Here is a 70,099-nt window from a genome sequence, read left to right on the forward strand (position 1 = left end):
GATTTAATTGCAATAAATGGATAAAATTAAAAAAATTTAATGTGGCAAATTATGGTAGTGAATCGTAAAAGATCCGATTTCAAGATACCACAATACTTATAATAATAAATTTTAAATACTTATAATTTATTTGCTTCCTCAGTGAATGTACAATGAAATAACGTTTTTGAGATTTCTTTTGAAAATGGAATCTGTTGGAGGTTGGCAAGCAACTATTGCTGATATATCTAGAGTCCACGAATTTGAAACTAGTGAAATAAAAGAAATGGTTGGGGCTAAAAGAAAAGAATGGTTCTTTGATTCTCTAATTATTTTAAATATGTAAATTACACACTTACTTTAAAATTAATTTTTTTCATGATGGAAAGTAATTTAGTTATTTATAAAAATCGGACCTAATTAGTTCGGCTTCTTTTACTGATATCGAAACTTTAATAAGTAAATTTAATAGTAAGTAACTCCAAGAAAATTTAAAAAAAAATTGTAACAGTTACAAAAATTGAATGATAAAAGCTTCTATTATTAGGCAAAATATCACTTAGAATTTAATAATGAAATTATTTTTATGCTAAATTTAAATTATTCATAAAAGAGAAATTTCATAAAAAAATATTATTAATTTAGCAAAGGCTCATGTTGAAAGAAAAATTTTTTCAAGGAAGTTTATTTAAAAAAAACTACATGAAGTTAGATTGTGTGTGATATTTTTAGAATTAAGTTCCATATGATATAAAGAAATTTCATAAAAAGGAATAAAATTAATTTAGTAATGCATTGGCTCATGATGGTAAAAATTGAAACGATTTTTTTAGGAACTTTATTTAAAAAAACAAAAGGTTAAAGGTCAAATTTTTCATAAAAATCACAGCACGAATTCTAAACACTGAACAGAATTTTTTAAAATCAACTTTTCAATCTTTCGGTTTGAATTCATGTTTCAAAACATTGCAAACTGGTTTCTTTATCAGGCTTCTTTAACTAGTTTCTTCAAAGTTCACCGTTTATTGTTTCCAAGCGCACCTATTTATATTCGAAACACCACCCATTTTTGCGCAACTGAACTTGAAAAGCAGATGCCACAAGACATTTTATAATCTCCAAGGTCAGATGCAGCTAGATCGTGCTAGAAATTGTCTACCGGTTATAAAAAGGGGCCCTAAAAAGGTTGAATCTAGATCTAGATATCTTGATGCAGGCATTAAAGACCTTGACCGTTGTGCTAAAATCAACCGGATAAATTAAATTGCATTGTTGATCAAGATAATTTGCATGTTTCTTTTAGTTAAGGTGCGCGAATTGTTTCATCAAAGTCAGCAGATGTAACCTCAGAGATTATATATGAGTTTGCAACATGATATACAGTTTCGTTGTACGTATAGATTTTTTTTTTGAATGTTAAAAGGTGTCAGTTTTTAAGATTAAAACAAATAAATTACATTTCATATAAAATTAATTGAAACATTTGCAAATGCATATAAATTGTTTCAAAATAATTATATTAATAAAAATAAGTCTATAAAATTTAAATTAAACTTTGTATGTTAAATGAAATTTAACTACATTGAATGTTCTATTTTAATAGTTAAATTTCATATAATAGGAAAAAAAAATCAAATGTAGAATAAAATAATCTTTAATTTTTCATCTGAAGTTCATTTCAAAATTGAAAAAAAATTAATTAAAAAATTTTATTTGAGTTTCTAAAGTTTGAAATATATGTTAAAAATTCTGTTGTCAGCTAAAAAAAAAAAGAATTATGTCGAGATTTTGATAATTTTCTCATTTTAAACATCGAATGCTGTGTTCGAATTTTTTGACGGGGGCAATAATTTCTCTTTATATATCTCGTGTACGAGAAAATAAAAATATACCAAAGTAGTTTTTACGAGTTTTTTTCAACTTACCATATAACAAGGATATAAAATAAACTATGATGTTATTTCAAACATTCTAATGAATGACGTTTAATTTTATTTTATTTATAGCAGTAGATCTTTCTTTTGTAGTCAAAAACCAGCATATATTTCTATATATTCGGATGAAAGTTGTGGATTTCTTTTTTGAAATTTTTTCTCTTCTCTTCCAAACTATAGTTATAAGTACATTTTTTTAAATATGCAGTTAATAACGAAACAGTTAATTATTGCTCACGTGATATGAATTAAATGCGCCAGGCGAAAGTAAATTCGGGTTACATTGCGCATCTTTACTAATAAAGAAGGAGACAATGTTTGTGTTAGTGCTTCACAGACCGTTTGACCTAAAGCTCCACATTTGGCTGAAATTTTGGAGAGCAAAAATTTGCACCTGAAATAGATTTAAAAAAATTACCTAAAATCTTACTTGATTAAAAATTAAAAAAGGTTTTGACATTTTTTCAAAACAGCATCCAAAAAATATCATTACAGAAAAACAATTTTTTATACTATTTTAAAATTTTAAACTACTATTTACACTATTTTCATAATTTTAAAACACTATTTACACTATTTTCAAAAATTTAAAACACTTTCTTTTTAGTGATTCCAATTTAGCTTTTATTACAAATTTTTTTGAACTTCGACAATATTTTATAAATACATATTTTACATTATTTTCAGTAACAATTTTCCAGTGAAACTCAAAGCGTCTTTATTCTTTTATGAGATCTTTCATAGAGCGATTTTTTTTCCATTTCTGAAAGATAAGAAAGAAAGATTACACTAATTATGTGCACTATTTACATGAGAAATCAGTAAGTGAAATAACAATACCTTAAAAAATAACGTGCAATTTGAAAAAAAGTTTAACTGGCACTTGATTTTTTTTATGACACTACGATGCCATGGAAGTCGATTCGGTTAGTCATATACACAGCAACAGAGCAATTGTAAAGCTATATAAAAGTATGGTTATAATATCTTTCATAATTAAGTTTAACTGAAACCAAACATAACCAATATTTCTGGCTAGCAAGCAGTCACAGAAGACATTTAGTATTGAAATAAAAGTCAAATAATATGTGCCAAATTTAATAAATACAACCAAAATGTGAGCTTCTGTAATTTATTGAGTTGCAAATAAATATTGAAAATTCTGATGGTAAAATAAATATTAAGTGATTGATGTTTTTATGTGACAATCAATTGAAAATTCAGCATACTCACAGAAAAAAAAAGAGATCGAACAGAAGACATGCTTCGAAAATAAACTTGCTGAATGTCTTCTAAATGCAGATAGAAAACAACACTCGTAAGAACTATTATAATGAGTAAATTGGATGACAAGCACTTGAACCATAAGTAAATGTTTACTACATTCCAAAATTTCCAAAAAAAGAAACTTACTTATGAGAACAATATTTGACTTTGGATTAAAAAAAGACCCCCCCCCCCTAGGACCACGAAAAATAGGACACCACGAAAAATAGGATGAGAAAGTTCTGACATGGTAGTTGGTTCTCTCCGCCCTGGTGGAAAGAGGCTGTACGGAAAGAAGTGGGGGTTGGATACCACCTCATCCATGGCGGGACGTACTTCCCTTGGGTAAAGCTGTGCCGTGGTCGGTAATGGCCTTTAGGAGTCAACCATAAGTCCTATCAGTGTTACTATCAGCCATTCAGTTTTATCGTGTGCTTACAGATGTTAATGGTATGGATAAAAAAAAGTGTATTTATTTATCTTACCTTCTATTATAGATAATCTCTTCTAATTTTTTCTCGAAGTAAAATAAATTTTATTTTATAGGTGCAAATCTCACCTGTATTTCCATTTCATCTCATCATCTCTTTATGAGATGAATTTGAAATGAATATAAAAAGAGAGAAAAAAAGATTGAATTTAAGAAATGAGAAACACTATTATTTACACACGAATAGCAGAAAAAAAAATTTCGGAAAGATCATAAAATGCTCAAGTTCTTATTCATTTAGAATAGACCAATTTAATGTTTCTGAGAAATTCAAAATCAAATTCTTTCTATAGAAAAATAATTGAAGTTAGTATAAAAGAAACGTTAATAATAACGTCACTGTCATATCAAAATATGCAAAAACTACATGCTACATAAATTTTGTTAATATATAACAAATACATATAATACACATGTCATTGTATGGCAATATACAACAATGACGCATCATATACGACAATTTGAGAGCAGATGTATTTTACCTATACAAGTATTTTGCATCGATTAAATCCTTTGGCAAATTTTCTATACGATATTTTGATATAATAATGACAAAAATATTTTCTCTTCTTATAATAGCATGAAGCTAACAGTGTCAGAAAGAAATGACAATTTATTATATCACATTTTTGAACGAATTCAACTCAAGCAAAAAAGGTACAAGTATTAAAGAGACGTTGATCTTTAGACGTTGCAATTCGCCATATTATAGACAAGTTCTACTAGCTTAGAGATTTCAATGAATCTATAATTATCCGATAGATAATATCAAAGCCATGATTCTTTTCTGGCTTCTGAGATTGTATTAAAATGCCATTTAATTCTTTATGAGAATTCAATTCTGACATATGCATAGTAATTTAATTCTTTATGAGAATTTAATTGCTATGGATATGTCAGAAATGACCTTCAGGAATAAAAAGATGGCATTAAACCAATTTTGCAATCCCTTATATGGGTCTTCAATTAAATAAAAATCTAAGATTAATAAAAATTAATTATAAGATCCTTTGTGGTCAGTTCATATCATCAGTTCATATTCGTGGTCAAGACTCAAGAAAAAAGGCCAAAAATGACATTGTAGGGACCGAAGCCCCGACCTTCTGTGCACGCCAGGAAGAAGAAGAAGAAGAAGAGATGCATTTCATCTTTCAGATCCTTATCCTCCAAACCCGTTCGTTCCCGGAAGGAGACCTGGACCCGTGACACGAAAAAAGAAGACGCTTCCATCCCTATTTGGGTTGTTTGGGCGGAGGACCGGTATCTCCTGTCCCTGACCTCTCTTTCTTGACCATCGGCTATAAATAGAAGAGGCAGAGGATTGGATCATCGCTCTCTCGTTGTTTCTGTTCCAGTGTCAAGGTCTCTCTCATTCATCTCCTCGGCATCGGAGAGGTGAGTTGCTCTTACTACTTCTCCTCTAACTTCTTTTCTTGCAGGGACGTGATGTTTTCATCCTTTCGGAAGTTTTTCTTCTTCGGAAGTTTCCGTGGTTTGTGTTTGAGGTTGAAGATGAAATGGATCTTAGTTATGCAGTCGGGAACCAATGGTAAAAGGAAAATTTTAAGACATAGGACTGTTGGAGATATTGTACAATAATTTTTAAATGCTATTTATCCAAAAATAGTTATAGCTTTTTATAAATAATGTATTAAACATCGGACTGAAATTGACTGATTTTGGCTTGGAAAACTATGCTATTAAGCATAGCTCTCTGTACTGAATTCAAAATTCGCAAACGATAGTTAATTCCCGATTAAATGCTACTGGAGAGATATTGTACAATAATTTTTAAATGCCATTTATCCAAAAATAGTTATCGCTTTTCATAAATAATGTATTAAATATCGGACTGAAATTGGCTGATTTATTCTTAGAAATTTACGGTATTAAGCGTCACTTTCTGTAGTGAATCCGAAATTTACAAAATGGCATTTAATTCACGATTAAATGATTTATTTCACTTTACTGTTATGTGGTTGCAGTATTAAATTTGAAAACAGATTTATTTGGGAAAATAATTTTAAATTCGGTAAATTGTGAATTGTTGGAATTTATAAATAATCTACTAAACTGAATAAAGTTTAAGATTTGCTTAATTTAACTTAGAAAACTTCTCTATAAAATATGTTTTTCCGTAGTGAATCTGAAATACATAAAAGGGTAATTAATTCCCCTACTGAATAATCGAATCCAAATTCGATATTGTTTGTCCCATATGGTTGTAGTGGCAAATTCCACAATAGATTTATTTTGGGAAATAATCTGAAATTCGATAAAGTATGTAATTATTTCATTTTATAAATGATAAATTAAACAATCGATTGGAATTGGCTTAATTTAGTTAAGAAAACTACGTTCTTTAGTGTAATTTTTTTATACAGAATTCGAAATATGTAGTGAATTTCCTAGGAAATAATTACGTCCAACTTCACTCCTGATGTTCTTTATTTGTAATAGTGAATCTAATAGCCATTTTCTTTGGGAAAATAGCCTTTGATTAGATAAATTGTGTTCCACAAGTTCATTAATAACTAAAATCAGTAATGTTACGGAGTCAATTTATGTTCATTTGATGCATGGAAAACTAATACTATCAACTGAATTTTGAATTAATTCTCAATCTATTTGTATGAGTGAAATATTCTAATCTCTTTTTATATGTGGTTTGAACAACCCGAAGTTAGTAAGAGGCAAAAATTTGCTAAAAAGAAACCTTATGAAGTTTATTTATTTCATGAATTCTATTCTTTCTAACAAATAAATGTTTATTATAAAGGATTGGAAGTTATCCTTGTCAACGTTGTTATTTAATATGAGAATTAAACATTAGTAAAAATAAAAAAATATCAAAAATCATGTTGTTAAATTTTACAACGTATTTTGGAATGAGAATTAAAAGCAATATTTGGGGTTTTTACTTTATTTTGATATTAAACATTTCAAGTATAAGGGGAGCTATTTATTTTTATATTTTTACTATACATGTTTAAGCAATAAATAAATAAACAAAGTATTGTAGACAAAACCTACGGAAGGAAACATCATATTTTATTTTTTATTTTTTTAATGATTTTATTTTTTTATTTTTAATATGATAATGAAATAAAATTTAGATTATGTCAAATGGCAGTTTTATTTTATAGTGAAAACTAATTAGATTTTTCAACTTTCTTTATTTTACTCTGAAATCACAAGAAAAATTATGTAGCAAGATTCTTTTTGATATCATCTTTTTGCATGACTCTTTGAATAAAAGTAGTCAATATTTATTTATGTTTACGTCCCATTATTTCATTCAAATTATATTTTACTCTTTGTTGAATTTCATTGTTTTGTTTTTGTATAATCGCAACACTTTATAAGCAATTTTTTTCTAAACAACAAATTATTAATTTACTAGAAAAGGATTTAAGCTGTTATTAATTTACTTGCAATTTTCGAATTTTATTGGATTGCAAAATTTTAAAAACGTCCAAATTTCATTCAAAAACTTTCTTTAGAAAAGATAACTGTTGATTTGAATATTTTGCTTTGAAAATAAATAAAATCGTACTTATGTGTAACGTAAATGTTTTAAAATATATATTAAATAAATAATTATTATTAACATTATTATATTGAAATTTTATTTAAAATTTATTGACGTAATAACGACGTAAGCTTTGATTATTTACTAAATTTATCTGAATGTAAGATAAACATGGGAAATAAAATCCAGAAGATATACAATGGAATCAAACCAATAATAATTTATATTTGAGATTTTGTATTTCCTTGTGAAGTTGTTTCGTGTTACAAAAAAATCTCGCAATTATGACACAGTTTTTAAAAGTTTTAGTATTTAAAAAAATGCAATATTTAACGGCTGTTTCTTTCTATCTGAGAAGTGACTTATTTTTATGAACCTACATCTGTTTTTTTGGGGTTAGAATTGCAAAGGTGATAACAAATTAAATAATAATCCAGGTGTCATGAAGAATTTGCAGTTAAAAATATGTAATGTGAAGCTAGGTCTGTTACCTTTTACCTGTTGATTTCAGTCGCATGAAGTAAAATATAACAACTATATAAAAGCATCAAAATTGAGTTGAAATCTTATTATGTGATCACTGATGTACATTCAAAATAAATTTAAATATATTTAATGGCGCACATTTAAATGATTTATTGATGTGCAGTTACATCATTTTGGATATTTGAAACAATTCAATTAAAATAAAGCACTCTAGATATTCAACATATCATAGTTTTTTTTGTGTGTCTTTGAACTCTTTCTTAATAAGTAATGAATAACATATTAATTATTCATGAATTCTGTTTTAATAAAAAAAAACCCCTTTTTGTTTTGTTTTCAGGAGAACATAAAACGCAGAAAGAATGAAAGTTTGGATATTATTGACAACTTGTCTTGCTATTCAGGTAAATTTCATTTGAAAATTTTTAAATAATCATGACCTAGAAATTTAATGTTAAAAGTTGTTGCATGAAATCACAAAAATTAAGTTATAATTCTGTTGTTGGTGTAAAAAATAAAAATTCGATCGAATTTAAACAAAAATTGTATATGCAATAGAAATATGTTCTTATTTCTTTTTTCTAAATATCAAAAGTTTTTAAGAACTGATGCACTACCGAAAAATATTTCTGATATTCTTTTTCTCTTAATATTAACAATGTCTTTATATAATACGAGAATTTAAATCTAACAAATGTTTTCATATTTATGAAAATTACACCACTTTGTTTCATTTATTATATTTTTACATAGTTCATTCTTTGAAATTACAGCAATTGATTACTACATACAGTAATCATAATATCATATACATAAATATGCATACAATCATCATAATATCAACGAAGGTAATATGCATTTTGAAATACTACAATAAGTATTCTAAATGCTATTTGATTTTTGTTACTTGTCCTTCTAAAAATTTCCTTTGGCATTTTCATACCCTACTCCACAATAAAAAAAAGAACTATTATTCATTTTAAAATCAAAAAGCAGTTAATCAAATTTTTGTTGTTTATAAATAAGAAATATTTTGTTCTTTATACATAGATATTACCCTTAACTTTACACACTTTTCTGAAAATTTATATATAATTTATGAAAGTTGAAATTCTAGTTAATTATTAATAGAATGTCTAAGCCATTAATTTCTTACGAATCTTATGTAATATACAGAAAAAAAAACAATATTTGATTACTTGAATCAATTGGAAACATTGAAATCATAAAAATTTTAACAAGAAATTTTTATCTCATTTATTTTAACACATTAAGAATTAGATGTTACATCTTCCAATTTATTCCAGTAGTCTGTATTTTTTTCCGGCAGGTATCTTATTTCTTCAATTTTTTTAAATATTTATTTTAAATTTGCAGTATTATCACCCATATTACTCTTAAAAAAATACACAAATTACGATAGAATGCAGCAGGGAGCATCTAAAGACGTTGCTTAGAAAACACGAATTATTTTTCGTCTTTTTCATAATAGATGTTGTGGGGGGGGGAAAGGAAACTTAGGATCTTTCCACATTGCGTTAAAGATTAATTCGAAGAATTATTAAGTAGTCTAATGAAGTTTGAAGAAAATAATATCTTTTCAAAGTACGTGTGTAAGAAAAAAGAACTTTTAGCTTTAAAATGAATTTCGCATAGTATATTCTGATTTTAAATTAATATATATTTTTATATTTGGAAATGTTATTCTAGACTTAACAATTACAAAAATAAACAAATATTCAAAGAGTTACCGACATTCTTTTAGCAGAATTACTGATTTAAAATTTAAAAATAATTGAAGTGAGTAAAACTTGCCAAACAAAGGAAATAAAAGAATCAGAAAAAGATTAGAAGTATCAGAAAGAAACAAATTAATTTCACAATTTTTACTCCATTTTAAGAAACAATAAAACACATTTCCTTAAATAAATCCTATTTACACGGATATTTTTTTATTGAACATTTATAAATCCCCCGTGCACCACAAAGTATCACACGGGGCTTACAGAAGTAAGTATGTAACAAATTACAAAAAGAAAAAGAAGAAAATTTAACAGTCATGAAGAATTACAGATACCGACAATAAATTTACAGACATTTTCAAAAGCACTTCTAGTGGAAATAAGTCGGTGAAACTCTGGAGGCCAATTTATATTCATGTCCTTGAGAGCCAGTCTTAGGATCTGTCTTTCTTTGACAAACGTGGAACATTGAAGGAGCACATGTTCAACATTTTCCTCCCCACCAATATCACAATCGCAGGAAGATGACGGAAACAAATTAAATTTGTACAAATAACTTTTAAAGTTACCATGACCAGTTAGAAATTGGGTTATTTTATTATTAGTATAAAAATGATGGCATGATAGTCTCTTATTAATGGATGGAAAAAATTTCTTTGTTAAGCTCCCTTTATTTGAAAGGAAATATTCTTGATTCCAAGACTCCACCATACACAGACATTTAAAGATTGTGTTTTTATAAACATAGGCATTGTTTTAACTTTTTATTTTGATATAAAAGATGCATTATTGTCTTTATAAATAATAAGATTGAAAGCGGCCTTGAGGTTAAAAACAATGCATGGTAGAGGATGATGAACATACAGGTATTCCAACGGGTTATTAAATCAAGAACTTTACTAAACTGGCATTATCTTCTACTGCGACTTCTTACTAAGTCATAAGCAAAATAATTCTTCTCTTCATAATCTAAGAAAGATTTGTACATAAAATGCAGAATTACACCTTTTGGGTCAATATTTGTTTATTTTGTTTGCAGATCGGGCAATGCTTATCTTGTTTGCACAGGGGCGTTGAATGCATCGATTATGAAGTCCTCACCAGGCACCCAGTAAGTCGAACTTTTCCTTCATTTTTGAAAAACCTCTTCAAAGTAAGTTGTATTTGTAATAACGAAAAAAAACGCAACTCATATAGAAATTTTTAAATTTTTAAAAGAGTTTTCAAATTCAAATAAATTCAAAAAGTAATGAATGAATTCTAATACTAAATTAAATAAAAATGGTAGTTTTAATAAAAAAATTAGATAATAATTATCCTCGTAATTAGATAATTATTAGATAATTGTTCTATTATTTGAAAATAGTTATAATAAACTGAATTTGTCATTCTATTTTCAGCAAATAATAAAATAATTAATTATTTGTATAATTTTTTTTCTACAAGATTCTTTAAAATTTTAGTATATTGATATGCTAATTGAAATTGAAGAGCAAACAACATTGAAAATATTTTAATTTGGATGGTTTAAAAATATTAAATTTTTTGTTACAATGCCTAGAATAATTATTTTTAAATTAAATAATTTTTTAATTATTTTTAAATCAGAAATGTTGATGCATTTATATGTTAATGAAATTTTTTTTTCTAGTGTATATTAATATAGGTTTATTTATAATGGAATAATTGATTAATTAGAAAAATTTACAAATATACTTAAGAATTCGTATTACTGACAAATTAATAAATAGGTTTAGAATATTCTTTGCAATTTACTTTTTGATAATTTTGAAATAAGATTAAAATTAGATAAAAATATATTTTTGATAAAATTAATAACATTTGTACATTATTGATTATATTAAGCGCTAGTATTCTGTCTCGGTATGCGTGTGTGACTGTAACTTCTCATATTTTTAGAAACTTTTAGAAAGTGTTAGAAACTGTTAAGAAAGATTTTTAAATCTTAGCCTTAATTTTTTTTTCACGCCTTTATTATTGAAGTCGTCCTATAACATAAATCTAGAATTTTATTGATTTACATTTGGCATAACATTGCCTGATAATGACTTTTTACTATGAATTCAATCAAATCAAATCAAATCAAATAAGTTTTTGCTTCTGTTTCATGCATATTTCAAATAATTTAATAAAAATAAGTCTAAATATTTAAATGAAAAGATAGACGAAGTTTGAGAAGGCTTTAGATGCGAAGAAATATCCAATAAAAGCCTATGTTCTTTTCAGGAATATGAAGAAAGACAGTACCCAGCCACTGTATGGATCAGTGCAAAAGAAACCGGCCCTTCCCTCTCTAGGGCGCAAATCAATCTTTACAAGAAACTATTCAGATACATTCAAGGGGATAATCTTAAAGGTAATTCAACCTCTTTTCTGAATCCAGTAGGTAATTTTTAAAGTTAATTAACTCTCATAGGCTTGAACAGACAACTGGTTGAATTTTACGAGGCAATTATTGTCAGTATTAAGAAATCCTTACTGATTTCCAATAATAATAAGGATGAACGTGTGTGTGTGAGTGCTGGCGTTCAACAGGCCAGACGATTTGGCCTACCGAACAAATTCGGTGTTTATACTTGAAATGGTGAGAATGCTCACCACAAGGAGATTTTATTTAAATTTTAATCAAAATTTTAACTAATTAAAAAAATTAACATGAATTTTAGCGTTTTTCTGCGATAACTTTCAAAAATATTATTTTGTATCGTTGTAAAATTTGAAACATTGCCTTTTTAATGACATCAATTTAAGAATCGTGGAAATTTTTGATGAATTTTGGCAATTATTTAAAAAAAAAATTTTCTTCCTAATTTCCCACAACAAATTATATTGTTGCTCTGAAGCTTAAACTGTTTTAATTGTTTCATCAATGATTTAATCAAATAATTTTCTTCCATTATTGAAAGTTAAATATTTTAAAAATGCTTTTCTTATTTATGAGATGGATAAAATTCTGCAGTCACAATACCGTGAAATTCATACAATAGACGAACCACACATTCACATTTTTAAAAGCGATGATGGGGGTCATGGGGCTTCATGATGATGATCATGGAGTTGTAGCTGATTGAATTGTGCGATGATAGAGCCTGGGACCTTGTGGTTCTCAGCTCAGTAACATGACCATAATACAAAAGCAATTGCTCGTGTAGCGTAGCTGTTAACTGGCTTATAAGCTTTCATCACAGACTCTCCCTCTGGTGAGTTGAAGGTGAGATGAACGATATGGCTGTTGAGTGGTGATGTATTAGCTGTTGATTCTAATGTGCCTGAACCCATTTGAGCAGCGCCAAGCGTTATGGCGAGTGTGTGTGGGTGAGTGGTTGCTGTTGCGTCAAGTGAGTCTGACGACTTTGGGTTGCTGCGGGTAGATTGCGCCACAACAGCTGTATGAAGGTTGAAGGTTCATCGTCCGAGATCACAAATGCAGCGGATTGAATTGTGCGATGATAGAACCTGGGACCTTGTGGTTCGCAGCTCAGTAACATGACCACAATACAAAAGCAATTGCTCGTGTAGCGTAGCTGTTAACTGGCTTATAAGCTTTCACTACAGAGTCAAGGGGCTTCTTTCCATAAGAAATGTTCATGTACATAATAAACAGAAGTAAGAAATTTAATAATACATCTCTGACATCAGACAGTTTCGTGGTATCATGGATATGAAATTATATCAAAGCGATGTGAAATCAAATATAACCAATATTCCCAACATGGTTACCTGAGGTGACTAGGTAAAAATATTTTTAAGCAACTATTGGTTTAACAGTATGATAAAACCATAACCCCACAGTCATAGTTGTCACAGTTGCTGTGTCTGCAGTATGGTGGTTTATTGTTTGACTGTAAGGTCAAACCTTCACATAAATCTTTAAAATAATGAATGTTTATTCGGTATTCCCATAAATCTTTAAAATAATGAATGTTTATTCGGTATTCCCATAAATCTTTAAAATAATGAATGTTTATTCGGTATTCCCATAAATCTTTAAAATAATGAATGTTTATTCGGTATTCCCATAAATCTTTAAAATAATGAATGTTTATTCGGTATTCACATAAATCTTTAAAATAATGAATGTTTATTTGGTATTTCAGGAGAGTTCATCAACAGTACCACTCCTACTCGAACAAAAGTAATTCCATGTAGAGGTGATTCTTTGTGCGAGCCAACGTACATAATGTCGCTGCTGATCCCTAACGATTTGTATGATGATATGTTCCCTATTCCTACGGATGTTGACCTCTTCTTTGAGAGGGAACCTCCAAAGAGATACGTGGTTAGGTGGGTATTTCTAATTTTTCTGAGTTTCATTTAAAATGTTTTTGATATTTTTTAGTGAAAAAATAATTTTATCTACTTTTTGATTTTTGCTTCTTACTATTATTTTTATGCAAAATGATAGTTTTTTTTTTTTTTGCGGAAATAAAATACATTATGTTATTGATGAGCTTTCTTAAAATTTTTTTATCATTTTGGTTCTTCTGCATCTAGAATCAAAGATAATATAGATTCAATATATAGGGATGGGTATATGTAGGAGAAAATATCAATCATTCCTGTATGAGAAAGCATTAGGGGATGGCCATACTGGAAGTTTACACAAAAACGAACAGGATCTAAGTGCAAATCTTGGTGTTTGTAGGATGAGCCTAAATGTATTGAGTTCTCAGAATTTGATTAAAATATGGCCACATTGCAACTTTACACAAAAATGAACAGGATCTGAGGACAAATTTTGGTATTTACAGGATGAGCCTAAATATATTGAGTTCTCAGAATTTGATTAAAATATGGCCACATTGGAACTTTACACAAAAATGAACAGGATCTAAGTGCAAATCTTGGTGTTTGTAGGATGAGCCTAAATGTATTGAGTTCTCAGAATTTGATTAAAATATGGCCACATTGCAACTTTACACAAAAAGGAACAGGATCTAAGTGCAAATCTTGGTGTTTGTAGGATGAGCCTAAATATATTGAGTTCTCAGAATTTGATTAAAATATGGCCACATTGGAACTTTACACAAAAATGAACAGGATCTAAGTGCAAATCTTGGTGTTTGTAGGATGAGCCTAAATGTATTGAGTTCTCAGAATTTGATTAAAATATGGCCACATTGGAACTTTACACAAAAATGAACAGGATCTAAGTGCAAATCTTGGTGTTTGTAGGATGAGCCTAAATATATTGAGTTCTCAGAATTTGATTAAAATATGGCCACATTGCAACTTTACACAAAAAGGAACAGGATCTGAAGACAAATCTTGGTATTTACAGGATGAGCCTAAATGTATTGAGTTCTCAGAATTTGATTAAAATATGGCCACATTGCAACTTTACACAAAAATGAACAGGATCTAAGTGCAAATCTTGGTGTTTGTAGGATGAGCCTAAATGTATTGAGTTCTCAGAATTTGATTAAAATATGGCCACATTGCAACTTTACACAAAAAGGAACAGGATCTAAGTGCAAATCTTGGTGTTTGTAGGATGAGCCTAAATGTATTGAGTTCTCAGAATTTGATTAAAATATGGCCACATTGCAACTTTACACAAAAAGGAACAGGATCTAAGTGCAAATCTTGGTGTTTGTAGGATGAGCCTAAATGTATTGAGTTCTCAGAATTTGATTAAAATATGGCCACATTGGAACTTTACACAAAAATGAACAGGATCTAAGTGCAAATCTTGGTGTTTGTAGGATGAGCCTAAATGTATTGAGTTCTCAGAATTTGATTAAAATATGGCCACATTGCAACTTTACACAAAAATGAACAGGATCTGAAGACAAATCTTGGTATTTACAGGATGAGCCTAAATGTATTGAGTTCTCAGAATTTGATTAAAATATGGCCACATTGGAACTTTACACAAAAATGAACAGGATCTAAGTGCAAATCTTGGTGTTTGTAGGATGAGCCTAAATGTATTGAGTTCTCAGAATTTGATTAAAATATGGCCACATTGCAACTTTACACAAAAAGGAACAGGATCTGAAGACAAATCTTGGTATTTACAGGATGAGCCTAAATGTATTGAGTTCTCAGAATTTGATTAAAATATGGCCACATTGGAACTTTACACAAAAATGAACAGGATCTAAGTGCAAATCTTGGTGTTTGTAGGATGAGCCTAAATGTATTGAGTTCTCAGAATTTGATTAAAATATGGCCACATTGCAACTTTACACAAAAAGGAACAGGATCTAAGTGCAAATCTTGGTGTTTGTAGGATGAGCCTAAATGTATTGAGTTCTCAGAATTTGATTAAAATATGGCCACATTGCAACTTTACACAAAAATGAACAGGATCTAAGTGCAAATCTTGGTGTTTGTAGGATGAGCCTAAATGTATTGAGTTCTCAGAATTTGATTAAAATATGGCCACATTGGAACTTTACACAAAAATGAACAGGATCTAAGTGCAAATCTTGGTGTTTGTAGGATGAGCCTAAATGTATTGAGTTCTCAGAATTTGATTAAAATATGGCCACATTGCAACTTTACACAAAAAGGAACAGGATCTAAGTGCAAATCTTGGTGTTTGTAGGATGAGCCTAAATATATTGAGTTCTCAGAATTTGATTAAAATATGGCCACATTGGAACTTTACACAAAAATGAACAGGATCTAAGTGCAAATCTTGGTGTTTGTAGGATGAGCCTAAATATATTGAGTTCTCAGAATTTGATTAAAATATGGCCACATTGGAACTTTACACAAAAATGAACAGGATCTAAGTGCAAATCTTGGTATTTACAGGATGAGCCTAAATGTATTGAGTTCTCAGAATTTGATTAAAATATGGCCACATTGGAACTTTACACAAAAATGAACAGGATCTAAGTGCAAATCTTGGTGTTTGTAGGATGAGCCTAAATATATTGAGTTCTCAGAATTTGATTAAAATATGGCCACATTGGAACTTTACACAAAAATGAACAGGATCTAAGTGCAAATCTTGGTGTTTGTAGGATGAGCCTAAATGTATTGAGTTCTCAGAATTTGATTAAAATATGGCCACATTGCAACTTTACACAAAAAGGAACAGGATCTGAAGACAAATCTTGGTATTTACAGGATGAGCCTAAATGTATTGGGTCCTCAGAATTTGATTAAAACATGTCCACATTGGAACTTTACACAAAAATGAACAGGATCTGAGGACAAATTTTGGTATTTACAGGATGAGCCTAAATATATTGAGTTCTCAGAATTTGATTAAAATATGGCCACATTGCAACTTTACACAAAAATGAACAGGATCTGAGGACAAATCTTGGTATTTACAGGATGAGCCTAAATGTATTGAGTTCTCAGAATTTGATTAAAATATGGCCACATTGGAACTTTACACAAAAAGGAACAGGACCTGAGGATAAATCTTGCCTAAAGTATTGGGTCCTCAGAATTTAATTAAATATGACTACATTGGAACTTTACACAAAAATGAACAGGATCTGAGGACAAATCTTGGTATTTACAGGATGAGCCTAAATGTATTGGGTCCTCAGAATTTGATTAAAACATGGCCACAATGGAACTTTACACACAAATAAACAGGATCTAAGAATAAACCTAGGTGTTTCTATAATGAGCTTAAATCTATTAGGTCCTCAGAATTTGACTAAAAATATCCTCCTTTGAAATTTATGCATCTGTAGAATGATTGCCATTTAATTTTTTTTCAGAATTTCTCCTTATGGTATAAAAATTGTTGGAATGGCCATCAGTAATTGAGGTTATAAGCAAATATCTACGCTTATTTATTATTTTTAATGAAATCTATTTCAACTATTCATTTATAAAGAAAGCATTGGAAGGAATTTAATGCTATGTAAGCAGAAGAAGACATTATTTAACTTCCAGTTGAAACGGTTAATATGACCATTATTGTTTCCAGTGTAGACTTAGAAAAGTGCGGCAGAATTGCACAGAAATACTGAGAAGGCAGATAAACATATATTGCACTTTATTGTCAACAGCCACAAGTTGAGTTGAAACAGATTTTCAAACAGACACATCTCTTAAAAGAAACGTTTTCTTATTAACTCTGAAGTTTAATCCTCATACCAGATATTTTCTGAATTCTTTATTTTTCTCTACGAATCATTTCCGTTTAATTATTAAGAATTGTTGAAGTGTTCGTGACAAGCATAGAATATTTTAATGCTTTTTCCAATCCATAAATAAATATTGCAAGATTTATATGGATACATATTTACTCATATTATTTAATAATACCTTTTGCGAAATGTATATGTTTATTTGATTTGTTTTGTTATTCTTGAGACATCATTAAGGTTTGATCAAATTTTCTCTAATAATCCAATATAAATATTTTATTTCTTGATTCTAATTGTTTTATTACCATTTAATTAATTTTTTTGTCCATCTAATAGGAGTTTTGGCGGTCGTCCAAGTGAATCCCAATGGGTAACCGAAGCTCAAAAGCTGGCCGATTTGACTCTCAAAGATGTGGGAGTAGCACGCGATCATTACTACTTGAATTGGTATGATCCTCCACTTCAGCTTTTCAACCGACTCAATGAGATCTGGATCACCAAATCCATAAAGAAGAAGACCAACGAGCAAAAGAAATTCATCAGAGACCAGAATGACCTGAATGAAGTCTGCTAGGCACAGAACTGTTCACAGAAAAGACTCACGAGTCTTGCATGTGAGAGGACAGGACCTACACGCTTTCGATCATGATAGTATAAAGAATCCAGCTTATTTTTATCCCTTGGAAAAATATCCTCATACATATCGGCCTTTTACCTAAAAGAGCTTACGTTTACATGAAATTCATAATCTATAGGAAGCTGAAATCAAACGGATAGCATAAAATGTTGGGCTTGTGCAAATAAGTATGGAAAAAAATAACTACTACAATTTTTTAAAAAAAAAGTCCAGGTAAACTTTTTTGATAATGTAAAACTCAGAATTAAGTTGGTGTCAAAGATTAAGATAAAACATTTTTCTTAAGCTTTATTATCAACATCATTATAAAATTATAAAAGAAAATAATATTTATGAATCAAAATTTTAATTTTTGTAAGAAGTTTCAAAAAAATCAATATTTGTCTTAAAGTATTTTATATCAGCCACAATTTAAAAAATATTTTTATTGATATTCTATTCTCCCCATTTTTAAGTAGAAGAACTAAAAATGTCACCATTATTTCAAACACAGGGTACCATTTACATTTTCATATACTATATCATACAGCATATTTTTAAAATGCCTTCGAACGTTGCTTGAAGAATATATTTAATTTTCGTTTATTTCTTTTATCACACTTTAGGTGAGAAATATCACTGCTATCTATGTACGTGGAAATAGATTATGATGCAAAGTTTCTGTGCATTCTCATTTGGTTTATCACAACCAAAAACGATCATGACGAATTCAGTTCAGTTTACTACCATTTCAATACCCACCTTTATTTATTTTTGCAATGTGAAATATTTTTTGTGTTTTATTTTTGTGATCAGCTGCTTTTCTTTATTTATTTGGAATTTAGATAACGAATGCGGGTCATTTGTTTTGTGCATTTGTTTTTAGTATGAAATAAAGTGTTTGAGCTTTTATAATTTGATGGTTGTTTATTTAACAATATTCCTATCACTCGATTAATTTAAACGACACAAAATCTTTCTCTAATCTTAGCAAAGAAGAATGTATGTGCTTGCTTGTTCACGTATTTATTGACGATGTACAGACCACATCCTTTAATATAGGCTACCAAATTTAGCACAAATTTACTTTGGAGGATGGGAATGTGCACTTTGGAAAATTTGAAAACGAAATTTCTCAAATATTTGTTTGATTAAAAAATGAATCGAATTTGATAGGTAGATTGAAATGTAAAAGATTTTGATGTCTTTTTTGGATTCACTTCAAAAATACAATGAAACAAAATGGATTTTTATTTCCAATTCAAAATTCAGAAAATTATCTTTAATTATATCAAAGGGACTGACATAACTTCTGAATTTTGACAACTTTAAAAAAATATTTTTTGCATAATTTTAATTTGTTGAAATGAGATTCCAAAATTTTTTTTATTGCTTCGTCAAATATAGGATGGGGCGATTTTCTTCTATTGATCAAAACTAAAAACAGAAAAACTCTGATGACTATTTGCAATATTTACCTGCAGAATAAAAACGAAAAACGAAAAAAACATTTTCAGAACCGATAAATACAGTATACAATTAGATCCCAAATGCGGTGACATTTATTTTTTTAATATCACTTTGATAACAACGGAGCTTGATTCCAAGACTTAAGATTGTTCATTTACATTTTAAAAAGAACAGGTGTAAGGTCATGCAAATGAAGTGGCTTTAATTTGTATACAACTGATACTTAAAAATACATTGTTGAGGGAAACATAAATATCAGGTTATGCAAAATGCATTAATTAAAATTAAACACATCCAGAATTAAAGGCGAATCAACTGGCCTGAAATTGGCTAACATATAATTACAACAATATTGAGGTTTTCTAAAAATCAACTTTAAAATTTGTAAAGGCATTTTTTTAATGATATTAATTTATGCAAATTCTATAGAGTTAAGTAGTTTGTAAGGAAATAATGATAAAACTAGTTAATAATGGATAAGGACATAAATTTAAGATAACAGAATATAGAAACTAAGACAACAGGAGATCTTCACAAATATCAAAGATATACACGTAGATTAATAAATTGTCTGCAAATAATTATTTAGGATAAAATTCTAAAAAAAATTCGACAAATAATTAGATTTCGCCTTTAACATATAATAAATTATTTGCAGCTAAATGATTGAAAAAAACCTTTACTTTCTCGTATTCGAATTATTGCATCCAAAAATTCAACTATTCAGAAATCGATATTTTGATGAGGTATCACATTTTAGGCGTATATGAGTTCGAAAAAAAGTCTATGTTGGAATTACGTAAAATTATGTTGATGGAATTGGAATATGCTCTTAATAGCGTAGATTTTATCTAAATTTTGTAGGAAAATGCTTGTTCGACTGTCTTTCCGCGACGATATGAATACGTAATTTTAAAATCGCGAGGAATTAAATAAATGAGATATGGCTTATAGTTGAAGAAGTGTAGATGAATGTCTAATTTCGACAGCCCTCAAGAGTGTAGATTAGATCCCTCAGCTTAAGTTAACAATCAGTTGAGCCATATATTTATAAATATTTGTAAGCAATAATTCAAAATCGTTACAAGCTAGATAAAAGAAATTTGGCACGAAAACTTGATATAGCATTATAAAGCTGTATTGAATATTGTGTCCATTTAGCCAAAAAGAAAATTCTTCAAATTCACAAGTAGTTCTCTTCATTCATTTTGCATTTGAATGCTTTGTATTGAATATTGTGTCCATTTAGCCAAAAAGAAAATTCTTCAAATTCAAAAGTAGTTCTTGTCATTCATTTTGCATTTGAATGCTTTGTATTGAATATTGTGTCCATTTAACCAAAAAGAAAATTCTTCAAATTCACAAGTAGTTCTCTTCATTCATTTTGCATTTGAATGCTTTGTATTGAATATTGTGTCCATTTAGCCAAAAAGAAAATTCTTCAAATTCACAAGTAGTTCTCTTCATTCATTTTGCATGAGGGAGATCTATGATTTTATAAAATAATTAATGGTTTTATTTTGCAATAAGATTCCGCAGGAAATCACTAGTCTCCAACAAGCTGATGACGCCAAATTAGATTAACGTTATTTCATTGAGTCCTTTTTCAAGATTTGATTCAATTGTTTAAACCCACATGATTACAATTTCCAAGATTAAATATAAATGTTTTCCCTTTAATTTAAGAATTGCTTTAAAATTAATAAATAATGAATACAACTGAAAGAAAAATAAACATTTAAGACAAATATAAGAAAATATTTACAAATTTTGCAAATAATATTATGCTGTATAAGTTGTTTTTTATCTTATTTTTAATTATCTTTAATCATATTATTATGGAACTAGTCCTATGGATTTGCAGTAAAAATTCAATTCGCTGGATAGTGGGAGATGAAGCTTTATTCTAAGAAAATTCCTGGAAACACAGAGCATAGGCGACAAAAACACAACCAAGGTGCGCACAAAGAACAGCGGTAACATTACAAAGCAGAAGCAAATTGCCAATTAGTTAACAAGACGTATAACAGTCCTCATCATAAAACAACTGAGAGTTCACTCAGCGATCAATATTCCAAGAGAAAATTTACTTCTCACGCGAGTGCTTCAATATTTATAGCTTCCTAGCAGACTATGGATTTTTTTTAATACTAGGATTACTAGATCTTGATTCCTAATAGAGATACCGCTATAATTCCTATATTTTCAATAATCTTCATTTTTGTTGCCAAAATGCCAAAATTCATTATGAAATCATGGAATTTATAGTCAAAGTTATCGGAGGTAATTGACCTGGCTTCAATTTAATAAATCAACATAGTTAATAAGTGTAAGAAAAAAATCAACAGAATATTAAAAGAATTTTCTTAAATTTTAGAGTATAAATGAATCTTTCAGAATCCTTTTGGTAAATTAATTATTTTGAATAAATCATATTAAAAATAAATTAGTAATAATGTTCCAAAACGAATGTTTCAGCTTTCGAGTGTATAAAACAGAAAATGAACAAATTTTAGCACACACTTTCAAGAGTGGATTATTTAGTTGCTTTCAGCCAAAAGCGAAGATGAACACAACTAATGTAATGAAACAAATGAATACAAAGAAACTGCTTGTGATAGAGAAATAATTTAGATAAAATATTCTTCAACTGAACAATATTTCGTTCATCTCTACCATGAGAAGTTCGACACTGAAAACATTTTTAAATGCTCAATTATGTTTCTCAAACAACTCAATTCTATCGTTTCTTAATACATTGTTACGTTTCTCTTTCGAAAGTTACAAAATTTTTCATACTCTCTACAAAATAGAGGCATGTTACAAATTTACAATATTATATCCCTACGGTAATTAATATCATAGTAAGGAACAGAAATTTATGGATATTCATAATGGATTTGAAAGGGTGCCAAATGAATGAATCCCAAACTTGGCAATGAATTTAGTAACTTTAGAGACAAAGATTAAAAGTTATGTATAAAAACAAAACACCCCAAGAATTTTGGTGATATTTCTATTAAAAGTCAAAATCTGTGATCTTTTAATAAAAAATCCCTATCTTCCCCATATACTCACTCTACAAATATATTATTCCATTTATAAGTGGCGATGCACATACAATCGGGGACTTCTCTCCTTGGATTGTTTGATTTCGAATCGAGCAATTTAGCTGCATTGTGGTAGTTAAATAACGATGCCATCAAAAACATAACTTGTAAAAAGAACCAAGTCTCGCAACTCAGTTCTTCTATCGTAAAAAGTTGTGAGATCCATGTAATACCAAGTAGGTCAATTTATTCAGTCCCTACTTAAGGGTCCAACTGTCTTAAGTTATTACGTAATTATCTAACCTAAGAACATCTTATAGTGACCATATCAATATTAAAAATCTTTTATGGTTTAAATAAATAGATTGACTTGGCCATCGCATGAAAACACAATGTATCTTTACATTAAATTAGATTACATTAACATATTATATTAAATTAGATTGTTTAGTGAGATTGCCAAGTCAATCTATTTATTTAAACCATAAAAGATTTTTAATATTGATATGGTCACTATAAGATATTCTTAGGTTAGTTAATTACGTAATAACTTAAGACAAAAGGACCCTTAAGTAGGGGCTGAATAAATGGACCGACTTGGTATTACATGGATCTCACAACTTTTTACGATAGAAGAACTGAGTTGCGAGATTTGGTTTTTTTTACAAGTTATGTTTTTGATGGCATCTCATTTCTTTTTGTATGTAGTCTTCCTCTTTTTCATTTCCGATACTACTTCTTGAGCTTCAGCTACATTTTTTCTCAAAGCCCACTCCCTGTCTCTATGGGTTTTTCTCGTAAGCTTTGATGTTACAATTTTTGACAAGTCTGGACGGTAAATGCTTCTTAGTCTGTTGTATTCACAAATTGAGGATTCCTGCGCTTTAATACTTCCAAAGTCGACATTAATTAGATGTAAGCTATCCAGACTTGTAACTCTCGAAAGTGCCACATAAGCTCGACCGGATGTGAATACTGCAGAAACGATATCCATCAGTGCATTATTTAGACTTAGGCCCTGACTTTTGTGTATAGTTATAACATAGGCTATACATATGGGAAACTGTTCGGGATGAACATAAGCTCTATTAATAATTTCAAATTTAGTTTTGACTAAGTTTGGACTAAGCTCGTAAACATGTTCTTTATTAAATGTAATGTATATTTTCTTAATTATTTTTGTATTTTCCAGATCAACCTTTACCCTTTGCACTATACCGATAGAACCATTAACTAAACCAAGACTTGCGTCAATATTTCGCCTTAACATGACTTTTGCTCCTATTTTTATAATTATGTTCTCTTCCAGGCCTGCAGTCATAGAAGCATCGTCTTCATATTTTTTTATACATTCACGAGCTCTTTTTGTTAGATATCTGGGGCAATCTATGCTATCTACAGCTGTAAGTTTTATTTCGGGATGTGGAAGAGATTTAAGCATTGCAGTATTTAATTGTTGACACATGTTTTTTGTAGGTAATAAGCAAACGATATCACCAGGAAGTTTCGAGAGGTGTTCAATTATTTCAATTAATCTGTTTTCAATTGAATTGGATTTGAGAGTTATTAATCTAATCTAGTCGAGAGTAAGTCGTGGTCTTTTCGTGTAGTCACACCTAATCTTATTCTATTTAGCATTTCAACAAAGTCAGAATCATTGAGCTGTCGCATGTTAATTGTAAGTTCATCATATATGAACAGTTCAATCCACAGATTCGGTATACTGAGGGAACCTAACAACTTGTTAATCTCAGCAGTTGATAGTTTTTCAAAAGGTGACTTTTCTCTTACCGGCGGAAGCTGTAAGATATCTCCGAAAACTAAAAGATGTTTTTTTCCAAACCACCCATTCTGATCGTCGCTTGTGTCGAATATTTAAGATAAGTGTAAATGAATATATGTTAAAGTAACATTGGATATCATCAACACTTCGTCTATGATAAACAACACTACATCTTTCAAATATGATCTCAGAACTTGGAGCACTTCATCAGAAAGTGGCTTGTACTTCGATGTTTGCTTGTGTTCTACAGGCAGCTGCAAACAGTCTATGTATAGTCAATCCATTCACATTGAATGCAGCTATTCCTGTTGGAGCACTAACTGCCACTTTTTAAAAAAATACGTCTTAACCCAAACTTTCAGAGTTTTTACTAAAAAGCTCTTTCCAGTGCCACCAGTTCCACTCACAAAACAGCGAAAAACGTCAGCGTTATTATCAGTTGTGTCCATTTTATTTGTGACCATATCGAAGACTCTTTTTTGATCGGCATTAGGTTTTGCGATCATACTTTGAAGATCAGTTTGCTCTTCTTCTACCAGATTGATTCTCTGAAAGTCACCCATTGCGTTTGCAGCTTCCACAGCTTCAAATTGAATTATTTCAAATTAGATATTGTTACAACCCTGTAATTTTACTTCCCAGCGAGAATAGAGTCATCATAAGAAAGACCGTTTTACATTAATCTGTATTGGATGCTGTCGGATGCCGAGCCAGTGATCCCAGAGCTTGGTGACAAACTTGGCGACCATTTGGCGACTTGGTGACGAATTTGCCGACAAAATAAATTATGCCCGAAACTTCGAGAAATTTATCGATCCGTCCATTATTACACTCATATTTTAGTTTTTCCTTGATTTATACACTAAACACTAATTGTTTTCTAAATTTAAAGCTTCTATGTCTGCTAGAAGTGTCTTAGAGTTTTGATGATCGGTCAGTCAGTCAGTGACAAAATTCACAAACTTTGACTAGTTATAATTCTTAAACTACTGGTTCAAATTTAATGAAATTTGAAATATACCGTGTTTATATAATGCCTGCTTGGTTACTGAAAATTCAGGCTTCTAGTTTTATCCACGACGAAGTTATAGGAGGTCGAAAATGGTCTGAACTGCTTCTAGAAAAGGATGGTACGGCCGTGATGCTTGTTTTTGCTTGACTTGGCGGGGGCACTGCCGTGCCCCCAGATTTGTCATTTGCTTGTGCGTTTGTTGATTCTGTTAGCGCTGTCTTTATGTACGTTTCGACTGTGTATTGTTGCTGTGTTTCGTATTTTCTTGTGGAACAAATCGCTGTCTTGATTAACAAGCCTATTGGATTCATTTCACCGTACTTCCACCAGATAATTTTCGTAACAACATTTAACAACAGAATCAAAATGTGAAAAAGAATATAATAACTAAACAATAAATTGGGATTTGAAAAGTAATAATTTGAAATTGAATTCTTTAAATACAACAAAGATATATTCTAATTGTTATTTCTAATTCTGTTTTCAGCAACACATTATTAGCAGGAACACTGAAGCATTATAGGGTTTTTTATAAGTTATGACGATACATGTTATGCATTTAATCTGTTTTTCGAAACATGATGGGTACATTTTACAATCATTGCTTACTTTTCATTACGTGACAAACATTCAGAAAGTTTTTTTTTCTATCAAAAGACTGCTCCATGTTTAAGCATCGATTCCTTCCAATGTATTTCTTGATATCATAATGCATTTGAATCCTTTCAGACATTAATGACACATAAGTTAATGTTTTAAAAGATTCAAATGTCGGCTTTTAATGTCTCCTAATGCTCAAACAGAATTAATATCCAATCGAAATATAATTATAATCATTACCGTTTATCAGAATTTCAAATTAGTAAGTTTATTACTTGGTAATCGGTTTTATCAAGCATTGAAAACAATTCACGTCTTTCACAATTTTCGATCGCTTTAAAAGGCAGTTTTGAAATTCAGGGAAGAGTTAATAGAAAAAGCCCAAAGTTCACAAGAACACACGTATATATTGTGTAGAAATATAATGTAGCAATTGAACATTATTAAACATTATTGTGACAGTATTGTTGTATTTCATTAATGTTGCATTATATTATTGTATTACATCTATTGTTAAATGATATTGTTGCATTATACATATTGTTAAATTATATTATTGCTTTATACATATTGTTGAATTATATTGTTGCATTATACATATTGTTAAATTATATTGTTGCATTATACATATTGTTAAATTATATTATTGCTTTATACGTAGTGTTAAATGATATTGTTGCATTATATATACTGTTAAATTATATTATTGCTTTATACATATTGTTAAATTATATTATTGCATTACACAATATTACCACATTTTATTTTATTAATATTGTGATACAATATTAAACAATATTGTGGGCTATTTGCTTTCTTTATCTTTATAAAGAAAATTTGTGTACATGCATGCCTTGGATTTTCATGGTAATAATTAAAGTTTTATGCGAAATAAGTGACTGAAATAATATTTTTTGTCTAGTTACATTTATGAGTTTAAAAGATAAAATATAAGGAAGAAATAAAATAATTTAGAAATAAAACAATATGAATTTTCCAAAGAAGTATTTGTATTGTCACTATAAGTTAGAAACATTAATGTTTTGAATGAGAAAATGATATGTAATTTTTCGATGATATATTTTCCTAAACCCCTCCACCAAATTTTTTTTGAATGAATTTAGTTTAAAAATATCTATGATTCGCTCATAGTCCAAACTGAGTAAATGATAAAGAAATGAATGTTAATAGCTGTCAAATTATGCAATTCTTTTATGATAGCTTGTTTTGTTTTATGAATATAGCTACAAATTATATAAACAAAGTTTGTAAAATCTTGATAAGAATAATAAATAAAATGATAATTTAGAGACAAAATAATGTTTTTTTACATGAAAAAATCTTTTTTAATTCTATTAAATATCAAGAAATCTATTTTGAAAAGAAGATTCTAAAGAAGGATAGATAAAAAATTTTACAAATATAGCCGAATTCTTCTGTAAATGAAAATTTGATTATAAGGTTCATTGTAATATTCTGCGTGCTTAATTTATTTTTATAATTTATAAAAATTTTAAAGTGAGTGTATCGTTATGGCATTAAAACAACAACGTAGAGTGAACATAAAACTTTATCTTTTTATGTAATTAATTTGTAAAAATCTTTGAGAACGAAATGAAACAGAATCCTCTTTTTTTTTCTTTTGTAAATCACGAACATATTTAATGAATTTAATTTATTTAAATTTGATTCCACATGCATGCTCTATACAATAAATCGAAAAACTAATACAGCGAAATAACTTGAAAAATCTGAAATTTTTTTAAAAAAATGTGATTTTAAAAAAAGAGATTATTATGATTACAAACTTTTCTGAGATAAAAACATCTTTTTTTGCTTTTTATTCTAAGACACGTCTATCTATAATATTTTAAAAAATAATCTCAATGAAATTCTTAAAATTATGACTTAGGTTGAGAAATTAAATTTCATTAAAAAAATTATATATTAAAAATTTTATTTTTTTATTATTATTTACAAACGTAATTTATTTAATCTCAAAATACTTAGAGCGTCTATAACGATGCTTTTGGATTTAACACTCTCGCATCCGTCGCCATCTATTGGTCGAATTTTCAATTAAAGTACCGGCCTGTATAACAATTTAAAAAAGCGCTAAGAAGGTAGAGAATTTGAAAATTATTTTGTGCCAATTTCCTTAGATTCGTGACAAACATCTGAGTAAAATGGGTTTTAATAACATTGTTTTAAAATTGATACTGGTCATATTTCAGATGATATGTACAAAACAATAATAAAAACAATAAATAAAAAACCAACATCTGAAAATAGGCATATAACAGTTAAAATGTGCTTAGATATATATTAAAACATTTTTCAATTAGTGAGCACATACTGTAATTGAAAAAAATAATATCTATGCTTCTCTATATAATTTCAAAATATTATTGAATCTGTTAATCTGTAATAAGGGAAAACATATCTTTACTTGTTTTTAAACAGTGGTTACGTTTTGGGAATTTTTGCATTTTCTTCATCAATAAATGAAAGTGTAGTACAATGAATAAAATATTTTAATATTTATCATGCCTATAATCTTAATATTATAAATATTATAATTCAAACTGATGTCTGCATATAATATAACGCAGGATATGAGAAACTGCCGGCAGAATAAAAAATTGTCTGGATAGTTCATGAAATGTAAATCAATTTTAGTAAAATCCAAAAATTTCAAAGGATAGGTTCTTGAGTATGATTTTTTGGCTTTTGTATAGAGCTAAAATAATGTAATGATACATATTTGCTCTAATACTAAATTTGTGAATGCTCAGAAATCTTCAGATTTTATTTCCAGTTATTTCTGAGCCAGAATTTTAAATCGAATCCTAAATCTAAAGGTTAATCTAATGGAACCTTTGAAATCGTACCTTCTTTAAGGTTCAGTCATGGAATTGGTTTTTTGCCATGACAATGAAACCAAAAAAAAATTTAAATAGTTTTAATATATTTATTAAATCTGTTGTCATGCGCTGTATTGTGTTGATTAAATTGTAAGGAAAATATTTATAGGCTGGATATTATCTGTAAATTGTGTGGTGCAAAAATCGCCTGAAATGCTGTACAGGACAAACTAACAAATTTGGCATTTTATTTTTGAAATACTGATTGAAAATTTAATTAATAAAAACTAAGTGAAATTTAGGTGTTTTTCCTCGATTATTTCCAAAAATGTTACGATACAAAAATAATTTTTACGTTGTCTGTAAATTAAAAAAAAATAATGTTATTCAGTCTTTTTTTGATTAATTAAAAATATTTTAAACTTATATTACAAAATATATTTTGTTTTTGAAGTGAAACTCACATCACTTTAATTATTGTTATCAATATTTCATTTTGATTTTCCCCCCGTTGTTGATGACCAAAATAAGAAGCTTCGGCAAACGTTTCCACGTTGAGAAGTTTCATTAAAAGATAGGCTTTTAATAAAATTTTTGAAATTTTTTTGTACCTACAATTAAAGTTGAACTTCAGAATCAAGCAATAGTGATAATTTTTTAAACACTGTTGCTCTTCTCAGTGGTATAATTATCTTTATAATGAAAATAACAAAAAATTCGGAGAATGCATAGTGTGATAAATAGAATCGTGATACTAATCTTATTTTCATTTTTTAATTTCATATTAATGATTTTTTAAATGTTTATTATGTATTGTTTAATGCAATAGATATTTACCTTTCATTTGCTGCTGAACCATTTATTTATTATGGAGTTGGCTTCCACAGCATATGGTGTCCATAAATTATTCACCTCATAAAGATAAAAAGTTTTCTTGTCAACTTTCGTTTCTCTATAACCAAAGTACACGTTTTCACATCTTGGTTCTTTTTTATCTGTAAACAAAAAAGTTTCCCTGTTATCTCAACTAATAATAAAGATGAATGTGTGTGTATGTATATGTGCATACCCATCTCTCTCTTCCTCTGTAGATGTGTCGTCATTCTACAGGGAGACTATTTGAGCGGGAGAAATTTGGCACATATATAACTTGCAGAGTGGGAATAAGCTTTTATATTTTAATTAATTAATAACTAAAGCTGCATTTTCACGTTTTCCCACGATAACTTCCGAAAATAGAATTACACCAAAATAAATCTTAAACCGTTACAAAATTTAAAAAATTTAATGATATTAATTTAATTGTCGTGCACAGTTTTCCTAAAATTTAGCAAATCTTTTAAAATATTTTTTTTTTAATCCTTTTAGTTCTGTTTCATCCAATATCCAATAGTGTGATTTTCTGCTATTTTTAAAAGCTAAAGTACAAGGATTCTATTTGATATCTGAGTAGTTTACAAGACGAATAAAAGATAAATGAACCGGACATGATTTATGTTTTTAATATAGCTATTATGTTATCGAATTGATATCCAATAGAAAGTCTCATGCACACAATGAACAGGACTTAAGTACGGCAATTAATATAAGAAGACTGACATATCTGATCATTTGATATCTAAATTATTAAATGAAATGAAATATGACCAACATTCAAGGCGAACTAAAGGCTATTAGTAATTCCTAAAAAATAAGAACAGACGAAATTCCTTGAATTAAAGATTATATCGATATAAATATTTTTTTTTTTTACTTCGTAAAATTCCATTAGAGTTTCATTTTGTTATCTGTTCAAAAATTTATGGATAATCTTTTTTAATAAATGAAATCAAAATAATAATCAAAATTTTAATAATAATGAAATTTTTAATAAATTTACTTTAAAAAAATGTTTAATTTTTATGATTTGCTTGTGCATTTTTGTGTCAGATTTAACAAAAGCATTTCGTTTATTTTAATATTTAGATATAATTTTAAAAAGTTATAAACTTGGTTTGGAAACGAATTTAAAAATCAATATAAAGATGAATGTTTGCATCTTTCACATAAGTCTAGAATTTCCGCCAGATCTTGGTTAAATTTGACTCGTAAGACCTCTTTAAGACAAGAGAAAAGATACTTTTAACTCTTCAAATTACAAAGGTTAATTAAAACATAATTTAAATAAAAATTTAAGCAACATAATTAGCAATTTGCTATTGCTACGTTGCACTAAAATTAGTGCAAACTAGTTCACTAAAAATCTGTTATCTCCTAAAAATTTTATTTAAAAAAATGTTTTCTACGCTGTCTAATAACTTTAAAAAAATATTTTTTAATGATATCATTTTCATCTAAATAAATTTTTCTTATAATAAATTTTTAAAATTTAATTCGCTACATATAGCTTACATAAAAATAATACAGCAATACATAAAAATTTTGTTCTTGCTCGGATGAAATTCAAAATAATTTCATCGTTTCATTAATTCTTTTCATCACGTATCAATGTTAATATTTAGATGAAAAGTTTCTTTATTTGAAACAGTAACTGCTATCTCTTTTGATTTAATTTCGTTGCATATACATTTTTTAATTTGAAAGTGCAATAATTTATAGTAGTAATATTCCATTAAATTCGTTCACATTTTTCCTTTTTATAAAATAAAACGATGGAACTTTAAATTAATGCAATTCACATAAGCAGTTAAACAGCAACGAAATTAAAATTTTGGGCTAACAAGTTGGTCACGAAAAGGACTAGCAGTATAAAGAAAACATGTATTAAAAAATAAATAATACTTTTGATACATGATAATAACATGATAATATTTTTGGTTGGCATTCCATTTGCAAATTTTGTGAGGTAAAAATCCTTACATATAAAACGTAATGATTAATATAAGCTAGATGGAGGCAAGCGAAAGGAATCAAGTGTAAAAATTATTATGTGACGAAAGTTTCGAACTAAATAATCAAATTTCTTTCTTTTTATTTATGTGGACATATTTGCATGGATCTTCCTGACGGAGAAGTTTTGGAGTCATTTTTGATAGCTTGATTTGATATGCATTTATTAATTTTTCTTGTTTTGTTCTTATATGATTGACGTTTGCTTTAGAATTGCTTCGTTTGAGGCAGTTGTGAAGCTACATCTTGGATAACAGGTAGAGACATGTTTTAACCCCCCTTCCCTCCCATATGTGATGCGATACAAGATCATATTCTTTCAGTAATACCACCTGTTTTTGCTAGAAACTGGCAGAACCCTTGTTGCACAAAAAGTAAGTATGCCATGTGCGATCAAGTAGCAGCTGTGATTTCTGGGTACTTTTAATCGATAATAAGTTCTATTAAACATTTGTTTTATATTTTTTGCCAGAAAAGAAAATAGGAAACTATTTTCAAGTTTATTCTTTTCATTTTTAGAAGATTAAATTTAACAAATAAAAATGATTAACAAATAAATAATTAGCTTAAGTATTAAATTGATTATTGTTTTTCTTTTATGTTGGTTCATGGTAATATACAAATAGGATAAAACAAGCACTCAATTATTTTTTTGGAAACATTTTGTATATATTTATAGAAAAATATTTCTTCGTTTATGAGATATCTTAATTCGGAAAATGCCCCGTATTCTGAAGAATTATCACAATCATCAAAGGACAAAAAAAAAAAAAAAAAGATTATTTTACATTTTTGATGGATTTTACACTTTATACCATTTTAGAATGTAGGCGTTTTTTTTTTCTATCGCGTTTATATGTACTCAATAAAAAACGATGTGGGTTAGATAGGTAAATTTGTGTATTATTACAGGTAAATGTGTGTGTTTTTTTTAAAACTTCCTAACAAGGTTAAAAAAAAAAAAAAATCGAAATCTACTATCGCAAATTTCAAGTTATCATGTGAGATTTTTTTTTGATCACGTGATTATATTAATGCGCATGCGTCAACTTTTAAAAAAACGATGCTTTCTTTTTTCTTTCGAGATTGACGAGAGCTCCAAAACTTTTTTGCCAGCCAAAAAAAAAAAAAAAAAAAAAAAAAAAAAAAAAATGAAAATGAAAATTGCCATTTATGCTTTATTCATTGCTTACGCGATTTCGAGCTTCAAAACCTCCTAACTAAAACAACATCATGTTCTCACAAAAAGGAATGCCACGTTTGGAAGATGAATAACGAGCGTTTCCGTCGCAATGCGATTTCCAAATGTTAAAGTATTTGCCAATAAATTTTTAAACATATTAATTATATTTATAATTATTATGAAAGCAACATTTTTGTTAACACAAACTGCTATTATCTAATTTCTGAGATCATAAAACAGTTTCATAATGGATTTATCTTAGAACAGGAGTCAAATCCTTCAATGTTTCCCACTTAAGAATGAATGGATATTGCCCCATTGGGGGAAAGAGAAAATACTTCTATCAAAACTGTTATTAAAAAATATTATAAAAATTAAATTATTTAATTTCCTGCAAAAAAAATTACATTCCATGAAAATAACAGCTATTATGTCATAGTTCTACATCAACCTTTTAAAAATGCATCTGCTGTCAGAGAAGCATACACAATAATAATAATGCAAAACTGGTAAAAGCAGGTCAATCTTTTAAAAACGCATCTGCTTTCAAAGAAGCATACACAATAATAATAATGCAATACTGGTAAAAGCATGTAAGAAAAATATATGCTATTAAAAGATGATGATGAAAAATTATGAGGAGACATTTATGTTTTCTTTATCCATTGCCTACGCGATTTCGAGCTTCAAAATTCATTGTCTACGCGATTTCAAGGTCAAAACTCTTTAACCAAAACAACATCATGTTCTCACAACATAATAATAATTTAAAAAAAACATCATAACAGGCCTCAACTGGTTTCATATAATTTTTAAATATTTAATATAAAATACGTTATAATGATAATGTGCACTCGCGCGCACACACGCACAGACACATACACACTTAATATCATTAAATTATGCATGAGCGATACGCCATTAAATATAACAATAACGTCCATTAAATAAACTCATGATTTCGCGGATTTAATACCGTCGCAACAAGCGTATGAATAAATATAATAACTGAAACAATGAGAAATATTAATATCACTGTAAAGTATGCTTAAAATATTTTTTAAATATATTACAATTGCAGAAAAAAATTGTATGGAAATAATATCGTTAAAAGTCTATTTTACCTCTTAAATTATCTATGGAAACACAAGTACTAGTTATAAAATATTTTAATATAATTTTTTATGATTTTTGACAATTTTTTCATTGTCTTCTAAGATAAATTGTAAATTCTTATATCAAAATTATGCCAATATTAAATAAAATCTAATGCATCAATGTGAATTTTAAATACGCTTTTCTTTCTAAAACTGAGCTAAATGAATATGAAAATTTAAGTATTATGAGGTTTTTTTTTTTTTTTTTTTTTTTTTTTTTAAATACGGAAACCACAAAAGAAACGATTGTAGAGATATACTTGCTCATAGATATAAAGTTTCAATTTATATTAAATTTGTTTTTCAAAATCGAACTTTGAGCTTGCAAATAGCTGATAGTTTTCATTTGATGACTAATTTTAAATACATCTTAAGTGAGAAAAATTTTGAAGCTGATAAAATGAAAATGATAAGAAGATACTTATAATTTTAACAATACTTGAAATCATACATTGATCAAAAACAATAATATTTTGATTAGGGATAAAAAATACGAATTAAGGATCAATACGTTAATGTACATGGCACAGAAACTGCTCTTATTACTTACTAACCGCATTTGGCGATAAACTGATTCGTTGAGATTAATGCTCTCTAAAATTTTCAACTAAACATTTTTGATTTCTTAATAGCTTCTTCAACAAACTGCTTTTAAGCTGCGAATTTTTTTAGATATAGTATTACAAAAACTTTACGCGGTTCTGTTCATTCTACTATGTATATCTCTAATTTTCTGTCAGCTCTTCTAAAGTTTTTGAATTTTAAATTAAAGTTACAGTAATTAACTACAATTAATATAAAAAATTTTTTTTGCTGAAACTATGCATATTTTATTAAAAATATGAATGCAGAAAATATAATCGTTGGGCATTGAAGTCTTATGTCCAATACAGAATTATTTTCATAATTTATGCAGTATCTCAAAGAACTATTGAATAAAAATTTCTCTGCTTCATCAAAAAAATTCAGTTCTTAATTTCACTTTCAGAATGATTTAAATGACACGAATAATAGTATTTTATTTTTCTTCGGACAATAAATATATTAAAAAAATTATGAAGTATAAATTTTATTCAATTCCTTTGGTAATAAAGAATCATATTCTGCTATATATTCTTGACATTTCAACTTTTAAATAAAAAAAATCTATCTCCTGCGATCAAATCTGACCAAGTTATGAAGTTCTACATATTACAATTTTAGAAAAATCACCATTTTCTTGATGTTTGGCCAGATAACCTAGGAGAAATGGGGCCCTAATTGATGTATCTTCTTTGAGACGATCGATGGAGTGGTCTAAAATCGCGCGTTGTTATAAAATAGTAGTATTTAAATTTTCATAACTCATTCAATTTTATTCAAAATAGATTGGACCTTTCTTCTTACTTAAAATATTCTACTTTGGCGACTGGTCAATCTGGAAATATTGCTTATATTTAGTTTTCTTTGAATTGTTTAGATATAGCTTAATGCCCACAATTCCACAACTTATCATACATTAAAGTCGTTTGATTTGAATTGTCTGACATATACTACTTTTATTGTATGCATGAGCCTTTTTTGATGGATATCTCTCTCATGCCATCATGGCGCTATTGAAAACGTAAATTTTCGGTTCATTCAACTTCTAAATTTCAAGATATTGTAACTTCATTTTTTATACTTCTAGTAAACTACACAGATAATACACAGAAAACGTGTTCTTTAGCTTTCAACCATTCAAAGAAAAATCACGCAATCGAATACCTGATGAAATAATGAAAACGGTTTGAACTTCAGGGAAACAATGTAATCTATTGTTGGAAATCAGGCAAAAAAATATTTTTTTAAAAATTGCCGAAATTTAGCGAAAATTCGTTCGATTATTGAATTGGGATTGTAAAAAAAGAGTTTTTAAAGTTTTTAAACCGTATAAAATTTACCTTTTTGTGATAACATTTTCGAAAATTATCGCTGGAAAACACCAAAATTCAGCATAATTTTTAATTAATTAAAGTCTAATTAAAATTTCAAAAATTTTTTTTTTTGAGAAGCATATTTCCACCCTCCAAGATATATATGTTTCAAATTTGACAATTATTAGTCAAACGATCCAGCTTGTAGAGCGCCAGTACACAGTTGTATAGAGTTATAAATACAAATCCAGTCACTTGAAGTGAATTGCTATTATGGTTTTCAATCTACATGGAAGTCAATAAAATTCATTATAAAATTATGAAAGTTCAAGCCCTTCTTTCAGAAAATATTTTATAGTTTCGAATCTTGTACAAATATAATAAAAATTTAGTTTTAGAGCATATTTAATCATCTTTCACTTTTAAGTTGTAATTAAGTTGACTCGATACAAGCAATGAACTTCTTAAATGTCCATAATTTCATTTTTAGAACTTTTTCAAAGAGATCATTGTAAGTCAACGTTCAAAATGATTTTGATTTATATATTTTGGGTCATTTAATGCTGATGATCATGTTACAAAGGACAACAAATAAAATATTAATTTTTAAGATTCTGTTATTTTAAATTTTGAGTGGTTCTGAAAAATCTAGCACGCGTCACAGAAATTTGATATTCATTCTCTATAGAAGTGGTGTCTGAAATTTTGGTATTACACATTAGAAAAAAACATTTAAAAAAATTATTTTAACTTCTAGTGCTTTAGACTTAATTAATTTATCTTAATTTTATTTTTAAAATTTTCTCTGATTTATCATCAAATATAATGCCCCATATAAAAAAGTGTATTTAATATTGTGATAACGCGCGTTCGTGTGTGAATCCAGTAAATAAAATGATAAAAATCATTGTTGCAACATAAAATTAAAACTATTTTTTTAAACTAGAGAAAAAATTGTGTACTAAAAGGAAATGGATATCTCTGAAAAACGTGCTTTTTCAATTTTAAAAGTAAATAAAGATGGTTATTATGCATTAATATATTCTTATATTTTTGAGGAAAACATAAGCACTTTTTAGTACTTTTCCATTAGCCGGCGCAAATGTCGCCAATTATGAATCAAACTCGAATTTGACGCAATAATTTTGGCGAATTCTACATTATTTGGCGATTTTTCGCTTGCGCCTGGCTAACGGATTGTGAACCAAATGCGAATTTGGCGGAATTCTATATTATTTGGCGATTTTTTGCTTGCGCCTGGCTGACGAAAAAGTGCCCATTTTTTTAAAAAATTAATTTTTAAAATTTTTCCTCATTAACATAGGAGCATAGAAAGATATAAATAAAACTTTGAAAAATTCTTAGTAAGCATATACAATCCAAAAATAGCTAAGTGACAAATTTTTTAGTTCTTCATTCAACGTTTACCTCTGTAAAATTTTTTGTCTAACTTTTTTCATCATTTTTGTTTCTGCAAGCATGGTAATTAGTATTATCTATATTATAAACAATATGAAGGTCTTTAAATATTATCGTGCTAAAAATCTTTCATTTAAAAAATATAACCAATTAAAAAAAACTATTTTTTGTTGGCCTTTTGAACCGTGCATTCGATGCATATCTTGACATCATCTTATCATTAACTGCCATCATTTACAAAGCATTTACTTTTTTACCAAACTGCTATCTTTATTTTCTTTTTGCATCTCCAAACCATTTCAGAAAGACATTCGACGCAATAAACGGTTCATTGGCTGTACCACTTAATTTATATCCAACACCTTATCAAAGCCATTCCTTTTTCAATGGAAGCACTTTTTATCGCACGTCACAATAGCCCATTTGCATTTAGTGCTTCCGTACAAGAACTTCCAAATTCATCTACAAAGGGCAAGCGGTAATTACCATATTAAACATCCGTAACTGCTTCCAAGATAAGAATTTTTTTTATTCTTCTACTTTCACTTTAGAATGATTAAATTTATTGGAGTAAGGAAGACACTGCGCTCGAGTGCGTCACATCGAGTGTTATATATAGATATATTCCCACTTTTATTGCTTCCTGGTAATCGTATCAGGGAGCTGACTGAGCCAGAGGGCCTGATTTCTTCCGGTTCCTAGAGTAACGGAGGTGGCCTGACCTCTGACATTTCTGTTTCTCAGTTGAAACATCTCGAAGGGAGTTGCTCCTACGGCGGGGGTGGTCGGCGGTAATGACTTTGGATGTAAATAATGGTTTTCAGGAAAGAGTGTGAATTCTTCTCAATTAAGTGTTGTTTCATGGCGGCTTCCGCTAATTGCATGCGCGTTTAGGGGTGGACGAAAGCAGCGTGGAGATATTTATTTAATGTTTAGATTATGTGAGGTTTATTATTGATTATATTTAACCCGTAACTGGAGACATGAATTTCCTAACGCGGCTAGTCATGGAGTCAAAACGACTTCATTGTTATTTTACTTTTTTGCCTTTTGTAAACAGGGTTGGAATTTTATTTTGGAAACACTATACATTCTGGAAATCATGTAGTTGCTAAAAATAGTTAAAATATTAATATTAAAAATTTTAAATGTTATAATATTAAATGTTTGTAAGATGTTATAAGGAAAAAACCTAAACAATCTTTTAATGGTTATTTAACTCGTTTAGATACTACAGAATGACACTAATGTTAATAACTGTTAGAATTTAACAAAAAAATGAAGAATACAATATTTTAAAATATTATTTTAAGAATATTTCTTTATTCTTTTTGCATTATCCAAATTAAAAACAGCTTCAGAGACATGGAGTCAATGACTCCATAAATAACAATAAAAAAATTTGAAAAAGAATAACTCCGTTATACGCTCGTGTTCATGGTTAGACTTTTGCCAACATGCATCAACTTGAAGGTACTGAAGAGATGATTGTATTCGACAAAATATCACGTGATAATCAAAGCTAATGAACAACGGAGTCATTTTGACTCTCGTTTCTAATTACGGGTTAAGAGAGGTTTCCAGAATATCATATAATATGCTATTTGTAAAAAATTGGGTGTTTAACCTTACAACGCATCGGGTACCCATTTGGCTACATATTTATATTTCCATTTATAAGCTTTACATAATTGTTCCCAAGGGCAACAATGAGTGTTTGGAAATTCTTTTAAACCCTTCTTTGCATGATGATGGAAATTTCTCTCATAACATTTAGTGAACACAAAAATTGTACTCAAAACAGGTCGGTTGTAACTTTTTTACGACTTTTTCTTAATAAGGAACGTAGCTGTCAAAAAAAAAAAAAAATCAGATGTCACAATCATTATAGCGGATTTCAGCTTGTCCTTCAGCTGTTTGTTGTGGTTGGAAGAAATGTGCGATTTCTTGAATATTTTTTATAACTAATCTGAGTTTTTTTTTCTAATAAAAGCGACATTGAGTGGAGAAATTTAGAAGAGAGGGATTTGTAAGAGTTTGTACTGAGATCAAAACGTAAATTTGCATGATGATGGATATTTCCATCATAATGTTTTTTTTAATTATTTTATATTTATACTAGGATTTATCTACACGAATCTGTTATGCATTTGTGATCTATACTTGTGGAATAAGATAATATTTTTTTTCGCTTTCTTTACATTGTAGCTGCATCGTGATAACAGCAGTCCGGTGTATAATGAGATATTTGACTTTGCTGCTCCAAAAAATACACTTCAAGACAGAACTCTGAAATGCATCACTTTCACTTGTTAACACTTGTTAATTTGTTTTTTAATTATTTTATATTTTATATTTATACTAGGCTTTTTAAAACATTTTTCCTTTAATCTAGAAATGAATTATATCACCCTGATTTATTTCACACAGAAAAAAATCATGCAAAAAAGGATTAAAATTCTTTTTGATGAACATTTGTAGAAAAAAAAAACACCCGACATATGGTACTAGAATTAGATTTAAACTGAAAAGGTAAAAAATATCAAGATAGCTGTTGTATAAATAGATCCAACTTTAAAAATACTCAAAATATTTTTTTTACAATGTAAAGTATATATTGGTAAAAAGGGACATTCATTTTTATTGCAGAATTGTTATAATAAGATTTACGTTGCTGGGATAATGTTTAAATAATAATGTAAAGGATTAGCGCATTTTAATTTTTCAAAATTTTTTGAATAATTTTTTATTATAATATGCAATTGTTCAAGACTTTTTTTTTTTATAAAAAAAATAAAAAGTCATGCATTTTTGGGTTGATGGTATTCCGAATACAGTATGAGGGAGTGATCTCTGCCTGACATTTTCTCGCATACTCTACAATAAAAGTGTTTTCCCCCTTCTATTGCATAGAAGCATAGACATTGGACAATACGCCATGAGGACTCACATTTTTATTTTCATATTCCCGAACATGCGAACCCCCGGGGGGGGGGGCACCTCGAAATGAGGATGAGATGCTTCCGCATGGTGGTTGGATCTCGCCACTTTGGAGGGTACAAAAATAGGTGGGGGATCTGACTCCTCCCATCGATGACGGGATTCCTTCGGGGAGGGTTGTACCGTGGCCGGTGACGGCCCTTGGGACTCAACTACAGTTCCCGCCAATGTTGCTGTTGCGGCGGTCCGGTCATTCAGTTTTATGGTTTAAATCCGTGTGCCTTCGTGGCGGATTGGAGAGTCAGATGGCTGACTGACTTCCCGAATATGGGAACTATAAGCTTCCTAATACAACAAAGAAAATCAGTGCTTTTCTATTAAACGGATACTACTGGGAACAATAATTGTGAAAAGCCTATGTACGAGTGATCTTTGGTGATTCATTGCTGACATGAAGTTTACACACAAGTACCAGAAATCGGACATGAATTTCGGACGTCTTTTTTTTGGTAGATTGAAATCAAAATTAGACATAAAACTTCAATTGTATTCAAAGGATAAAATACCAAATTCTATTTAAGTCATTTGCGTTTAGAATGCACGCGAAAGTCTAGACTGAAAGCAGATAATTCTGCGCCCAATTTGGTTCAACATTTGATAAGGATCTATTCTATATGCTTAAACTGTGAATCAAAACTTATTCATTTAAATTATTAAGTTTTTCAACTAACGCGTTTACATGCATGTAAAACTAGCTTTTACACTTGGGGTTCCAAAATTGACAAGGATCTTCAATTTAGAAGCTAAACATAAGCATCAGATTTTATCTGTTCAGCTTTTTAAGCTTTGCACTGACAAAAAAAGAAAGCTTACGTTCATTGATACTCGGACAGACAATCTGCACTTTTTCATAGTGATTTCATTTACAATTTGATAGACTACAAATGAAGTTCCATTCGCCTGAACCCCAAGTGTTTTTGAGCTACCAAGCTCGTCGACAGAGATACATGATTCCATGATTCCAGAAATGTGTTTTTTTGAACTCATCAAGCTCAGAAAAATGGGGATTCTTCAGATTCTCAAGTTTGAATTATTTTGATGATTACAATACTTTCTTTTTTGTAAGCTCAATAGGATATGATATGAGATAATAAATGATTTTCTAAGCGCCTATCCTGTACCTTTGAAATAATAAAATATATAAATATTGTTACGAATCTGTGATGCGGCTTCCCAGCATAGTTGGTTCCATCACCAGAAAGATAGTTTTACAGTCATTTGTATTAGACGGAGTCCGGGTGTCGCGTCGCAGGTCCATGAGCTTGGCGACAAACTTGGCGACTATTTGGCGACTTTGGCGCCAAAATAGATTATACCCGAAACATCGAGAATTTTCTCGATCTGTCCATTAGGAACCGAGATACGCCTCGAACATTCCTGATTGGTTGAGAGGCTTCTAGCCCCGCCTCCTGAGGCCTATAAAAGGAGGCAGCCGTAGCTGCCAGAGTAGAGTAGTCGGAAGCGACAGAGAAGAATAGTCGGAAGTGATAGATAAGAGAAATCGGAAGCGACAGAGAAGAGTAGCCGGCAACTGACAGAGAAGAGTAGTCGGGATCGACGGTGAAGAGTGGTCGGAATTGACGGTGGAGAGTAGTCGGAATCGACGTTAAAGAACTGGCCTTCCAGAGATAAGTGGAGCAGCGACGGTGTCAAGCTAGTGCTGAATTAAGCTGCGCGCTACTGTCTGCAGTAGAGTCTTGTTGCGTGCTGCTGTTTGCACGTCTCGCGGCTGAAGATAATTGTCTTCTCTGAGCTGCATATAGTTGTCGTTTTTGTGCTATTCTGTGTGTCTTCGTGTAAATAAACGTCGTTGTCTCTTTTTCTGCTGATTGAGCGTTCTCCACACCATATAACTTCCACTATCCAAACGAACCCGGGAAATTTCGTAACAATATATATTTGAAATATATAATATTTGATGTCTGCTTTCATTAGATTTCACGCAGATCATAAGAACTCATATATTATGAATTTTTGAAGGGGTCGGATCTCGAATATAAAAAGGTTTTTCACAGCTTTGTTCCACATGACCGCTGATTTTTAAATTTTATCGGGAAAAACGTTTGGAATATGTTCTGTATTCTTATTTGTTTATAGCAGCAGATGAAATAATTGAATGTACAGATACAGTACAGGTAACGAGAATAAAATAAATAAATCTGAAAAAAGTAACATAATTGCATTTCTTTATTTCGATACTTCTTTTGGTAATCATCTAATTCATTGTATTTAATTTCATTTAAATCTCTTAAATGTGAGTTCATGATTCTGCCAAAAAACTATTTTTAAGCATTGAATTGTCATAGATATTAAAGACCTTGTTATTTTTAATACATGTATTTTCCTTATAGTAAACATGAACCTTTTTAATAGAAAGTAAACTAATGACTTTGCAGCTGTATTAAAAACTTAACTGTCGGATTCCTCTCTCTTCTACCGCCGTATTGCAAATTCAATTTTTATTATTCTTGTAAATTACTTGGATATTAAGGTGTACGTACACACTTGAAACTTCGAAAATCGTTCGAAATATCGAATATTTTTTTATTGCTTCAAAATGTTTTCTGATCCTTTAGCTTTCCAACGATACCAAGATGTTGTCAATGTTCGGAATATTTCTAGAGTTATAATTATTTTTCTTGGGATAGTTTCACTAAAAACTCTAGTTTCATTTTTTTAAAACTCATTTTATGAAGAATGATATTTTTCCACTATGTTGCTTCATTCAAACAATCATAACTCAACACGAAATTAACCAAGTTCAATTATTTATATATCAAAATAATCTGTATGAAACAGTGGATGTTTTGTGCCTCAATCAAAGTTATATTTTTAGAAATAAATTTTTAATAGCTATTTAAAAGTTATAATTACAGAAAAAATCTCGTTTTTTCTATTCATCGTTGATGAAACAATTGTTAAAAAAACTATATATTTTTATAACTTGATTGAGGCAGACAACATGAAGACTAATATCAGACATAATTTCAAACTAGAATTGTGTGTTTGTACAAATTAGAATTTAAGATATCATGTTTCAAAAAAATAGGCTAATTAATTCATTAAATATTATTTAATTAATTAATAATTATTGTAATAAGCTTTTTTTCTCACTAAAATGAGTTTAAACATATATTAATGACCTACTGTGAAAAAACTGGATTTTTAAAGTTAAAATTAAAAAAAAATATACTAGTGTGTATGTACAGCTTAAAAGAATTCTTCTTACTTAGCTTTCAAAAATGGAAATAAAAATGCGATTAAACATTTGAAAAAGCAATGAAAACAATTTGAATTTCAAGACAACAATGTAATCTACAGTTACAAATTAAGCAAACATATTTTTAAAAAACTGCTTAATTTCAGCGAAAATCTGCACGATTAATAATTAGTAAAATGAAAAAGAAAATGTTTAAATTTTGAAACGATGTAAAAATAATTTTTTTCTGAAATGTTTTTTGTTTTTTTTTTATATTATTACGGAAAAACACCAAAATTCTTGTTTAATTTTTAATTATTAAAATTTTAAAATTTTCTATTTTTTTTCTATTCCCACCTTTTAAAGTGCAAATTTTGCCAGACTTGGTAACTCTAGATCAATTGGTCTTTTCCCCAGAGAGCTAACATGCTCCCACGCACGCACATCGTGGTTTTTGCTATGTCATAAATAACAAATTATGAATTGCCATGCTTTCAAGCATAGCTGAGCTGTCTTAGTAGATCTGAGCGCCTTGGCTAGATCTACTGAGGCATTCTATCAGAAACATAGCTAGGAATTTGATCGCTTATGGCTCAATGAGTATAATAATAATAAAGATCTAAAAATTAAAAACAAAAGCTCCAGTTCTCTTTCTTGGTCGTCTTACAGTTTTAAAAACAGATTATTGGCCAAAACACATTTGCAAACATAAGCCAAAACACATTTTGCAAAAACGATATTTATATTCCAACCCTGATTGCGTACATGATTAGTTTTAAATTTTTACATTAAGGCATTTTCTATTTTGTTCTATGTATTTATTAAATGCAAATATACAGTAGTGGACTTAATATTCAAATTGATATAATAAAAAGTACATGTAAATATTTTTCATTTTTTTTCGCCATTTAAAAAATTATTTATTTTCTTTATACCAAAAGCATGTCTTTTATTCTATAGAGTAAGAAAAAAGTTTTTCGGGTCAACAAATTTTATGTATTTAGATCAACTCTATCTCTATTATTTACTTCTAGTAAAAATGAATGCATGCGAATTTTGGAGTTCTATAAACAGAACATTCGATTCACAACTGATAAATTTGGCAGATATCTAACTTCAAAATAAATTCAAATTCAAAATAAAATAAAAAAAGTAAATTTTTAACTCCCTTAAGTCATGGTCATCCTTGGACTACAACCTTATTAACCATTTTCTTAGACACTCTGGTTTAACAACAACTATTTAATAAATCAGTGCTTTTTACTATGCGCAGAAGTAGTGACAAAATTAAATACTAAATTAATGGTTTCTTGCAGGATTATATTGTAATTATTTTGAGTTATATCTTCATTACACAGAGCTTGAAAAATGTATGACTTTACTTGAAAATCTCTGAAGCTTGGAGTCTATCATTGAGATTTAAAGCAATAGACGAGAAAACTGACACTAATAGTATTTAAAAAGTGTTTTGAAAATAAGTTATAAAAATTAGTCAGTAATTGGATTATTATTGTTTTTTTTTGCTTTTTATTAATTTATGGATATTGTATATATATTTGCGAGAGATTGTAAAATTATGCGACATGCCTTCTACAGTTTTTGTCAAAAAAGCTTATATAAATCAAATACAGAGATATTCAAAAAGTTATTTTAAATATATTTTTCTAATGAAAATCAATAGATAGAGGCACATGCGATAAATAACTAGACAGAAAAAAATTCGTAGTGATATTATATGCATTCAATAAGCATTTCATTTGTTATGCAACAGATCTTGAATCGAAAGCCCATTGCTTACCATTCATGAAGTAATAGGTTTTAGGTTGAGGAAGTCATTGTTGTAGTAATTCTATCTTTCAGATCTCGAAGTAGTAACAGGATTTAAGTACACACCATACCATTGATGCGAAATTCCATGTTCTTTGTTTTCTCTGCATTGAACTGAACCGTGAATTCCCCACGGCTTCCCAAAATTATGTTCGAAAGCAGTTCGAATACGCTCAACATTGTTATTGATGTGCCACGTCAATCAATGCTTTTGTATATGCAAAATATCCTACGAATACTTTTTTTTTTAACACAATCTGTAAATCTGTTTATAACATGGCTACTCTTCGTTGAATTTACAAACAAAAACTTGTAATGCAAGAAGGCATTCAATGCTTTTGTATATGCAATTATATCCTACGAATATTTTTTTTAACACAAACTGTAAATATATTTATAACAGGGCTACTCTTCGTTGAATTTACAAAAAAAAAAAAAAAAAAAAACTTGTAATGCAAGAAGGCATTCAATGTTTTTATATATGCAATTATATCCTACGAATATTTTTTTTAACACAAACTGTAAATATGTTTATAACATGGCTACTCTTCGTTGAATTTACAAAGAAAACTTGTAATGCAAGAAGGCATTCTTTCTTTGCATTCTGCAGCGCATGAAACGATCTTTAAAGCATCGCAATTTACACCCAAACAAACAAACAAACAGCACTGTTTTTATCGGAATTGTCTGAATAAAATAAATAAAACTTTGTCTTTTAATCTATGATACATCATATGTGTTTATATTTATTGTTGCTCATGAGAAATAAACATTTTAAATCTACTCCTAGTTCAATAACCCAGTATTAGTTTTCTTCTAAATTAAATGGGATGTATGCCTTTTCCTTTTAAATGGTTAATGGTCCATTCTGATTCTTTGCCGTTAATCGAATCTACAAAAAATATTAAGAACAGTGTGCAATTATTTTCATTTTTATTTTCACAAATATCTTGAAATTCGTAAAGCGTTGCAATGTAACAAAGGATTCACTTTTTGCATTCTACAACGCGCGAAACGACCTTTTCTGAAGCATCGTTATTTTCTGTCAAACAAACAACAGCACTCTTCTTATTGGGATTATCTTAAAACAATGAATAAAACTCTGAACTCTCCTCTATCCAGTGATACATCGCATGTGCCTTTATCTATTGTTACTCATGAGAAATAAATATTTTAAACTTGTTCCTTCAACAACCTTGTTAAAAAAAAGGGATATATGCCTTTTCCTTTCAGATGGTTAATGATCAATTCAAAGTTTTGGCAATTCTTCAAGACTAGAAAAAAAATATTAAGAACAATCACGGGGTAACTATTTTCACAAGTGTTTACTGTATGAACTATTCCAATCGAAAAATATTTAACTTCGTATCTCACATTTCTTACCAAAAGAAAAGCCCCTAAACAGTTTAGAGGCACAAATCTTTCTTAAACACGGCATTTTTGAAGGCGATGCTCAGACAAATCGAACTAGACTGGAAAACCAGCCTCAGCCGTCAGGGAGAGCCTTTTGCTAATGAGATGCGTTAATTACGATAGGACGGCGAAGACGCCTGCCCCATAAAAGATGCAATTATTTCCAGGTAAACGGCGCTCTGTCTGCCGGGGCGTTTGCGAAACAAAGCCCCGAAACCGGAAACAATTGGAGGGGGGGGGTACTTCAAACGATTTGAGAAAAGCACAGAATGCAAAGGAGCTGCACGTGGACGACAGCGGAAGAGTCGCCATGACAACGGAGACGCATCCCAACATCGATCTCGCAGTGGGACGATTTCTAAAAATAGAGAACACTCCCGAAAAAGGCACCTGTCGCCCCTGTCTTGGGCTGCTCCCGCCCTTCTCACACGTTGATTGAGCTATTTGAAGAGTTTCAGACATCGTTTGCAATTGAGAGATGTTTTTCCTTTTTAATCTTAATGTGACAGGTGGTGGCGGCAGGGTGTGGGTGACAGGGAAGGATATCATCAGGGATGGAGAGCGATAACAGTCAGGGAAAGCACTCATTTTTGTTCATTATGCTTTAACTTGCCGACTACCTTTTGATCGAATCAGTGATATGATTCGTTGTCTTTTTCTGGGCGCCATTTTTGCTCTTTTCTTGCCATTGCGATATTTGAACAATAGTTTTTACTTTCTAGTATATGAAATTGTATAAAGAGAATGTATTGTAATCATAAAAAAAATTCGAACTCGAGATGCTTGAGAATTTGCATGCTTCGAACCTTCCTGAAATCAGGAAACCCATTTTTGGAATTATGTTTGTCTGTCTGCAAGCACGAAAACTCTGAAGCGCTTTGAACTACAGCGTAATTTGATTTGTGATCTACCAAATTTCGAACGAAATCCATTCAGAGAAAGTATCTACCGTTGTCTGAGTGCAAGTGAATACTATAAACACGAAACTTAAAGAGTTAGATGAATGAAATTTGGGACATCGTATCTAAAATGTAGAATCATATAAAATACTGTACCAAACCCATCAAACGATTGGCCATCTGTCGGTCTGCCCGTTTGCCTGTATGTTGTTGTTTCTAATAGCACTTGCCATGGACAAGCTCGCTGACGAAGTCAGTGATTTTAAGCCGAGGGTGCGTCTCTTGTTTTTAAGTAGCGCCAACTAGGGCCAAGAGTACGTCTTCGCTACTCACGCATCACATTCGCTTGCACAGCCCCTTTTTACAGGGGGGCACATTCACTCATCTCACAGATAGAACAGATGAAGAACAACCATGCCCGAACCGGTACTCGAACCCAGGACTCCCAGATCACGGGGAAGACGCGCTACCCCTATGCCAGGACGCCGGCTGCCTGTATGTAAACGCTAGAATTTAAAAACACTTTGAAACTATAATTTTAGTTCATTGTCAGATTTTGGTTTCAATGGATCGAAAAAATACTGTCAAAATTCAAATTCGATTTTAGAGTACTTGTGTATAATTCGCATGTCAAGGATTAGGCGAGGAAAAAAGAGTCATTTCGACATAAACAGATTTACAATTGGCACTAAGAATTCATAGAAGGTGGGATGGTTGCATATACCAAAGGAAAAGTAATATCCTTCATAACAAATGAAAATATGAAGTGCATCCGAACTAGATTTGAGTATAGCCTATCTGTGATTGTACATAAAAGACAGAGTATATGAACTGCATATGTCTCCTACTCTTCACTATCTGAAAAATCGAATTATTAAAGCAGTGAAGTCATTAATCAAGTGCCAATTATTTCACATGTACCCAGAAATGGATTTCAGATTCAGTGCTCGTTGGATAACTAATGGTGTTCATGCTGAATTCTCAGAATAAAATTGAATTTTCTCTATCCAATGAGGTATCTTATGCTACCAGAAATTGTCATTCATTAGAAATAAGTAATTTAACTTTGCTGTTTCTTTTTCAGTAATGCTGTATATTCAAACAGCATATATCAAAGAATTAGTATTATTTCCCCTAAAGATTATGGCACTCATATTTATGACACAATGCATAAGAAACGCTAAATCAGTTACTCCACAGTTGATGTAATTATCTTCTTTCATGGCAGAAATGCTGTATTTAAAGTTTAGTGCTGAGGCTAGGCTTGGAATGTGAGTTCGATTGTAACGTTATAAGGAAATAATCTAATTCTCTTCTTTAAGGATTATTGTATTACAATCCGCCTTTGGCTAACAGTTTGTGCATCTTGAATATTGGCTTTACTGCTTTTAAACTACTAATATGGAAAGGATTTATTTAAAATTTAATCCTGTTATTTGATAAGGAGCAAAATATGAATTTAAATGAATCTGCTTTCTATGTTTTCTATCAGTTGTCTATATAATATGACATAAAAACATCCGCGAAAATCGTACTTCGGAGTTAAAATGTTCACACACACACACACACACACACACACACACACACACACACACACACACACACACACACACACACACACACACACACACACACACAAGGTATCTACTAAAGTCCTTCTAATCAACATTAGCTTGAGAGCGGCGATACCTATTGGAACACACTTGGTGGCTAGGTATAGCAAAATGACAATCAGATCAGTTACAGAGTAACCTACCAGCAAACAACAAGAGTTTGAGTGAGAAAGGTGCAAGATATATAAAAAAAGTCATTGATACAATTATTTATGGTCTTTGATTTAGTGCGATAATCATTTTGAGAGCAATAATCACGAAAATAAGACGTATAAAACACGTATTTGTTTGATCGCAGTTTTCTAAATCCGTAGCATACCAAGTCACACAATATGAGAAAAGTTTAGCTTTTGAACTATAAATGCCTTCGCAGTAGTGAGAGCATTTCGAAAGAGGATAAAAATGAAAGTATCTGCTAATAACTAATTGTCTTATTTTATTTCTAACTGTAAAAAGATTGTTGAAAAAGATTGTGACCAAAAAAATTGTGTGTGTTGCACGCTTTGTCCATTACACTTTAGGGCTAAAAGGTGTCTTATTGTCCTAAATTGAAGACACTCTACAATTTCGTATTTGACTTTTCCCGCGTATCTTGTACGTTTTCAAGATAGGAAAATTAACTGCCGCTAGAGGAAGCCGTAGCCGATCTTATACTTTGTATCTTATGGGCACTTTATTATACTTGGACATCAAGTTTGTCTCAGCAGTCATTTCTTTTTAAACGCTTCAGTTGCGCGATTCTTATTTTATGAAAAAATAATTTTTTCATTATATTTTAATTATCTGTTACCCAATTACTTGCTGACAGTATCTGTTACTATTTTATTGTAACCACATGAGTCTATGTGAAAAATATAGGTAAAATAATTGCTGAAAGCAAGGAAATCTTGTTATAAATATGTATCACAGTTTTCCTGACAAGTAAATGTTATAGTTGAAAAAAGAGATTTGCAACGATTCTTAACGGTTGCTGAAAGGAAAATGTCAGTCGCCAATGTCTACTGACTTTGGCGACACACTTTTCTAACTAGCAAGATATTTAAATAATTTTGGTGACAAAAATGAGAAATAGGACAAATCCTATGAATTTTGCCTCTATTATATTAGTACCAGAGATTTAGAGATTCCTCTAGAAAATTCCAAACCCTTGTAGAATAAAACGTTTGTAGAATAAATCGTGTGGCATTTCATTCACTGTACAAGCATCGAAGGATTTCTGTAACGATATTTAATTCAGAGCAATATTTGTTGTTTATATTCCCATGTTTTCAGTGTCATGTGGTTACAGTTTGTCAATAAGCAAGACAATTTTTATGTCCAATTAACATTTAAAAAGTTAGTGTTTCCGCGGTGCCAATTATATTCTTGATAATCAATCAATTTTCAATAAGTTTTAAGAAGGAAAGTTTAAAGAGAGGTGAACTTTTAGTGTGGCAGATCTCAATAAAATAACGTTTTGGGCTTGATTTATCTACATTTATCTTATTTTTTAAAAGCGTATTCTTAATAATACAGCACTGGTAATGCACACATAAAAAACGTATATAATAAAGTCATACCGTGAGGAATATAAATCCATTGTCTAAAATAATAAAGTGTATTGTCATAGAATACACCCAAAAACTAAAACATTTATTAAAATTTAAATATATATATATATATATATATATATATATATATATATATATATATATATATATATATATATATATATATATATATATATATATATATATATATATATATATATATGAAGCACTTGTATCAATGAAAGATATGTATTTTTTTTTTAAATGATGTAAAAATAATTTTTGTGCAGTAATATGATGCGATGCTTCTGAGAAAAAAAAGTTAACATTTTGAATAATTTTTAATAAAAAGGCATAGTTAAAATGATGGGGAATTCTTGAAAGACTCCTTTTTTTAGTGAAATTTCGCTATGAAACAAATTTAATAGTTCTATTTCTAATCTGCCTTGCAGGATGTTTTGAAAGATATTTTTCGTTTTCAAGGTTGTATGGAATGATTTATAGATATTATTTCCAAAATTCTAAATTAAAAAAAACGAGCTATAGTTTTAAAAAAGAAATAGATGGCATTCAGTTGCTGCCGAAAATTTTTAAGATTAGAAAGATTTAAGATTATATGAAAATATAATTTGTATTCATAACAAGGGAAATCGGCAAAAAAAAAAAAAAAAAAAATTACTGTCGAAAAATTCTAAGATATCGTGAAAAAAATATAATTTGTGCTCCTAACAAGGATTATACTTTGACAACAATGGTACATTTGATACATTTCAGCAATATCCTAAATTTGACGCAGTATCTTATTCAACAGAAAATTAAGCTGTTACATTTCTCGTTAAAAAAACAAAGAACAAAGAAACAGATATTTCCTCGCTGTTTGCTAAAAGATTCTTTCATTATTTCCCAGGAAATCTTCTTTCTGTGCCAAAGCAGAATGAAAAGAAATTCGTTGAAAATGGGAAAAGTTCCCTGGAAATCATTTAGAATTGTTTATTTTTTGTGAATAACTCCAGCAACAACTAAATAATGTCCCTTTCTTCTTTCCACCTAAGTGTCGGAGAATGAATTATTCATTTTAATTGCTTCTATACTATTTAGTTACGGAAAAATCCGTATAAAACATTTCTTTTATAAACTGAACCAAAAATATTTCCCATTACTACAAAAACAAACTGAAGTGAGAAGCAAAACTCTCGTTGCATTTGATCACTAAATTCTAAAGACACGCCAAATATGCCCCGTAAATTAAAATAATCTTTATAACAATCCGACAGAAACATTTTTATAAAAAAAAACAAGACATCATCCAAGATAAGATCCTTTGTTCAAAAGAAGAAGAGAATATATTTCATCTTTGTAATTTAAACCAGAGATTCTTTTATCATCATTTCGGTGGCAACCGACGAGAAATCTTTTTCCTAGGTGGTTCAATTCTCTGTTAGCGGAGTAGAATGTTTTGAAAGAGAATGCTCGTGACACAAAAACATCTGAGGGAATATTTTTCTGATAGATAATGATGATTCATTAAAAGTTAGCGAGGCGAAACAACATTTCTGAAGAAAATTCTAGAGAATGTCAAAATTTCTCTTTTACAATGGAATTCGCGAACGGCTGTGATAATTAAAAAAGGGAGTTTTATCATATTTTCATATTTTACGAATCTTCAATGTGAATATCAGCGATTTTATTTAGTTTCCACTTAAGCGGATAAATATAGACTGAAAGAGTTCGTTATTTATTTCTTCAAAATCTCTTTTTGTTTGTTTTTTTAATCTTTAAAAATCAATACTAATCCACAATGTTTTTACTTTAAATTCTGAAATAGTATGGATAAACTTAATTTCTGGAGTTGAAGCTGTTCTTAAAACAATATTATTGTATATATATCAACTTCAAAACAAAATTTCCTTACCAATTTTTACTATACGCAAAAAGAAAACTTTTAATATTCTGGGTTGTATGTCTTTATGGTTAAATACTCATTCAATTATATTATAATTGAAGGTTCGTCATTTTTAATATTAGTATTTTAAAATTTTTAACATAACTTGATATGAATAAAGAGTTTTATCGATTTTATCCAAAATGAAATTTACTAATTTAAATATCTGAAAATTACTTTAGCAGGGGTTATGCATTTTGATATCAATCAGTACTTGATTAAAGCATCTTTTGATTACAATCTACTGCTCTGAATCTGTATTGTTGTTTCCCTGAGCAGTTAATCTTAAAGTAAGGAAGAGAGTTTTAACTCAGTCTTAGCAACGAATTCGTAGTTTCTAGTAGTTCTGTAGTTTCGTGGCAAAAATGAAGATTCTCGAAAATACAGGAATTAAAACGATATCTTTTTTAGGAGACGGAATTCGTAGATCCTTATAAGAGCTTCTATACCTTGTCATGGAGACTATAAAAATTGGAAAAGCTAAAGCGAAGTGAGTCGAAGGAATTCTCTTTTTGGATTGGAGCGAGTTCTCCAGTTGTTTTGCACAAAGCGCTATTTTGCTAGTCTTCTTATTAATTAACGATTTGTTGTCGGCGATAAACTGAAGTTCTGTCTGTGTTTCAAGTTTTCTTTTGGAATAAATCATCGTTATCCGTTCTAGAATAACGCAAATATAAAATTGAAAAATTGTTCACATTATGCTCTTTAAAATTATTTGAAACAGCAGGATAAAGCAGAATTTGGAGTTTTTTATTTCAAAGTCATGAAGATCCCTTTGGCTTGTATCAAAGCAATAGTATTGATATCTTTTTATCCTTTTCTAAGAATTTTTAAACAGAATTCATTAATCATATTTTTTTCTATTAGTATACTATTTAAATATTTTAATTGTTTAGACGATAAAAATAATGATTTACCCAGATAATTTCGATAATAATGTATATCTTTTATTAAAAGTAAAGATATAGAAAGAAAAAAAAATACATTGGATGTTGCTAGCAAGAATGGAAACTCAGACAAAGCGAATTGCATTTGTTATATGTCTTGAAAATATTTGCTAACAATTTGGTATATCTTTTGAAAATAGTTGCTTTTCTATTTATGCATTAATTGTGGTTAAAATCTGCGTAGTTTTGTCAATTTTTGTTGTAAACAAATAATATAAAAAATAATTTTTAAAGTCAATTCCTTGAATTCGCATTTTTCACCTTCACGTGAAAAATACTGAAATCCTTGCATTATACCAATTGAGCTACTGCCTGTTGATTTCAATTTTCATTACAAACTGCTAAAACTCTATTTAAAGTATTAAAAATTAATTAAATTTAATTAATTTTGAAAAAACTGTATTAACATCAAATGTCATCCACTACAAGTTTAAAAAAAAGTGTATTTGAATTCGAGTGGATGAATAAAAAGTATTTTATTAACGATTGAAAATTTGTACAAGATATATAAATATATATATATATATAGGGAGAGTATGAACTAAGAAATTGAAAAATCAGCATGAAAACATATGTCTTAAATTGGTCACATTAAGTATTATAAACGCGAACTAAAATTTCTTTTTTACAAATATATATGTAAAGGAAAATTTGAGCCTTTCAAGAAAGTTTCCAACTTTAAAAATACAGACGGTTATAGGTAACGAATAAATTTTATTTTCCTAGAGATCCTCGAAGAATTTTTTAATGGGCAGAATATCCTGGGGGTATTTTTTTGAAGGTCACAAAATTAGACGACTCTCTACGATTCTGGAAAAGCTTAACATGAACTATCCGAAAGGGCCATTTAAAATGAAATATTCTTGAGATTGCGGAAACTCATGAAAACAATGGAAAAGTTGAGAGTTGATTTTCTGATAAGAACAGTCGAATACAAGAGAAGTGATTTTTTTCTCGCTTTTTTTATATCTTTTACATTCTGCGAATTCTTCCAGAGATTTCTAAGTGAAATATCCAGTCTCTTCTTGCCTAAATCACTCTGTTCTTTCAAGAAAATAAGGGAATTTCAAATTAGCAGGAAAAAAAGGGATGAACTAAGATAGAAAAAAAAATTATTAAATATGTGTATTATTATGAAACGAAACTACAGACAAATACTGCATAAAAATCGTATTTATATAATTCTCAAAAAAAAAAAAATGAATGCCGAACAAGATATTTACTTTTATTTGCTATTTTCTGCATTATTTTGTTCATTCTGAATACTGTGTGTAATTTTACTTACTGTATGTAATTTATGTATTTCATGCATTAAAACTGCTTATAATAAATATAGAAAATCTTTTCTTCTAATAAAGGATGTCCCAAAATTAACGCCAGATTTGAATTTGCCACCATTCGTACAATAAAGTGTTTATAAACCTATTAAAAACCATTTGACAGCTGATAGTTTAGGGGTAGTAAACGTGAAGCGTTACACGGTAGAACAACGTATTAATAAATACGCTTTTTTCTTTGGATTCTTATAAATTTTTTTTAAATCGTAAATTACACAGGATAGGATTATGCATGGAATAACATCTAGAACAAATAGCCTCCACGGCTTTGCTGGCACATACGCACCCCTTTGTCGAAATTTTCTTTAACTATTTTGCATAAAATAGCTGAATTTCGTTGATGCAACAATTTCCTCCTTCAATTCACGTTTGCTTGTAGGTTTGTTGGCATTGACCTTTGACTTCAAATAACCCCATAAAAGAAATTCAATGATGTTAAATCACACTATCTAGGGGGGGGGACAATTTTCAAATTTTTCGAACTGTGGCCGCCAGACTTTCATCATTTTTGAAATATTTTTCAACAATGAAAACACGTTGTTCTATCGTGTAACGCTCCATTTTTACCTACCCTGAACTATCAGCTGTCAAATGATTTTTTTAATGAGGTTCCAACTTTGATTTCACGAATGGTGGCAAATTCATTTCTTGCCTTAGTTTTGGAAGACCCTTAATTTATGTTGATAATAAACTGGTGATAAATCTTCAAAAATGAATAAATATTTACGCTGACAGATTGAAGATAAATATATAAATTAGTTTCAAAGGAAAAACATTCAAAGGAAGATTCAAATAATCTTCGATTTATATATCGTTCTTGCGATACCAAAATATTTTTTTTACTTTACGAAACAGTCTCAGTTGGTCTTCGTAGATCGTAAAAACTAGGTAGCCCATTATGATGCCAGAAATGGTTCCAATGTAGGCTTCAAAAGAGTTATTTTGAGTAGAATATCTTTTTTCTTGCGATTGAAGGACCACATAAAAACAATGAGCCTCAGTTTTATCTTAAGACCTATAGACTATACAAGAAGAAATTTTATCTTTATTTCCGTTTTCAGTTCACCTTCTATGTTCCTGGAATCCTTCGTTCGTTGGATATAAGTCGTCGAACAGGAGCTTCCAAATCACAAATCTAACCTCCATCTGTCCAAATCATATTTTCTTTTAGAAGAAAAGTGGAATATTAGATCGGCGGAAAAGAAAAGAAGAACAAAGTTCGAACACGCAGTGGTCGCAGAATAGCTGTAAATGTATGGGCTTTCAAAACGGAATTGAGTATAAAATTGGAATAATTCTGTTAAGACTGCTCACAAATATATCTCGATATATCTCGTGAAATGATAAAAAGAACAATTGTTTTTTTTTGTGTATACATCTGATGATGCTTATTAAAATGTTGTTTTAGTAAACAAAAGAGCCAGATGTAATTTCTGAAATTTTCAGAAGTACCTTATAATTAAAATGAAAATATTCCTTCAGAATTCTTCAGAGAAAAGCAATAAATTCTTAAAAGAATTCCAAATGAACATGATGTGCATTTCACAGTACATGAAAATTAGTATATTTATATCGAAACTATGCTTACACGGTGAAGGGAAAAGTCAGTTAAAAAAAATATCTATAAAAATCAAAGGGAAAATAAGACACCAACTACTATATAAAATTTAAAGTCATATTATAAGAATAAATAAACTACATGTATAAAAATATTTTACAACTAATGGAGCACTAACTGCTTTTAAATTTCTTATTTTTTCGTTGTAATATTTTATATATGACAGAATTATGTCACTTCTATTTTCAAAATACAAAAAATGCTTACTTTCCATTATAATAAATTCTCATTATTTTTTTAACTTTAAGCAATGCCTTCTTTTACGTAATGAAACTGAACTTAAAATAAAAATTTTGTAGAAATGGAAAAAAGCTTTTAAGAATTCATAAAGATTTATGTGATTTTTGTAAATATGCCGAGTAACAATAAAATAATTTTGTTTTTCTTGTTCTTACTGAGTATCTGGTGGATGGAGTAAATTTTTTAAAAAAAATTCCGGCAGTGCAATTCAGTGGCAGTGCCAGCATAAAACACTTCTTTTGTTAACTGTTTTGTCAGATAGGAAAAATATTTTCTTTTACAATAAAAACATACTTGAAGGAAGAACAAAATCTTCGCTACATTTAATCACTCTCTATTCTGGATAAGGCAAATACGTTATATAAATTAAAGTAATCTTTATACATTCCGCTAACAATCCAGCAGGAGCATTTCTGAAGGAAAAACACTTGAAAATATATCCAAGAAACGATCTTTCCTCCAAAAGAAGAAAGGAATATATTTCACATTTGCAATTTAAAACTAGAGTTTATTATTATTTCGGTTATTAATCTATTTTGTTGTTATTATTTCACTGTTATTAAAAGACGAGGAATATTTTTCTTTTCCTAAATTAAAGAATTTGCTGTTTGAAGCGTTGAAGATTTTGAGAAAGAAAATCCTGATTTGCAAAAATAATCTAGGCAATATTCTTCTTACAGATAATGAGATTCTCTAAGAGTTAGCGAAGCGCAGCTAATTTTTTTTTTTTTTTTGTTGAAAACTATCGAGAAGGCCATCATTTTCTTTTTACAATGCAATTTGGGCACAACAATAATAATTAAGAAATCGAAATTTCCATGTTTATCATGTTTTTTTTTATTATCAAATGTTAGAAATTTGATTTGATTTCTTACCAAGCAGATGAGTATAAAATAAAAATGTTTTGTTATCTAATTCGTCAAAATAATTTTTTTAAAAAATTTCTTAATTTTTGAAAATGACAAGAATTTGATAACTTGAAATGCCATGTATATGTTTATCTAGATCTTTAAAATAATGCGATTATAATAGTTTTTTTGGAGGAATATCAAAAAAGAAAAAAAAATGTGCTATTGTACTTTTTATAAATAACTTTAAAAATATTTTCTTTACGCAGTGTTGACTTTAAAATTCCCAATTTAAATGATGAAGAAATGAAATAATGTTGTTCCAAAAGTCAGAATTTAAAATTCTAAAAGAGAGTTGGAATTCTGTTTTACTAATTTCTTCGTTTAATTATCTAGAAAGAACTTTGGTCTTGTCCCTTCAAATAAGTCCTTCCAAAATTACTATGGTTCGAATATGAAGATCAATACATAATCCTGGGTTTACTTTTAAAACTTTCTGAGATGTTTAATTACCTTGATAAGTTTTTTTGTAAAAATAAATCAAGAATTTTATATTATAATACTGAGATGACAAATAATATAGGATGACAGTTGAATAATTTATTATAACAAACATGAGCAATCTCCATTACTAATAAAAATGAAAATGTGTGTGTGTATTGGCTCTCTACAGGCCAGATCATTTGATCTACGGCTACCAAACTTAGCATATATATGCTTTGAAGACTGGAAATATGTGCCTTGGGACGATTTAAAAAATTAATTAGAATTTTAATTAATTAAAAGTAAAGATCCATTTTGCATTTTTTCCGTGATATTTTACGACAATATTGTTTAAAAAAATTTTGCACAGTTTCATCATTTTAAAAATAATAAGTTTTTTAATGATATTAATTTAATAGTAGTAATATTAATTTAATTTCTAATTTTTTGAAATTAAAAAAAATTTTTTTTTTGCCAACAACAGAATTTATTGTTGATTACACAGATTACAAAAATGCATTCATTACATTGTTGCCCTGAAATTCAAACAGTTTTTATCAAATAGTTAATCACTTGATTTTCTTCCCTTGTTAAAAGCTAAATAAGACTGGAGCTGTTAAATATCTGCGTAGTTTACAAGACAAATAAAAAAAGTTAAGATACGGGAAATCTAGAAGATACATATATTTGCGTTTTTAACTATGCCCTGATGTTATGGGACTATCGGCATTAAAAAGTTACATGTACATAATAAATAGAACTTAAGTAATACAATCAAAATAACATGGCTTTAATGACAAAAAATTTGTCGGAATCATGGAAAAGAAGTTATATCCAAACGATTTATCGGAAATCAAATATAGCCAATATTCCCTGCGAACCAGCTGGTCGCCTGAAGTGACTAGTGTTAACCATAAGATAACAAATAAAATGAAACAATTAGTTAAATTGCAATTAATGAAAGAAACGATTTGATTTCAAGCATGGTTTACAAAGTTGAATCTGGAAATTAAAGAAGATCACAATTTTAAACAAAGTTAGCAATGAATTGCTGATTAAATAGCTGATGTTTGGTGGTAAAAGTAATTGTGATCATATAGGTTGATTAAGTTATTAATTTAGGATTAGAAACTAATTTTAGTGCATAAGAAAACGCAATAAAAAATCTTGGAATTTAATCTGATTATCAAAGACAGTTAATTTACACTTAATGATTTTTTTTCAAAAATATGCACTTGATTCTGTCCGTTCTGTTCTCATAGAAAAAAAAAGGAAAAAAATTAACATTTTATAGATGTACGACATTTGTTTTTATATATGCTAAAAGAAAAAAGTAAAATAAACTGAAAGACTATATACACATTTAAATTTAATTATTTGAGATTAGTTATTCTTTAGAATTTCACAATTTTATTGGATTTCTAATATTGAGTTCAAATAGTGCATTGTGAGATCCTCCTCCATTATTTATATTATAAAAATATCTTGAAGAACATCCTTATAAGTACTAAAAAAGATTATTAAAAAATTACCAAGTAATTTTAATTACATAAAAGAATTAAAGTGTTTGAATTCGGAAGCATTTTACATTGCAAAGTTGACTTAATGCAAATAACTAAATGCTAAATTTATGGCGTCTTATTTGAAAATTATGGCTGTAAAATTCTCTTGATATATATCGATAGATGCAAAAGTGATTGTCGTCTTTCATGGTAATTCCGATCCAAAAAGTTATGAATATTTGTAAGGAGCAAATGATTTACATCCTGTATAATATCTGTATCCACATATGTCGAAAGAAAAAAATAAACAGAAAAGCAATATACGCATTTAAATTTAATTATTTGGGACTGGAGATTCTTTAGAGTTCCGCAATTTCATTGAATTACACAATATTGAGCTCAAATTATGTATTGTGAGATCCTCTCATGGCTTATATAATAAATATATCATAAAGAATATCCTCATAAGTACTAAAAAGATTATTTAAAGTTGACAATAAATGTTACTTACTTAAACGAATTAAAGAGTTCGAATTCGGAAACATTTTACATTGCCAAGTTGATTTGATGCAAATAAATATATCCGAAATTTATGGCTTCTTATTTCAAAATTACGGCATCAAAATTCTTTTGGAATGTATCGATGCAAGAATAATTGTCGTCTTTCATAGCAATTCCCATCCACAGAGTTATGAATATTTGTAAGGAGTAAATAACTTGCATCCTTTTTTGAATGGGCTTTCATGGGCTGTAGAATTAGGAGGCCCATAACAATCTTGGAAAAACTCCTTCTGAATGTTAAAAAAACACTTCTCTAGTGAGATACTCTCCTTACAACTGCAGAATCTCATCAAAAAGCAACAGAGGAGTCGGGTTATTTTCCCGATAAGATCTGTAGAATATACACGAAGTGGGTTCTCTTCTTTTTTTCTTTTTCATTCCGCCCTGCACATTCCCGGAATTCCTTCCATCTTTGAATGAAAGCCATCGAACAGGAATTTCAAAGTCAAATATCTAGCCTTCTCTTGCGAAAACTGTATTTTTTTCTCTGAGAAGAAAAGTGGAATTGTAGATTGAGTGGGGAAAAAAACAGGGAGAACAAAGCTGGATACCACTTAAAAGTTTTGGAACATAGCAGAATTTTGCTAAACAAAAATGAATTCGAATAATGACTTGGAATTATTTTGGTTAAATTCATAAAGATATCATTAGAATGAAGATAAGTAAATAATAAATTGCACTTACGTATGTTCAGTGATTTATATTAAGATACCATTCGAATATGATTATTTTAAAAATCTTCTAAAACACTAAATTGTTAGAACGAAAACGTCATTATTCAGACATTTATATGGATAAAAATAATCTATAAATATAAAGATGTCAAATCGGAATAGTATGGATTTCAAAATATGCCAAAAACAATAAATATGTGATAAATAGTAGCCTATTTTCAAATGGGGGGGGTCTTTTAACGCTCTTCTATGAGGAACTAATCAATTATTCTTCTATTAGTCCATATAACTTTCAGGTCGCATTTTTATGTACTAAAATTCTACCAAACGATTTTAGTTTTTTCACAAGATAGCGTATACATCTTATTATATAATATCTTGGAGATAATAAGATAATTATTATAGAGTGACTTAGAGATAATATGATAATTATTATATAATGACTTAGAGATAATATGACAATCTTGGAGATAATCTAGTAATTATTATATAATGACTTAGAGATAATATGACAATCTTCGAGATAATATGATAATTATTATATAATGACTTAGAGATAATATGACAATTATTATATAATATGACTTGGAGATAGATGACAATTATCAACTCAAATATCGAAGTAAATGCTTTGCAAGTTATTTACTGAAAGAAACTAGTGCAATCGTCTTGTGGTATTGATATTATTTGTATTTTTGTTGATGTTTACAAAACAAACCAGCAAGAGTGGTCTCCATAAAACTTTCTCGCATATTCTCTGATAAATGTGTTGTCCCCTTCTCCCTGAATTGTGAATTTGTGGATTTTGTTTGAGGCAACGAATGCCTTATATGGTATCGACGACAACAGTAACGAAATACAGATTTTTGGAGTGAATTTAGTATTTTCACTAAATCTATTAAATCATTCTTGGCAATTTGCTTTGGAAATGGATCCCTGGCATGTGATTAATAGTACAAGAAAATTTAATTTGTATTTTATATGCATTTTTTCCGACAGATTGAAGGTATAATTTGATACAAATCTATAATTATAGCCGGAAAACATTTATCAAATTTCATATAATTAAACCATTACGATTTTGATTTATCTCATGCACATACTAGTGAAATTACAGATCAACAGAAAGTCTGCTTCCTGATTGATTTAATTTAAAATTTTGACAGAAAACTACCTTTTATATATTAAATCTGTATTAACAATTTAGTTCCTTTATATTTGTAGTTATTGTATAAATTTATATTCGGACAGCGAGATAGATAAACTGCTTTTAAATGGATTTCCTCTCAGTTTGATAAAAAAATCTACAAAATTGATGTAAAGATCATATACCAAATTTTATCTGTTTAGCTTAGTTATAGTTAGAGTTATCGTGCTCACAGACATTTAGATGTACAGACAGACATAATTTTGAAAATGTATTTTTCGAAATCAAGGAATAGTAAATTTTCTCCCTCAAATTGCAGAATAAATAAATAAAAAATAAAAAAAATAATATAAAGAAATATATCTTATTTGTTTCTGAAGGCAAATGTTTGGAGAATGAAATGATTATTCTAATTGCAGTTCAATGATAGAAAATTCAGTATAAGACACTACTTTTATAAACTACTCGAAAAATATTTTGCATACTCTTACTGCATTTAATCAGCTACTTCCACAGATAAGGCAAATACAAATTAAAGTAATCTTCGTAAATCAAACTGACAGTTCAGCAACATTATTTTGTAAAAGCAAACAAAAATAAAAATTAGGAAAATGCAATTTGAGATAGCATCTTTCGTTCGAAAGAAGTAGGGAATACATTTCATTTTAGTAAATTAAACGAGAGTTTTCTTTTTATTATTATTTTGGTAACAAACGTCGAGAAATCTTTTTCTTTATTTAGATCACTGCATTCTTGAAGAATACTTCGAAACAATGCAACCAGGGACTCAAAAAAGATGTACAGAATATAAATCTCAAAGATAATGATAATTTCACAAGAGCTACCAAGACGCAACATATTTCTGAAGAAAACTCTTGATAATATCAAAATTATAATGGACTTTGATAATGGTTGTGATAAGTAAAAAAGAATGGTTTATAATTTGTTTACTGTTTCTGGTAATTTTCTAGGAAATATCACCACTTTTTTCGGATTTGTTTTTCAACAGATAACTTAAAAATGTTTATAATTCATTTCATCAAGCATTTTTTTTTTCTTTTTGAAAAATAGATAATAAAAAAAGAGAATGTTCTTCTCACAGATAATAATGATTCCTTAAAAGTTATCAAGCCTAAATAATATTCTATAATAATAATAAAGATGAATGTGTGTATGTGCGCGTTCCATTTAGACCATTTGGCATATAGTTACCAAATTTGGCACATATATTTCTCTGCACCTCGGAGAGATCGTTTTGAATTTTTAATTAGAATGTTAAATCATTAAAAATTAAACTAAATTTTAGTGTTATTTTCGTAATAACGTCCAAAAACATTATCGCATTAAAAAATTGCCTTAAATCAAAATTTTTAAAATTATTTTTTAATGATGCCAATTTAATAATCATGAAAATTTTTACTGAACTTTGGCATTTTTTTAAAGAATTTTTTTACCCTAATTTCCAGTAATAAATTACATAATTCCCTGAAATTCAAACCGTTTTCATTGTTTCATTAACTATCTGACAGCGTGATTATTTTTATGTTGTTGAAAACTAAAGACCAATGTTTCTGTTTAATCAGTGTAGCTTATGAGATATATAAAAAATAACGATACAATATCACAAATTTTAGAAGTTAAATGAACCGATATATCCTTATTAATTTCGCCATAAGGTCATGAGACTGATCACCATTTGAAAGGCTCATTTGCAAAATAAACAAAGCATACGTAAAAGAAAATAAAAATAACATGACTTTTAAAACTCATAATTTGGCGGAGACATGACATGAAGTTATATTTATACCATTTAAGGAAAAATAAATATAACAATATTTCCAGCGGACTATCCAGGCGCCAAAGGCGAATTAATAAAAAGAATCATCCACTGATTGAGTTATGAAAATTTGAATATTTCTATATTATAAAAAAGTGTGATTTTAGACCACTCCAGCCACTGCTTATGGTAAATACGCTTATCAATATTCGGAATTTTCACGGGTCTGATTGGTTTATAATTATGAAATGTAGATTTTCCTAAAATTGTAGTATTCAAAACTTCATAATTAGACCAGATTTGATTTCAGACTATAGAAAAGTTCCTTTTTTCTTTTTCCGTTTTATTTTTTAAAAGTTGGAATGTCAAGCATATTCGGCAGAATATGATTTCTTAGGAGCTAAGAACTGCATAAAATTTAGACTCCATAATTTCTTGCAGCATATTTATTGAGTGAAACAAATGAAAGTATTATTATTTATGCCATTTAAATCCCTTTGAAAGCAAAAGTGAAAACTTTATTTTATGATGAATCGGAGAATTTTTTTTATTGAATGATTCTTTGAAATATTTCATAAATTATGAAAATTATTCTGTAATGCACATAAGAGAACGATTCTGTTTTCTGGTCTTGCATTATTAAAAAAAACATGCTTGTTTCAGCAAAAAATGTTTTTGTATTAAAGGAAGTTTAATCACTTTAAAGTTCAAATTTTACGGGAGCTGCCAGAAAATTAAAAAGATACCTAATGCAGAAATGAATAGAACGGGCTAAGGTTTTTATAATAGTATGAGTAAATGACTATCGCAATTTGAAGCTTGAAAATATTTTGCTGGAGAAGGTACGAATTAAGATGATCTTAGGATTTTGCTGAATTTTAGCTGTTTTAAAAAAATATTTTTTGCATAATTTTCAACAACACTTTTCACAGTTGCAATAAAAAGTATTGTAAAAAATATTTAATCACGTGATTTTCTTTCGTTGTTGAAAGTAAAGGAAGATCATTTCTACTTATTATCTGGGTAATTTAATGAAGGATAAGAAAAGGAATTAACATTACCTCGAAAGACAACGTGCAATGTTCTATACACTATCCAGAAGCTTAAGTTTTTAACGGTATTTTGATGTTATGGCGCTAGACTCATGTACCCAATAAATAACACAGGTACCTTGCTACTAAAATAATTTGAATCGATTTAATATTTAACGATACTTGAAGTTTTTTTACAACATTTTGTCACAAAAAATAAAAGAAAAAAAAACAAACGGGGATTCACCAGAGGAAAATTATGAATTTACTGCACTTTGAAGAAATTTTGAGCTTATTTCCCCTCTATAGCCAATTTTGAGTCTATTCCCTTTTTATACTTTTCATCTAAAAGAAAGGTACCTTTTATAAATTTTGTTTTGCATCAGCCGCTTTTGGCGACCATCTGATTCGCTGGAAATCTTGGTTCTGCCTACTTTCAGTTAAATATATTATGCATTGCTTATTGTTCATGATTCCTTCAAGAAAAGTTTTTAAATCGTCAAACTATGACAGATTTGTTGTTTTAATTATTATTATTTTATTGTTATTTTAATAACATAACACCATTTATTCTCTTTATATATATGAGCCCTCGTAATATTATCACGCCTTAAGTCTCTCGAATTATAGTGTTATTAAAAATCTCACTGCTCGGCTAATTTAGCTTTTAAATTCTGTGGTACTACAAGTTCAGTTTTTTATTCCTTATGGTAGGTGACTTCGTTGAAAAGTCTATTTCCTGCTAAACTATGATTTTTTTATTTAATATTTTTAAGGTTTAAACAAGTTTCTTTATAAAACATTTCGAATTTTGTTTCTGCGTCTATTTTTTGGAAAGTTACACTTATTTTTATATTTGCACGTACATACGTTTTAATGTTATTTTACATCTTTAGATGCTATTTTTAGAAATAAAATATGATATAATTTTCTTACGAAACACTTTTTAAATTAAAATATAATGCATATTTTTTGTTCCAATTTGTAAACATACTAAGTAATTTCTTAGTATGTTTTGCAGTTCCATAAGTATAGAATAAGTAATCTATTCATTTAGAGATATTTTATAGTTGTTTTAGTGCTTCACAATATTAAAAAAAAAATGAAAATTTCGTGTTATTTATCAGTTGAACCTCAATATTTAAAGAATGGTAGAAATACTATTTATTTTAAAGTTTAATAAGTAGATAATATATTCTTTAAGCTCTCTGCAAAATGTCAAGGAAATCCTTTAATAGACCTCTAAGCTAGAGGAGTTTTGCTTTATACCTCTTTTTAGCCGAATAAAAGACCTTTTTTCCAATAAAAAAACTTTTCGCACTTAACTGGTATATTTTGGTTTCATGGATGCTTTTTCAAATCTTTTTTTTTGCAAGTATTCAAAAATATAACAATTTTCGAACGTTTTTCAAAAAAAAATTCCTCACGAACGTAGTCATGTATCTTCTGTACTACATAGGCATTTAAAATTATCTTATTTCATTTGCACGACAATTAAATTAGTATCATGAAAAAAAAAACAAATTTTAAAATGGTGAAAGCAACAGGAATTAAAAAAAAATCTAGAATTATTGAGGAAAGATGCTAAAATTTCCTTTAATTTTTAATTAATTAAAATTGTAATCAAAATTTCCATACAAATCGATCCGAGAGAATATTCCTACTTCCCAAAGTATATTCGCGTCAATTTCGGGAGCTTTAAGTCTAACGATTTTACTTGTAGAGCGCCTACAGTTACACACACGCATGTCTTTATAGTTAGTGAACATCTCAATCATTTTGGATGTCGCATATCACATAATGCCAAACAACATACAAATTTAATTAAATAAATGAAGAATATTTCCGCTTTCCGAAGTATATCTGCATTTATTTTGGGAGCTCTAAATCTAATGCTTTCACTTGCAGAGTGCCTACAGATACACACGCGCACGCAATCTTTATTATTAATAAACATCTCAGCCATCTAGAAAGTCGCATACCACTTAATGCCAATTAACATAGAAATTTAATTAAATAAATTTATCTTTATCATTAATCTTAATAAAAGTTCGCAAACTATACCAAAAGAATTCAAGTGCAATATTCTCGTACAGTGTCATATCCCTGCGCTCTCTGTCACTTTTCAGATAGTTTATGCATTAAGACAGCGTTGTGATTGGTGAAGCAGAGGGGTGCATATTTGACATTGAAATTCCTTTTCGAAGGCTTTTATCCGAGGATGGAAGAATTCCAGGAAAGCAGAGGGTGGAATGAAAAGAAAAGAAGGAATAAAATCACTTCCCTGCATATTCTACAGCTCTTACCGGGAAAACAACTCAACTCTTCCATCTCTTTTATGAGGTTCCACAATCGTGGGAAAAATATTTCACAGAACAGTGTTCTTTTACAGCATTAGGGAAGAGCTCTCCAAAGATCGTTAGAGACCGCTTAATTTTTATGACCCTACCAAGACCCCCTTCTGGCTATATAGCTCATTTGAAAATTATTCGGCTGCTCTGAAGATGTAATTTATTTGCGCTTTAGTAACGTTTATAACGTTGTGGTTGGGAGTTATTGTGAAAAGGGTAACTAATTTTGAATTGATATAAGCCCAAACAATTTTACTGCTATGCTCTTCAAATAAGGCGCTTTAAGTTTTACATTTAGTTATTTGTATTAATTCAATCTTGCGATGTAAATTGTTCTTAAATTGGAATATTAATATTCTAATATAAAATAATATTTATTTACTTCTAATATAAAAATATATATTTTATATTAGAAGCATTTAATGATAATTTCTTTAAAATCTTGTTTAGCATTTATGAGGTTATGGCTCAAGAGTTTTTTTTATCGTATAAAAGCATTGAGAGATGCTTTTATACAATACAAAAAATCAATATGTATGATAGATGCTTTAATACGATAATTTCAACTTAATATTGTGAAATTCTGAGATTAAAAAAAATAACATAAAATGATTAAATGACCGAAAATAACATCAAATGATGAAATTTAAATGTGCAAACCATTTTTTTAAAAATTAATTTTACTTTTTCTTCTGAGAAAATATATATAGATCGATCTTGAAAGAGTGAAATGATATTGTTACGAACCTGTGATGCTGCTTCCCAGCATAGTTGGTTCCATAGGAGGTCCGAGAGCTTGGCGACAAACTTGGCAACCATTTGGCGACGAATTTAGTGACTTTGGCGTCAAAATAGATTACACCCGAAACATCGAAAATTTTCCCGATCCGTCCAGTAGGAACCGAGTTACGCCTCGAACGTTCCTGATTGGTTGAGAGGTTTCTAGCCCCACCTCCTGAGACCTATAAAAGGAGCTGCAGCTGCCGGGGAGTTGACGGTGAATTGAGTCGTGGACCAGTGGAGTCGAAGAGTAGTCGGAACTGACGGTAAAGAGCTGGCCTTCCAGAGATAAGCGGAGCAGCGACGGAGTTAAGCTAGTGCTGAACTAAACTGTGTGCTACTGTCTTCAGTAGAGTCTGTTGTATGTTGCACGTCTCGGCTGAAGATAATCGTCTTCTGTGCTATATATAGTTGTCGTCTTTGTGCTGTCTTGTGTGTCTTCGTGTAAATAAACGTCGTTGTTTTTATTTTCTACTGCCGCCTGGTGATTGAGCGTTCTTCACACCATATAACCCCCACTATCCAAACGAACCCAGGAAATTTCGAAACAATATTTTAGCCCTTATTTTTTCTTGTGAAAAGAAGTTAGAACCAAGTGCACATTTTGAGAAAAATTAAAAATTTATTAATTGTAAACTAATTACTTATAATAATTGGCTTGAATGCCTAGATTCTTCATAACCTTTTCTTATATAACTAAAATTAGCTTTTATTTTTAAATTCAAAAATTAATAAATTGATCAGCATCAGCTACCATATACATGATAATCATATTGTCACGTAGGTACTCTAGTGTGGAACTCAATGACACACACAAGAAGTAGAGCTAAACCTATTTATTAACTCAACTCTGAACTCAGAACACAGTGACTGACAAATCTTCTGCTTTTATACTAGCAGGAAAAGTTCCCAAATACTTTTCTGGAGACAGTAAGAAAATTCCAGAATACTTATCTGGTAAACTAAAGAAAGGTCCAGAATCTTCTGGAACACGAAATACAGGAAAACATAAAATCAAGGAATTAAATATTTACACAAACTGTGAAGCGTATTGTCTCTAGCGGGATTCGAACTTGCGATCTCTTGAATATGAGATTAGTGCTATTACCATTCGGCCATAGAGAGTCGACTGCCGTTTTTCAATGCGGCAATTTATTAACTAATTAATCAATATTTTGATAATTTTGTTTAAAAATATTATCTTTGTTCTTATCTGGCTTTAATTTTGTAATAATTTTTAATAACATTGTAATTGAAACAAGTATTATTTTTCTTCTAAAAGGTATTGGGATTAGGGTCCCAAAATTGAGCATATCGTAAATTATAACGAGTTATCCTTTGAATGAAAATGTTGGCAATATTATTATTGCTATATAAAAATAATTTTAATACCATTAAAGCTCAAAATCTTATGTCTTTAATCATGACAATTTACTTTCTCTACATTTTTTTCTTAAATATTTAAGATTCTATTAAAATATGTCTCCATTTTCAACAATAAATCCCATGGTTTAAACAGAAATTAAAACTGTTTTTGTTGTTTCATTATATATTTTCCCACGTGATTCCTTCCATTGTTTAAAACTAAGGAAAGCAAATTCTACTAATTATCTACATTATTTACACGAGGAATCAGAAAGTGAAATTACATTATTACAAAAGACAGTGTGCAGTTTGAAATAGATTACTAAGGCATTTGAATAATTAATAGAACAATGATGCTATGAGATTCAACTCATAATAAATTTAAGTCCATTAAATAAAAGTCCATTTAAATAATAAATGATAAGGTGTGTGCTTATATTAATATAATTGCATAATACTCCTTATTATAATAATAAAGCTATTGTAATAATACGACTTATCTATTAGAATTAAACGCTTAGAAATATATTGTCGAGGAGGGATAGTGAAAATCAAATTT

The 70,099-nt window shown here is 29.2% G+C and overlaps 1 protein-coding gene and 1 long non-coding RNA gene across 2 annotated transcripts; one reads left to right on the top strand and one right to left on the bottom strand.

Moving 5' to 3' along the window:
* Window positions 1-2,557: 2,557 nt before the first annotated feature.
* Window positions 2,558-60,656, bottom strand: LOC129963511 (uncharacterized). Its single transcript, XR_008783982.1, has 3 exons — window positions 60,366-60,656; window positions 29,752-29,909; window positions 2,558-2,676 (listed from the first exon to the last, which is right to left on the bottom strand). It is a non-coding gene; the product is annotated as an uncharacterized LOC129963511 (long non-coding RNA).
* Window positions 4,963-19,050, top strand: LOC129963510 (heme-binding protein 1-like). Its single transcript, XM_056077938.1, has 6 exons — window positions 4,963-5,064; window positions 8,028-8,091; window positions 10,469-10,540; window positions 11,677-11,806; window positions 13,548-13,734; window positions 17,856-19,050. Exons 2-6 carry the CDS (start codon window positions 8,050-8,052, stop codon window positions 18,091-18,093), a joined length of 669 nt encoding a protein of 222 aa, XP_055933913.1. The 5' UTR covers window positions 4,963-5,064; window positions 8,028-8,049; the 3' UTR covers window positions 18,094-19,050.
* Window positions 60,657-70,099: the final 9,443 nt, after the last annotated feature.

Source organism: Argiope bruennichi, chromosome 3 (genome assembly GCF_947563725.1).
Source record: "Argiope bruennichi chromosome 3, qqArgBrue1.1, whole genome shotgun sequence".
NCBI lineage: Eukaryota > Metazoa > Arthropoda > Arachnida > Araneae > Araneidae > Argiope > Argiope bruennichi.

Coding starts and splice junctions, on each gene's coding strand:
- LOC129963510 (XM_056077938.1), top strand. CDS start 8,050: ATGAAAGTTTGGATATTATTGACAACTTGTCTTGCTATTCAG. Junction 11,807..13,547: donor TCAAGGGGATAATCTTAAAG/GTAATTCAACCT, acceptor TTGGTATTTCAG/GAGAGTTCATCAACAGTACC. Junction 13,735..17,855: donor CCAAAGAGATACGTGGTTAG/GTGGGTATTTCT, acceptor TCCATCTAATAG/GAGTTTTGGCGGTCGTCCAA.